Source organism: Melanaphis sacchari, unplaced genomic scaffold (assembly GCF_002803265.2).
Source record: "Melanaphis sacchari strain LSU unplaced genomic scaffold, SCAv2.0 Contig1_pilon_pilon, whole genome shotgun sequence".
NCBI classification, from domain to species: domain Eukaryota; kingdom Metazoa; phylum Arthropoda; class Insecta; order Hemiptera; family Aphididae; genus Melanaphis; species Melanaphis sacchari.
This window is the reverse complement of record NW_020270976.1, coordinates 7079290-7143361: the sequence shown is the minus strand read 5'-3', so window position 1 is coordinate 7143361 and position 64072 is coordinate 7079290. Positions and strand designations below refer to the sequence as shown.

Here is a 64072-nt window from a genome sequence, read left to right as displayed (position 1 = left end):
TACAACTGTGTAAGCATAATAATTGTTATTTTTTTAAACCCTGCGATATACAATATCGAACAAACAAAGTTAAAATACAATAGCTTATATTTTAGCATTGTCAAAATACTACGGATTAAATGGTAAACTTGACTAGAGACTAAATACTATAATATTATAATAGTAGTGACAATATTGAAATCGTAATTCACAATATTTAATAATAAATATATAATTTTTTTAAATGTAAGACGTGTAAATTAGTTTTAAGGTATTCATATCATTATTATAAGAGAGAATGAGGGAAAAAGGAGAGAGAGAAAGAGAGGGAATGATAGAGAGATAGATAGATAGAGAGAGAGAGAGAGAGAGAGAGAGAGAGAGAGAGAGAGAGAGAGTGAGAGAGCGTGAGAGAGACTGAGCGAGACGGGGTAAGGGATAGAGAGAGGGGAGAGAAAGAGAGAGGGAGAAAGAAAGAGAGAGTTTTTATGAAAGGATAGAAAAACCAAATTTTAGGAGTTATAATGACAATAATACTTAGACTACTGGATTAACGTAAATATCCCTAAACAGTAAAACTTAAGTGTCTAACTAAAATAACTAGGTATACAATCAATAAAATCTAATAATTATGGTTAATAGGTGGTTAACAGTACTAATTATAATAATAATACAATAATAAATAATGTTTTGGTGATAAAATAATTGGGTTTACAATAATCCTATAAACCATCGTATTGTTAGCTGCTTGATGCCAGCATCAAGTAACAGTGATCCGTAAGTTTTCAAATTTAATTTTTGATTCCTAAAAACCATTTAGACAGCGGCAGATTGATCAGATCAGGACACAAAACAAATAAGAAAAAAAAAATCAAATTCACTCGATTCGTTATGATATGGTCGTGTGCGGAAAATGGATATGCTGGTATACGCGATATGCTATTTATTTGTGATAATCGTCATCACTCAATTGGGTTCTGTTTGGGATATGTTAAATTCTCAAATATGGTTTTATTTTATTTTGTTGAAATCAATATTTAATAACAAAACTAATAATTATAAAATAATAACTTCTCTTACATTTCTGTGTGAATATTATTTTTTTTTTTTTTTTTTGTAATTAATTTAATGAGATCAAACAAAACAAATATGTATACATCTATTTATACATATTATAAAAACAATTCTTACCCTTTTTGTGTTTCACAAAAAATTTTATTATTATTATTATTATTTTTTAGCACGCGCTTAATTTATTTTAAATAGGTTTATAAATGTTTATAAATATAAAATGCATATATTATCTTGTACATAAACATTTAAAAAAAAATAAAAAAAAAATTATGCATTTGCGTATATTTTATTAACGGTTACTGTTCAGATGACAATTGTTTACGCCCAAAAATGTTGTTGATTGTGAACCAGTTTTTCATTAAATATTGCGAATTAAATATGTTTTTTTTTTTTAAATTTTCTATGTGGCTACAAAAAATTTAATGTAATATCTAAAATAAAAAATCATGATTGTCTCTAATGTTTATGATAATAAACGATATTATTATTATTGTTAAAATATTCTAAATTTTAGAAGTTAGATAAAATTATTTAAATTTTTTAAATGTTTATTACGATTATTAGAAATTTCATGCTATTTGTTACAATGTTGTCAAAATTATTCTGTATGAAAATCTATTAAAATATAATATGTGCTGCATTTCGCGTTCATCGAACTATGGGTCAAGATACCAAAGTTTATGCGTCCCTGACTAATAATTATATCACACTTTATTTGTTTTTAATTTATGAAAAAAAAATATATATTAAACTACAAGAATACATTACAAAAAATACTTTTAATTACTACATTTATATAATTTGAATGAAAAATAAAATAAAACATAACTTGCATTGAAGATAAAAAAAATTGTGTGCGCCAAGAATATACATTGACGATAAGTTTGTATTTATTTTCACTAACCTTTTATTTGCCCCCGGTGGCATACCCTTTCGCCTTTGTCCTTTGAGTTTTGACACAGTGTATAATTTACGTACCTCATATTGATAAGACTTTGGTGTCTTTATAAACTTGTTTTAAAAAATAATATATAAAAAAGAAAAATTTTTAATTTATATTTAGCGTAATGCTATTATTCTAATGAATAGAGTGCGTCTAAGAGAGCTATACTTGAATAGCGTTTATATTTAAAGCTTCTAACAAAATTGATCTATTGGAAAATATTATATTTATTCGTATATAATATATGTACTAACGCCAGTGTGGTCATTAATTCATAATTTTCATAAAATATAATATATTATTTATTATTGCTACATCTTAAAATATTATATATATATATAAATATATATATATATAATTTTGATATTTGGCACATATTTTCACAAATTAGCCAGTAAAGATGGCTTGTTTTTTAAATTTATTATTATTATGACTTTTTTTTTGGCTCTATATTAATTTGTTATGCCAATCATTTTAATTAAAAAACATAGGCAAGCTAAGAATACAACATAATATCTTAAGTCGTGTATACTAAAAAATATTGATTATTGTGGATTTGTTAACTTATAATATACAGGAGTTTAATAGTAGATCAGAAATCAATATTTCGAAGTTAACATAATTATATTATAGAAAACTATACAGGGTGGGACGGTAGAACTTACATAGTAACTGAATAGCACTAATGTTATTTGGCATTGAGACTGGACAAAAAATTATTGACCATTGCCCAAAAAATCCAAATTAGGTACCAAATCGTTTTTACCCTATATTAATACATGTATACTCAGTTGGATTTAGTTATAGTGTCCTTATAATTGGATACATTCTAAACTATTATCCGACTCACCCTGTATACGATTACTATAGAATATTATATTATTATACATTTTATATTAACCTATTTTATTGTAGGTATTGCTTAATCTGACAATTAATGTAAAAATGCATTTTGACAGCAAAAATAAAAATTACCGATTCTATTGACACACAAAAACAATTTAAAGTTTAGTGCCTATTTGTCTTTTAACTAATTTTCAATTGTGTAAAACATTTGGTACGATTTCAAAATATAAGCAACAAAATGTATGAATGGAAAAAAAAAATAACAACTTAGAAATTAACCAATTGAACACTAAACAAACAATACAATTCAAAAAATAAACATGAACAGTTATAATAGTTATAACGCGCATACTTAACTAATAATAATTATTTTATATTAACATTGAAAACATTAACGCTAATAATAAGTTAAAAATAAAAATAAAACGAAACATTAAATATGAATACTAAAGTTAAATAAACAATAACTATGATAATAATACAAAAGATTAATTATAAGTTCATAACCTATTAATACAGGAAAATCTGAAAATGTTTATCATCATCGTTGGATAAATATTTAATACCTTATTTTTGATGTTCGTTATCATTTTACATTTCCAATGCCCAAGTGTTGAATAACTGATCTTAAAAATAATTAATTTAACATAAGTTCAATATTTTTCATCTAGTATAAAATATGTGAAATAAACATTTTATAACTATACATTTCGTCAATGAATTCAGATTACCTATATAATAATTATTTGGCTGCAACGTGATTGCGTACCAAATTTATATGTTATGTACGGCATAATATACAGATTTTATAATATTTTTCAAGTATAGTAGAATACTTTTTCAATTATTTTATTGTTTCAAATAAAATATATAATTACCTAGTGAAATAATTCACTTTTGCTCTAAAAATAATAGAAATATTTTAACTATCTTAAATGATTTAAAACCAATGTTTACTTGTTTAGTTTTCTAGTGAATTTTTAATTTGGTTAATTAAGTTTTTAATATAATATATTATTATGAATGTTAAAAAACTATTAAAAAATTAAAAGCTACTTAAATAAAATTTATAATATTATTAATTTGAAAATGTTTTGATTATGAAAATAAACACTCATAATTTTAATTAAAGATTTTCTCATAAACTAATATATTTTGTGGACTTTGTAACTACCTATAAGTATTTGAACAAATTATGTATTATTTAAAACTATTAATATTGAAAGATACGGATGCCATTGAATTGCATACCCAGAGTGCCGTCTGATTAGAAAATAGAAAAATATTTGATTATCTTTAATATTGATTTTTTAATTATTATTTATAATATATTAATATTTAAATTCACATGTAAATATATAATTTTTTAGAATAGCTATTTATAATATACTTCAACGTGAGGCTACTTAAAAAAATCTTAGCTCTAACAATAAGTCATAATTGTTAAATTAAAATATGTATGTAAAGATAAATAAAATTATAATATTTAATAATTATTACGTTTACATAGGTACATAGTTTAACAATCAGACTATTAATGTGCTATTTAAACAACGTTTTCATAAGTTATATTTCAGCTGAATGGTCTAAAATGGGCTTTTTGGAATGTAAGTACTTAGTTAACACTATAATATATTCCCGAAAATTGTTCAATTTTTAACCCTCTTGCTGTGTTCTTTGCTCCTAATATTTTTTTATCTTTAGATAAAAATAAATATACTATGCAACATAAAAACTGAAATAAAAAAAAATAAATATATTGCTTGTATTTTATAGACTAAAATCGATTAAGGTTGGTTAAAATTTAAATTTAAAAATTTATAGCGGTAAAAAACCACACATACTGGCATTTATTCAATTTATTGTTAAACCTAACTTTATAAGATAGAATCTTTGGGTATCTTTTTCATTTCATGAATTGTTTTCTTACCTCTTTTGTACATTGATTTAATGAATTGGTGACTTGACAATGTGATTAGGTGATACGTAATGATAACCAGGCAAGGCTAGTCCAGCAGTCTCCATAGATATCCTGGTAACAAATAAGATCACATGTAATAAATAAAAGTATACACAAGATCGACGATCAACAAACACGTCAAATTGTTTAGTATAAAATATAGCGTTATTAATATCTACAATATCTTGATAAAATGCCGAGTTTACTGACCTTGATAAACGTTCAAATACAAGTTTCAATTGGTTTCAAAATTAAATGATTTTTTTTTTTTTTTTGCTGAACACACATGCTGAGTAATACGCTAATCAAAATAAGAATAAAAGAAAAACAACTTAACTTTATGATAAAACTATTTATGTAATATTATAATATAGTTTCATGCATATATTTGTTGATTTAATTCAATAGAGTTTTCGTTCCATGCACATCAAATGGTCTAATAAAATGTAAAAGATGATAAATAATAACTGATAATAAGAAAAAAACCTGTAGGTAATTGTAAACATGTTTAAATTTATATTATCACGAATATTAAAATATTCTGAAATACATATTGTATTAACAAAATTTATAAGTACTACTATCGTCTACAAAATTATTAAACTATAAACTTATAACATAACATAATATTAACATTATTGTATGACATAAAAACAACAAGACGGGCTTTAAATCGTTTGAACTTAAACAATAAATACATAATTAAATTATATTTATAATTAATTTAAGTGAGCATTATATTTAGATCACATAAATATTTTGATATAAAATAAATGATAGAAAAAATATACAATAAATTTAAATGGTTAAAAATTTGGTCTATATATATTTTATACAAAATTAATACGGTTTAATGAATGGCTGAGTATAAGGCACTTAACATTTTGAATATAATAACAAATTAAATTAAGTAGAAATATGTATGATTAATAAAGAATTGCAATTAAGTTTATGATTTTCTTAATATAAACTTGAATGATTGAAAAAAACTAATAAATATAACGTAGTAACGAATTTCAACCACCCCTCCCCCCCGTGAACGTTTCTTTTTCACGAATACAGTTAATGCGCTGGAACAAACACACACATACAGATACACACATACATATATTGATTGCAAAATTTTCAAGCCTCTTCTGTAACATAGTTGAACGCAATTTATTTTGTTTAAAAAAGATTTGCTGATAATAATGTAATAATAAAATTAATTGTATACGGACAATTTTACATCAGATATTTGAGAAATGTAAAAAACATTTGATGATAGATCTATAATATTTGGGGTATAATTGCACTACCATCTTTCTCAGTAATAGTATATCAATAGTCATGATATTTTCATATATTTCTATAATACTTAACTATACGATACGTAAGTGACAAGGTTCCGTCCGTCCCTTCGCCTCAACATACACGTGAATCGAGTATAAGACAGAGACTATAGATATCATAGGATTTCTCACAGTTTCAGTTAGGTTCTTATAAGATCAAATAAGTATTGATTTAGGTTTCTAAAATATTGGAATGAGGGTTCCAGCGTGAATCTGATTTAAATATTTTTAAAGGATTCCGATTTCAGAACCGATCGTTATATTATAGGATTTTCAAAGTGACATGATTGACTGTAGGTTGTCGCAATCGTTTGGTACATTATTTTTGGACTGACTAGACAGTTTATACGTTTTTTTTTTTTTTAGTGTGTAGTGGGTTGCAGTGGGCGCCGATCGGTCCATGTGTAATAAGGGCCAAATTATCGTATAGGTACAGTCTTTCGACGGTAGTTGTGGTTGGTTAAGTTACCACCCAGGTGGTAGTAGTTACTATATTATATTGTTACGATTTATTATTAGGTTTTTTTGTTTATTATTTTTTAATATCATAACATCAGTACGGGGTGAACTTGATGCGATCTGTTTTGTGTTTGGCGACGGTCGGCTGAGGGGATAGCAGTGCGGCTACCGCGGGACCGTGGAAATGGTGCTGGACGGGTAATATGTCAGCGGCGGTCGTGTACTGCTGTTGGTGGTGCGGGTGGGTAGCTGGCAATGGGTTGGCGGTCTGGTGAACATTCGTGGCCGAGGTGGTGGTGGTGTTCGTGGTGTTGCATGTAACGAGCATATGGTGAACAGGGAACGGGTACTGGTGCGGTGGCAATATTAGCTGTTGCTGTTGCTGCTGTTGTTGCTGCTGTTGTTGTTGCTGCTGCTGTTGTTGCTGTTGTTGTTGCTGGTGATGTTGTTGGTGGTGAAGGAGGTGATGGTGATGGTGGTGTTGGATTTCCGATTGCAACATTGATGCGCGCTGTATTTCCAAGCTATGGTTGAGGTCGAGGAATGGCGGTGGGGAGGAAAGTAATAAAAAATAAAAATAAAAATAATATCGGTAGAATAAAAAATAAAAATCGTTTTATCATTATGATATGACATGTAAGTAAATATAAAAAAAAAACAAAAACAAGAACAAATATATTAAGAACAGTGATATAAATTTTTGTTAAAAATTCAGGGACTGGAACCAGGTACATAGCTTTCGGTTCGTCGAAAAATAAGCTATAGCATGTCATATTATATTTTGTTTTTAAAATAAAAAAATCAAAGTTTTAGTTAATGTTAATGTTAATATTAACCATCTAAACTTTTATCTATTTCATTAAAAGTTATACAACAAAATTACATATCTTATATGAATGTAAAATTTAAAATATTAATTACCTTTATAATAGGTAAGATAATATTATGTTCTTGTACAAAATAAAAACTTAATTTATATACCTATGTGCTATTATTTTGATTTTAAGTACAAAATATAACACGTATGTATATTTTATTATTATTAGTAATATCACGAGCTGTATTAAGATAAGTGATCAAAGTAAGGAGTATTTTTATTTATAAAGGAATTAAATTAAAATAAAAAATATTTATTCACAAAATATATTGTTTACAATTTCATTTTTTGATTACACCCGTATGTGTTTTCTCAGTCTAATAATTATTTAACTAATATTGTGTATTGTGAGTTTTAATAATAGATAGTGAATTAACCTATTATCAAATTCAAAGGTAATGATAATTCCTGTTGATTTTCTTATGATATTTTTGAGTATATTATGATCATTTTCAAATTATAATATTGAAAATATTATTTTTTATGTTGGGTAATAGGTTAATCCATTCTAGTATTAAAACTAAAAACACAAAATTGATTCTGCTAAACGCTAATTAATTATGTTTTAAATTTGTAAGACAAATTCAAATAGACAATACATACGATATTGATAGGATTAAAGTTTCGTTTTTAATACTATTTTTTTACGGTTCAGTTCCAGTCCCTGTTGAAATATTTTAGAGACCAACAATCAGTGGTTCAGCCAGTGTATGATTAGGAGAAGGATTTTTTAGATTATATACTATCTGTAGTTTATTTTATTTTATTTTTTGACTAAAATATTTAAAAAAAAACTATCAGTTTTTATGTATAAAAAGTATAAGAATATTACGTCTTATAGTAGTAAACACATTCTGGAAAACTGGTTTTAAATAAAATAGACTTAATGTTATAACCGATAGCTGTTTCCGAGCTCTGGCTGCACCACTGTATATATATAACTAATGCTGTATTTGATTACGATCTAAACAAAAATCAGACACTACAATATAATGATCAATATAAACTACTGAATAGAATACAAGATTTATATTTTCTTTATTTCGAATTCTCTTTTTTTTTGAAAATTATGTATTTTTGTATACTGAAAACGATGGTTAAGTCAACATTTTTAGTCAGATTTAGTTGAGAAGTAATAGCCATTTAAAGCTTATTATTTTAAGGGTACTGCCTAAATAGTTAATTTCGTTATTTCTAAACACTATATCGTATCTTGTATATTGCATGAGTAAGTCCAAAGTGAACCCAAACACAACAAAACATTCAGAAAACTTTTCAAATTGTTTTTTTTCTAAAACGAAATGATTTTGCAAAGCAAAATATCTTTTGTTTTCATTTTAAACCATCCGAAAGAGTGTAGCGACTTGCAAGTGAGCGATCTCGTGGTCAGATCTAAACGTGTCATTGGAAAAAAATTAATTGTGATTTATCAGTGGTAGCTTCATATAAAAATCAATATCTGTTTTAATTTTCTAAGCGAAATTAGAAAATGAATTATCTCGCTATTTCTAGATGTACTGTTAAATAATTAGTCTTTACCCTATTCTTTAACTTTAGTGGTTTTGAAAAATTAATAATGGAATTATTTTCACTTAAAGCTTCTAAGATTAATAAAAATAAATTGAAAAATCGAAGAAAATACTATTTAAGGTAGGTATCCGAATGCCAAGTTCCTCATTCTACCACGATATTGGTGGAATTTGCTAATAAAGCTGTACCTACCATAAAAACAATATCCGAATGCCAAATGTTGACTTCATTATAATTTTAACCATATCAAAATACATTATTTTATCTATAAAAAATTAGAAGTATCTAGTAAAGTAAAAATGGTCCAATATTATATAGATTTCTACTTTTTCTACTATGGATATAAATGGAAATCGACTTTAAAAAAAATAGTTTATGAAAGGCTATGTGCATAATTTTTACTAAGATTTTAATATTAAAAGATAATTGCCAAGAGTTGTATTCAGTTAAGTAAACTGGCATACATTTGTCATTTAGACTACGAAGAAAAATTTTTATTGGATCTTCGCTATAATATAGAATTCTATTAAGATAACTGAAGGAAATTAAAATAAATATATTTTTGTTTAGACTTTATTAATTATAATATAAATGCAAATTTTGGGCCAAAATTATACCTTTTCCTTTCTTTATCAATGTTCTCTCTTGTCAAACAGTATAACAGCTTGATATCCTTTACTCCTAATCAAGATTTTTCTCAAGCGCTAAAAATATTATTATGCTAAAATTATAAGTTAAAAATTTTTATTTTATAATCTGCAGTCATTAACTCCTAATTTTTAAATTATTTCGCATTAAATATAAATGGATTTTATTATGAACTATTTTACATGTATTATGAGAATTTAAAATATCTTTTTAATGTATATAATATATTATATGCATATTATTTGTTTTAATTAAAAATTATTTTGTATTTCATTAAGTTACTTAACTAAATAATATTAATTAACGAAGTAGGTCGATATTGAATGTCTTTGGATGTAAATGCATAATTCGGAATGGCATGTGTAATGTAAGTAAAACAATAATTAAATAATACGTGAAAAAGAATTTGATGTAAAATTATGTACTTATTGTTTATATGTGTCTCGTTAAATGTTAATAAAATTCTAATTTGTAGTTTTGATTATACATTTTAAATACAATTATGTTTTATTTGTTTTCTAAATTTCGCATTTCATTAAAACATTACATAAATTCAATCAACTGCTATTATACATTTATACATCTAATATATATTCACCGCATTGCGAAGTTGCATTAGATACAGTGAAATTTAATCACAGCGACGATGCCTCAAACGGATTAATGGCTTACATGATTCAATTAATAAGCTGCATAAAATTTTGACTGCAAATAACCACGCTGTAACAGTGCAGCCAATTCTAATTGAACGCCTACCAGCTTTAAAGCCGGGCTCTGTATTCCACATCTATATATTCTGGGTCAGCTGAAAACTGCTGATATTTAACAACTTTATAATTCTTGACAGCTTTCAAGTGCACACTACTGTATATTAACGCAAGCCCCTATTGTCCATTTTGACCCAGAATCGCTACCGAAAAAAAATAAAAAGCCGAACGAGAACGCAAAAGCGAAAGTGTGCCCCTGCCAAAAGGTATGGCAAACGAGTAGTAGTTGTATTCATGCTATATTCTAAATACTAGGTACTCACCTCATATTGATTAAGTACTGAGCTAAAGCCACTGAGTCAGGATTTCCAGTTATCGTTATGGTCCTATCTGTGCTGGCACTTCCTTCACGGTCTTCACAGTTTGAGATCCGTATCATTGCTCCACTGATTTGCCTGGAATCATAAAATCAATCGTAAGTTACAAATAAAAACCAACAAAATGAAATACGCACCTAATTTCAGCGATTTTAGTACCTCCTTTGCCAATAATGCACCCAATTAAGTCATTCGGTACAGTCATTTCATGAGTTTGTTGACTGCTTCCAGATCTACTGTTAATATTGGCTCCAGAACCATTAGATCTCAACTGGCTACCAGCTAATGCCGCTAATGCTTTAAAAGTATATATTTAATAGATCATACTTTATCAAATAATTTTAAACTTAATTACTAACTTACCAGCTGGATTAAATGAATTTGCAGGTCCTCCCAAGCTTCCAAGTCCAAGTGCCGCAAGACCAGCTAACGGATTTCCAGTCAATTTCCCCAACTAAAATACATTAATTAAATAAGTTATATATTTTTAAATTGATATATGTATATTTTGAATAAAAAATTATACTTGTGAAGGCCCAAACGCATTTTTAAGCAGGGGGTAGTCCAGTGGATCAATTAAGCCTAGACTTGCTGCTGCACCAGGTGATGGAGGAACCATAAGCATTGGGGCGTTATACGGGCCACCACCTACCATCATGGTGCCTACATCACAACCTCCCGCGGATCCTGCACTTGCTAAAGTAAATGCTTGTCCTCCAGCTAGAATGACTGGTGCACCCATCTGAGGTTTAGCACGATACGGTATTGTAACGCCTTTGGGAGGTGACTGAAATAGAATTAGATATTTAAATCATTAAATTATAGATAAAATTTAAAACAACTAAAAATGATTGAGATGTTTTAATAATATACATTTTTATTTCTATGAATAATTACCTAGCTTTGTTTTTTAAAATTTATGATCGGATAAAAAAGAAAACTATATATTGTATATCATTTTATTATTCGTTATAATAATTATTATTATTATTCATAGAGTATATGTTAAAAATAAATATATAATATGTATTATAACTGTTTCAGTTTTTTTTTTTTTTTTTTTTTTTTTTTTTTTTTAATGCACTCACTTCCACCATAACTGCACAAATGTGAAATATACATTGCGTTATTGAGTCCCTTGTACCAGTTAATGTAACCGCTCTCTCTGTAGATTGAGGAAGTACATCTGAAGCTACTTGTATCTGTGCTCCTGTAGCTTCCCTAATTTCTTTGATTTTATTACCACCCTTCCCAATTAAAGATCCACACTGTGATGCTGGAACAATCAGCCGAAGGGTCATACCGCATTTTCCGATCGCTGTTGCACCAGTTTTGCCATTTTGCATTTCAATAAACTGTAATAATAATAATAATGTACTTATAAATTATATGAAAATTAAATTTTTTTTAGTACCTATAACTGAATATTTATAATTTAAAATTTTTTTATTTTTATTATTGATCTTATTTAAGCCTGGGAATGAAGGCCATTAGCTGTGTATAAGATCAGTAGGTATTTTGTGTAAGGTTTGTTTGTGAGGTTTGGTTAATAGAGTTGGAACACGTGGATGTATGTGTATGCACCATGGATTCGTCACTAAGAACTCGGGTGGTCACCCATCCGAGAGCTAGCGACGCCGATCGATGCTTGACCTCGGAACATATTAGTGACCGAGGCCAACCACCGCGCCACATTAGGCCTTTAAAATGTTTGTATTTAAATTTAAAAAGCTTATTTATTTATTTTGAAGATAGTATGCTGCTATTAAATGTATTATTTTTAAAAATTTAACTATATAAAAAAAACTAGATCTATTTGAATATAAATAATTATATTCAAATTATTATTTTGATAGATCAATGAAACTATAATTAAAAAGGATAAAAACATTTAAGAATTAAAATGGTATAATAGACAAGAAATTGAACAGAACGATATTTTAAGGTTTTGTTAGTAATTTTATTAAAAGTAAACTTTAATTGGATACAACTTAAGTTAGACTCACAGTTACGTCATATATCATGTCATGTCCAAAAGTTGAGCTCATCCCAACTTTGAAATGTTCACGGTAGATTATACCGAATAATAATGTAAAAAAAAATAGCTAATCAAAACGCGACACAAGGAACACGACATGAATCCGACTATAACTATTAAAAACTAAACCAGATACCAAATAAAACAAAATAGCCTATCTATAGAATCGTTCAACATGCACATAATAAAAAAAAAAATCATATAAAAATGAATGTAGTTATAATATAACATGTTGTATTGAATAATTAATAGTTAAAAAACAAACAAGTTCAAATAAGTCAATATTATAAATTCAAAATACAAATTATTCATTTTTAAATATATTTAAACAATGAAATAACATGTTATATTGTCTATAATACTATTTTATATTATCTATACCGTTAATTTTTTTTTTTTTTAATGTAACAAGTTCAGTTTAATGATAGCATCTGAAACAATGTTTGATAATGATTTATTATATTTTTATTTTACAATGAATGATAAAGATGGAAATACAATTCTTGTTTGTCTAAAAATATATATAGTGAAACCTCTAAATACCGGACATTCTTGGTCACCGTAATTTTGTCTGTTATTTAGAGATGTCCGCTATTCAGGGGATGGAGGGGGGTAAATTCTTGAAAATAACTCGGAGAAATTAATAATCACAAATGTACAACATTTATTATTTATATCATATGTATACAATATACATATAATATTTATAACAATGATATTTGAATACGTTATACATTTGTATTATTTTAATGCAAACATTAATGGTATACATTATTATTAAGTATTGTGTATGAAAAAATAAGTAAAAATGTAAACAAAAATAATTCTAAATAAAAATTAACATTTATTGAAAAAATCAGTTATTTAAGCTTAGTTAAGACTTTAATGCATAGTAACCCAACCTAACACGTCGGAATACGATGAAATCACAAACACAAATAAACACGAGTAGGATAACTTCACAGAACATAATCTAGAAAAAATACTTCATCAACGCGATAATGGTCGGATAAGATGAATTATAATATTGTATAATACTTTATTATACATAGTAGTAAGATTAAATTAAATTGGCATTCCATGATTATTCTATATTAATGATAAAAATTGTCAAAATCAAAATTAAATTGCCATAAAAGTGTCCGTTATTTAGAGTGTTCGGTATTTAGGGGTTTTCCTATATGAAAGTAATGAAAATGTCCCCGTACTCATAAAAATGTCTGTTATTTAGAGGTGTTCACTATTTAGAGGTGCGCGTTAAGGAAGGTTTCATTGGATTATGTAAAATTATTACGCAAAATTAAGTAGTATAAATTAATATAGATAATGTTTATTTTTACATATTTAATATTCCATTAAAAAATTAATTTGTTTATTTCAAAACCTAACTCGTCGCTTTCTTCATTTTTGGGAATATTTTCCCAGTAGTCCAATTATCCGACAATCTTTATCACGGAATGAAAAAAAATTTTTATGCTAATATAGCCATCGCCATGGCCGTACAATTGTCTTAAAAACGTCTGATATTATTATGTATTATTTGGACTTGTTAAATATTTTTGTGTGAGTGCCTTTGGTGTTTGCGTAGTTAAAAATGAATATAAATTTTTTTTAGAAATTGCTTGTCCTTGTTCACGCCACAGAACGTTTTAAAAAAAATGTATAAAAGCTTTAATACAAACTATAAGTAGTATACTATACTGGTTAAAATAATATTAATTTAAAATATATTTTATAATTACATGGCTTAGAATGAACGTTGTTAGAAAATTTAACTTTAAAATAGACTAGAAAATCAAAAAGTATTTTAATTTTATTTTGACACACCATTCTTAATATATAATAAATATTAATTATATTTGGCTTTGATTCATCTCTAAAATATAAGATAAACAATTTTTAAAACCTTATTAAACAATTTAACTTTTTTAATATAATCTAATAACAATATTATATTACATATTATCTTAAATTTTTTTGCACATTAATGATCAATAACATAATGAACAACTTATAGTCATACTGTATCAGATATATTAGCCATCTAAACATAATTAATATCCAAACAAGCTTAATGCTATTCGTGATAAAACTTACCTCTTCAACTTTAGTGCATATTAAAGAGAATGCTTTGTAGATAGCTTCAGTAGATCCTGATATGGTAACTATTCTTTCTGGACAAGAGCCATCAGATATATTGATTTTGGCACCAGACTGAAAAAAAAAATCAATGATAAATATTATAACGATAACAGCTAATTGTAAATTTAATTCATATTTAAGTATTATTTATTTTAATTATTAGGAGGTTGGAAAGGGTTATGTATGTATTTTACATACGTTTTCAGCGAAAGATTTTGTTGAACAATGGAATACTAGAATTATTCATGTAAAATGGTTTTGAGAATATTACAAAACAAATAATAAGTAATTCTAAAAATGTATATAATAACTTCAGAATTGTTTTATTCCATTGATAAAGTAATATTATTGAACTACTGAATGCTTTAAAACGCTATACCTTGCATACATTAAATTAATAACCTAAATTATACAAAATACATGTAATATAATTTTTGATCAAAGCAATTAATAAAAATACCTGTTATTTATTAAATATGGATACAAATTCTGGCCGTCAGACGCATATACTAATTACTCATTATGGTACAGTTTAGTATTGTTCATATTTTTTTAATTCAAAATATAACTAATGATTAAGAAACATTATATTACATATTAATTTTATTAAGTTAAGTAATAATTTGAAAATATTATGCAGAGTATAATTTAAATAAAACTCATATTGTCTAGTTTTATTATACATAATTAAATAACGAATTATTTATTTTAAGCCATAAATTGTTACTGTGCCTTTTAACTATAATCATTAAAAAAAGTTTCATTGTTTTTACTTATTTCGAATTTTTGTTTGTATTTAGCTATGATTAATTTTCTAAAGCTTATTTAAGAAATGCTTAAAGATTCATCAGTTGAAAAGCGTTAAGTTCGATCAACATTAAAGAAATGTATACTTTTGCAGTGTAAGGATGAAACTGTCAGAAATGTTTCTCGCACAATGTATAATTTCACTATTCTTCGAGGTCTTTATGGACTCAATCCTATGACCCCATTTTTAAATCAGCTTGTGATTAATATCTTTTAGGATGGTCCATATTAATCAGACACGCGGGAAGGAATATTGTTAGATGAATTATATACATACCTCCTCTCTGAACCGCTTGACAATTTCTCCTTTTTTTCCTATTATACTACCAACTTCCTGAAAAATAAATTATATTAGAATCTTTAATGAATAAGTATAATGTCTAATGCAGTCAATTTGAATATTTTCGGTAGGTTAATACGTAACATTACTCCAAAATTCAATCTGGTAATTGAATTAAACTATAGTTAAAAATTAGAGTAGACAATATAAAATATGTTCATAATGTTACAACTATTATTTACGATTTTATTATTCAACCAACTGTTTTAATATAGCATTAAAAAAAGCTTTATAAGTAAGTTTTTATTGTGTGTTTTACACTTATAGAACGTTGTAACAAAAATACATAATTAATTTAATGTTTTTAATGGATTTTAAAGATTCTCTAATTAAAAAAAAAAAAAAAAAAAATGTATCTTATCATTTACAAGAATAATTTAATTACTATTATTTATTTATACGTAAAATGTTTGTAAGACTAAAAAAATAATTACTTTAACAGAAAATATATTTAAATCTTTCTTATTGATATAAGCAGGAATTGTTGTATGTTTGACTTAAATAAAACTTTGACGTTTTTTTTATGAATAAATGAAACTCTCTTACGTATTTGTATACAATATTTATTTTATATCCCTTGGAGATTTAATGTGAAATATTTTATCATAATCATTTTTTTAAAGTTCTCGAAACTGCCATTTTTATTTTATAGAAAAAAAAATATTACTTATTGTATATTAATAAAGAACTAAAATACTTAGATTTAAATTTGATAGGAGATTGCTTTTATTGTAATCAAATAAAAATGAATTAAAATTGTAAGGCTTTTTAAATTTTTTTTTTATAACCCTGAAAAAGTTCTAACTAACTTTCCAATTAGTTTTACATAATATATTCATTGATTACGTAGTTTCAAATAAATTAAAATTACAACATCTTGCATGTGAATTATAGAATAAATTTACAATTTTTATATACTAATTAATAATAATGTATTATCATGTAAGTGTTTCTAATTTCTTTTTGAGTAAAAATAGTTCAATCTTAAATTCTAAGAAATAATAGTCAAGTAACAGATTATATCTAGTTGGGACTCTAAAAGGGTTATACATAAAAATATCCTGGTTCTTTTTAAAAAATAATGGGAAAATATTAAAAAAAAATTATGGAAAAACTGGAATATTTACAAATATATCCTTTTGTAATTTAAGAATGAATAACAGTAGATAGGTACTTAGAAATTCCTCTAAATATTTATAAATAGGTATAGTTGTTATAGATATTATATAATTCTCAAAGCTGATAAGTTATATTATTATAAATAAATTATAAAATATCCTTATAAATATGTTCTATCAATCCGTTTCCATTCAGTTGCATTTTTGTTCTCAATAGTTTATCATAGAATTCAATTTAACACAATATATTCATAACAGTAAACTACTCAATGATGATGTACCTACATATAAAGATGACTGACTCAAAACTTGAACCACAACAAGGTAACTTTCCAGGAAGTTTGATTAATTATTGGATTTTCTGTAGTACGAAACTTCATATTTATATAAACAAAAAAAAATTATCAATGAAACGTTTCATACAGCTCTTAAATGATAACTTGAATCTATATACATATGCGAATTACCATGTATGTGTATACAAATTGTTTTTCTGATATTCATGTGTAGGTACGTGTATATTAAACCGAATTGTACTATAATACTTGTCTACTATAATATCATGAAACTACATAATATAATGTAGTATATAATATATATGTCAAATAATAAATATTTATAAGGTTTTCTGTTTTGGACACATCTTCACTTTGATCCACGGTTATAGTTAGAATAATTATGCAACGAGGCGATGTCAGGTGGTAGTCAAATACTCTCATGGGATTTTAATCTAATAAGTAATAACATTTCCATTATATATATTTGACTTTTTATCCTAAAATAAATCTAAATCGTTACATCGATTATATTTACATGATGTTATAATAATTATTGTTTAGTTTATTATAATTTTTAACTAAATTTGTTGAAGCAGAATATTTTTAGAATATAGCGAAACATAAAAATGTTTTTGGAAAAATAATTAATTATATATCTATAAGTATTAGTTTATAGTTTTGATTAGGGGTATAGAACACAATCATTATGCGGGTACCTCGGTTATGAACTTTTTTGACTTTTCGAAATAATGTGTGTATACATTTAAATGATCACCTTGTATAACATTATATATTTACATACATTTATAGTTTATACATATATATTATTCACAAAAGTATAATATACTATTATGGTTTCACTTATGAGACTATTTAGAATAGTGGAAGTAATAATAATACTAAATGGATTATTTACTACATTATTTTTAAGGCTTCAATACCATGAGGGGAAGGCAAAATCGAAAATTACAGTATTAATTATTATGTTTCTTATTCTTTATTCTCTCCCTAGATTTATTGTAGACCATATAATATTGTTTTAAAATTATAAATAATGTTATGCTGAAGATAAACCCAAAATACAATATTTACCTTTCCTTGCATTATTAGACGAAGTGTAAGGCTGATATTGGAGTCATCTTTCGATTTGGCGTCCATTTGGTCCTTTTGTTGAAATCCCTGTAATCCTTGATTATTCGAGTTACTGTGAAAAATAAAATATTATTATTGTATAATTTTAATTAATGGTACGTGTTAATTAAACACGAATTTTCTTTGTACCTATATTTTTAAATATTATAATATTATACTTTATAAGTTATTCAAAATTACACAGATACCTATCTTCTAGAAAATATTATGTAAGACATTAAAAATTGAATCCACTGAATATTTCATTACATAAACGATTATTATACATACTGCAGTATCCTTAATTAAGGAAACTATATTATGAAGATGATAATATACGTGGAGTAGGTATAATTGGCAAACATAATGATAATTAAGATACTCTTTAAGTACAATTAAGATGAAACTACTTAACCGTTATCATCAAATTACATTAACTATAGTTTAAAATAAGATAAATTTGTAAAATGAAAACTACATTTCATGAAACAATATTTAAAAGAAAATCTATAAGATCTCGATACACGTATTCGAGATAATACACATTTTAATAGCATTAAATATACGTATATTTGTAAAAAAAATTTCCGGTATTTTTTATGAAGTGAATTTATTATACAATAAATTTAAAATGTTTAAAAAAATAAAAACAAGAATATTTTTATATATTTAAGTAAACTACCAATTAAAATTGTAGGAGTAAAACTAAACAAATACGACTAATACGAGTGAAAGATTAATGAATAATATTGCAATCCTTTAGCTTTTAATGTTAATTAAACAATTAAAGTCTATTTTATAAATAGATATTTAACAACTATTTATCAAAAAGAGGAGCACAAAAACTTGTTTTCGAGCTTATTTTAATAAAATGGTAAATATATACATCAATGTTAATTTACTAAAGGATCTGGCAAAATCTATATCCGAGTACATAATAATGAGTTTTAGCTTAAATCATTTAAGTATTTATTTTTATTTATTTTTTTTTTTTTTTGAAAACATGCATACACATTACACACACGCGCGCGCGCGTATATATAAGTTAAGTAGGATTAATTCTTGATACTTAATGTATATAACATACATTTACTTATTATGCACGATAATAGGTATTCATTATGAACCAAAAATATAGATACACTCATACAAATTACAGAAAACAGGAATCTACGTATAATTTTCTGTATTTTGGAGTACCTACATATTTCAAGATTCCGAGAGGATTAATTGGTCGTTTACGTAAAGTCTGATAGGATAAACAATTTAAAAGAATAAAATAGAACATTCGATGCGTTAATTATAATTCATGCCCTCTTTATACATTTCCGGTAAAATAAAATATACACAGACACCATGAAAAATTATTCATATCAGACACAGACTGCAATATTGATCATAGACATTGAGTATATGAAAAATTAAGTACTTTAAAATTTTCTTAACTTTTTAACTAAATAATACCAAAATATATATAGGTTAGGCGTTTTCAAAATTGGGTAATACCTACTTATAGATGTTAAAAATATTTATTTAGCAATTTTTTTGTTTTCAATTTTAATTGTAATGTTTTAATTCAAAAATATTGTTTTTAAAGACTTCCGCCATTGACGCGTACTACGTATGTTATTTCTTCTACGCACAATGACATTTTCAAAATTGTTTGTTTAATTGTAATTTTTTTATACCACAGTTCGCAAACATTTTTACCATTCTACAATATACTTAATTATTTATTAGTTAATTACAATAATATAACATAGAGTATTATCAAATTAATGATATAATAAATAATTAGTTAATTTCAACTGACTGCATATTACCTATTTTAATATAAATATATCATAAAATATCCTATGAAATAGAGACTGACAAATCATCTCCTTTCAGAATATTTTTTCGTACACAATGATTTATCATTAAATTTTCAAGTTTAATACATACATGAGACTTAATCAATGATGAGGTTCGTTCAAAAATGTTGTACAAAAATTAAACTATCTGGTTTTTTCTAAGATTTAGACTTATTTTAACAGGTTATATTTTCCATTGTATGACTGGTTTAGATGGACATTCAAAATATTTTTATTTTAGAAATTATGCAACATTTACAAAAGTAGTTCTTTTAAAAAATCTTAGTGATCAATAGTAATAATTTACTTTAAAATTTATACAAACAAAAAACGGGAACTCTCTTTGCTATATACAGTAAAAACAAGAAATGTATAAAATGTATATGGTCCTTAAAATGTAATTATTTAATTTTAATGAAAATACGTACTATTTAGAAACTTTGAAAATAATTTTTTTTTTTTGTTTTATTTTTTAAATACGCCAGTTACTTGTGATGTTCATAATCATTGATCAAATTCTAAAATAACAAAATATTTGATGAAAATAAAAAAAAACTAATACCAAAATCTCTGCGTTTAACTAAAAAGCTATTTTCGATGTTCCTGATGAAATATCATCATAACTTTCTAATATTGTAATTATAAGTATAGTTAAGTGGGAAAGGAAAAATCTAGATCATCTACAGCCAAACTCAATACCTAAATTCAACATTTCAGATTTATTAAAACTGTGATTATTGGTATTAATTAATTTTAAATGAAGAAATTTTTAGGAAACAAATGGAAAGACAATTATAATCTCTTTTTTTCTACAGTTAAAACTTTTCACTGCTATTAATTGGGTTATAGACGGATTTATCATGATTCAAATCGTGTTTCAAATTAATTAATCAAGTTTTTGTAATTCACAGTTCCATTTGGAGAGAAAATGATAATACAATAGTTGTACTTTTATTATATGTTTACAATACAGACTGAGTTTAAGATTTATTATATATTCAACTTTTTTTTCACACTTAAATAAGATGTTCAACAAAACGAGTTTAATATCAATTCCAGCATTGAAGGTTATCACTGACAATACTTCCACCAATACAAATTAAGAGAAGTGTTTTCGTTTGCTTATATTTTCCATTTTCAACAACCAATTTTGAAGAAAGTTAAAGATAAATGGTCTTGAAAAAAAAAATCCAAGTAATATTCAAATTAAGTAAATGAAACAACAATTAGCTGTTTTAGATAATTATAAAAGTCAAATAATAAAAGCGTGCGAAAATTTGAAAATTATATTTATTATTTTTTTTTGAAAATGAAAATGAAAACATTCAATTCAATGTTTAATGAAAAATTACTTTAATATTTGTTTATGAGCATTTGAAGTTAAAACTTAGTTTTTTGACGAAATCGCAGCAAATTTGAATTAGTACAAGAACAAAAAAAAGTTAGTTGAAAAATGGTAATGAGTTTGAAAAGTATTGAAAAATAGTATCTAAAAATAAATTAAATCTAATTTGCTATTATAATAGACTATCAATATTGGATACTGCATTATATTTTTTGGTATTAAGTGTTTAATAAAATAATACTTTAAATAAATACGTAATCAACGTGATTTTTCCTTTTTCAATTTTAGCTATTTTATTGTCTTTAAAAAAAAAATTGTTTTATTAATTATTAAGACTAAAAACTTTTTATAAATTGCCATTATGCTTATAATTTTTATTTTTTTTGCAAAATGTTAAGTTTGATTAGGTTAGATTCTAAGTTACGTTGATATTGACTTATTAATTAATTTGAATTTTAATAATTATACTCAATAATATTATAGAATATTATGCTAATTATTAAATTATATTGTTAAGATTATAAAAATTAGCAAAAACTAAGAAAAATAACCATTATTTATCTTGTTTTATTATGTGTTATATACAGCTTAAATTATAACTCGATTGTATAACCTGATAATTAATAGAAAACGATTTTATAGAACTCAGTTTTATAGGACTCACTATTTTACCTTTAAAAATGGTAGTATATGTATTACAAGAGTTATATTATTACAATGCTTTTCAATTAAAATGTATTAATAGCAATTCTTAAAGTTTTATCAATTACTGGTTTTTTAATACAACTTTACAATAAATTATCATTTATAAAATGTAATTATTTTATGCCAATATAACGATGTAAATTGTTATTACAATAAAAGTTGTTATACCATAAAAATGATTTAAATTATCTCCTATGATCATATTACCTGATTTTTTTATTTTATTTTTTTTTAAATATTGTTTATTTATTTACTCTAATTTAATTAATATTGAACTGGTTTAGAATAAATTATACTTTTAACTTAAGTTTTTTAGTATTTATTTTAGTATATTTTAATTAATGATTACCTTTTAATATGAAATGTATGTATTCTATATGTCTAGTAATTTTGCGATATAACCACAAAAAAATATTACTGTTAGTAAATTTTAGTGGAACCTCATTTTAACTTCTATATAGTAGGGTTTAATTTTTATTGTTTCTCTTTACTTAAAAAGAAAGGAAAACATTATTGAGGATCATTATCTAAATAGAAAATATAAAAGAGAGTTTTATTTTTTCTACGGGGATCAAGTGTGTCTACTAGGTGCTGGGGTCGCACTTACTCTCTAGAAACTAAAAGAGACGGCTCTATAAAAAGTGGTACTCCACATTTATATTTGTATATGTATTTTGTTGTTTCGCATATTCCATGTTTTACGCAGATTCCTAAGTATTATTTTTTTATATTATAATTATTATATTTTTATAACAACTATGTTGTGTAGCCTAAAATAATGATGTCATTATTCCTACAGTGTGCATAATTTTATGCATACTTATATTAAAAATAATATTAGAGTGTACGCATTTCATACAAAATATTACTCAAGTTATCTAAATATTTGAAATAAATGCAGTTTCAACAATAAACATTGAAAAAATTCTGTTTTTAACCTTTTTATTGATCTAATTAATTAGATATTAATAACGGTTTTATGACTTTATTATATTTAAACATCAAACATTAGGCTTTGTTAATTGCTATCAATTTATAGTCTAATCATAAGTTCATAATATTAATAAGTAAAAATAGAAATAAAACAAATTGCTCATTAAACTTAAATTTCGTCATGAATTAAGGTTTTGAAATAAAAAAAAATATTTATCTTATAAACAAAATCAGATATTAAGAAGTAATGAATACATCGAATATTATTTTAGCAAGTATCGATATATTTTACTATATGTAATATGTAATTAAGTGAACAAAATTTGATTTTATAATAAGACACGACATTAAGAACTAACCGTCAATAATCCTATACTAACATATAACATTATTATTAGTATTTACTGTAGTATAAAATATCATTAAGCATTTAGGAATTCAGTAAATATATTAAATCAGTATTTGATAATTGGCACATTTCATATAAAAAGATATTAATTTAAAAAATAAAGGAGTATCTTTTCAAATTAAAAAAAAAAATAACAGCAGGAATAAAATATTCAAAATCTCTTATCTTTAATTTAAATTTAGTTTAAATAAATTGCTTGATAATACAAAATATTTTGAAATTCGAAACATTTTATAGCTATAATAGATTAGCTTAATATAAAGATCCATATTACAATTTGAAAACTTAAGATTTTTAAAGTTTTGTTTACCTGCATTGTTTTCATTTTCAATATGGTTAAATTTAACTACATTTTCACATTTATATTGGAACTAATTTTAAAAAAAAAATAATAAGTACTAAAATTCTGAAGGAAATAAAAATGTTATTTTTTTTTTTGGATCTTTAAAGAATTTTGTTCTATTTTTATAAAAATTCATTCATTGTACGTGCTATTATTTTTAAAAGAACGTGTTCTAAGGATTCGTTTGATTTGGATCTAGTTTTTTCTAAATTTTGAATTAAATAATTAAATAAAAAGTTATTTTTAAATTATTAGTTAATTAAATAATACTTGTTTTATAAAAAAAATCGCAATCTACTATTATATTACATTTGTTTATGAAGGTAGATAATTAAAACAGAAGAACTATTTCATAATATTTTTATAAAATTCTATAGGAGATTTAAATAGTTTACGTAAATTAAATAATTTATTTAAACATTTAAAACATTAACTAATATTTTAAATTGATCTTTTGGCTTACATCCTGCGTACCTGTTGACTACAAAAGGATCAATGAATTTATTAAAATTCTACAATAAATTAATTTGCACTGAACATTTTACTTAAATGTTTTTAGTATTTAATATATATATAATCTATTTGCCCTCAAGTGTGCCAATTACTTAACGAGAAGACTCATAGTTGTATTCAAGAAAACGAAGATGTGTGAGGCTGATCGGAATTTTAAATCAGTTGATGAAAATTAAAATCAAATCCTTGGCTATGAGATTTATAAAGTGAGTAGTAAATATTTAATCATAATTACACCAGTTTTGTATGTACACAGAATATCGATATTTTTTTTTTACTCCAATTTTGCAACTCATAATGGATTTTTTAGTTTTTTTACAATATTAATCATGTAGATACAAATTTTAAGTAGGTACATCACAGTTTCAGTTTAATTTGGCGTGAACCCATTTAATCTATTGTCAATTGAAACTTGCCATTTTTGGACACTGAGAGTTCGAATACCTTTTCACATTAGTTTTGGACTATATCCAGATAAATCTTAATCTGAGTTCACCAATAAGATCAATGATCAGTTTTTATTTTCAACTCAATAGCTAAAATTAAATCGTTTAATGCCAAATTATATTTAACGTAGTTATTTGATAAAAACTTAATAATTTTAAGATTAAACTTTTCGTATTTTTATTTTGGACTACTAAATTATGAACATTAATCTCCACCCTTCAATATTTAAACTAAAAGTTTCAAAAGTATTAAAATAATCAACAATATACTCTAAAAGAACCCATTGTTAATTTGCTTACTAAGAAAAACAAAAACCCATTTGAGATAATTCATGTAACGTGCATGTATTCATTAGACGAATAGATGTCACGGAAAAATAATTGTATTTAACCCGTTTAACCCAAGAACAGTTAATCTTAGAAAGAAGAAACTCATAATTCCGCGTTAAGCGTTTATAATTAATACTCAGTTGAAACTTTTTCCTCGGGAATCTTACTAATAACAAAGTTATATAATTTCATCTTTTAAAGTATGTGAACTAATAAAAAATTCCGTTTTGCCTGAAAATTATAACAGCTATATATCATAAAAAAAGGTATTTCACAAAATTGTAATCAACGAATTTATCTTTCAAGTACAATATTTTTAAAGAATTATATTTATTTACTATAATAAATAACTATTTAATAGTAAATTATAAATATTAATTAGCATTAGAAATATATTTACTATATAAATAATTATAGCAAAATAAACATGAAACAATTAAAAAACAAATTTACTTGTACATAAAAATGAAAGAAATATTATATTTTGCAAACAAAACTTACTACTTAAAAATATTGATCTAGAATATTATAATGTTTCATATAGATTTTAGAATATTTAGCGTTATCTTAATTTTTGTATTTTAAGAGGAATGCTTGATAAGAAAAAAAATGTATATTTTTGGTCTTTTATAATAAGTTTTTATAAAGCTTTTTCATTTTCAATTCGAATTCAACCTAAATCATTTTGTATTATGAATTATGTCAATTACACTTGTTTTTTTGCATTATTTTCTTTAAAAAAACAAACAATGTGTATATTTTTAGAATATTATGATCCTTTAATATTTTTACAAAAAAAAAAATAGGATTAATAGTAGGTTATTTACGAAATTGTATTTTTAGTTAATTTATTCGAATAATTTTTTATCATTCAAAATGTTATTAAGCACTATGATTATTATGTGTTACATATACAAATATAATTTCTATCAGTACTTAATAAATAATAGTTTGTGTTAATCACTTGTTAATAGTGTAATAATATATTATTTTGTACAATAGACCAAGTTATATACTGTTGTTATAACGTATCAATATCCCAAAATGTTAAAAAAAAAAAAAATGTAGATACGTAGTAATCAAAAAATCACAAATTGTACGTATCAAAACCAAAAAAAACATGCTGTGTTGATTTTTTTTTTTATTATCATTAGTTACCTAACCGTAATTGGTTGGGGCAGTGGCGTAAAACGAAATAAAACAATTATTCAACTGAATAATAAAATAACAAACGAATTTGTCAAAATGTGTTTATTACGCCTGTGTTGTACGAGAGAAAAAAAGCTTTTTTTAAACGTTTTTTTTTTTTAGTTAATTTGATCGCATTATATTATTATCATATAGAATAAAAAAAAATTAATAAAAATCAAAAACGATGAAACAATAATAATTTTTGCATTGGTGAGTTTCTGCGCGGTTTACATTTTCATAATCGTCTAAAGCTCTCCAATACCGGCGCACACGAGCGTAAGCGCTATAAACTATATTCTCACATAATACATATTATTATTATTTTATATGTAAGCGCGTACGTTAAAATGTATATACACACACACATATATATACATATATATATATATCGGTAACGTCATTTCCGAACTCGCTGGGTACCACCACCACCACCACTACCATCGCCCGACAACTCTCGGCAAAATTTCCGGTGGTCGGTAGCGTGGAAGCTGGTAAAACGGCGTGCGAGATGAAAGACGCCTGCTGCCCCCGACGAGTGGGTGGTGGGCCGCGGATGAAAACGTGGTGGCAGTTTTCGGGGGTGTGTGGTGGGGAGGTATGGAGAAGAGGGGTAGTTGTGGTGTCGGCGGAGTGGAGTGGTTTCGGAGAAAGGTGAGCGAACCGGCAGCGAGCGGAATCGATGCGGCGCGCACTCACGGACCACGGTTATCGATAGTCAGCTGCGGCGGCGAATCCCGGGCGTCAAGCAGTCTACGTCATCCGCCGCGCGTGCACACACACACCCATAAACACACACACACACACCCGCGCGAGCGCGCGCGCGCGCACGGTTGCACGCTCTCTCTAGGCCGTTGCCATTGACGACGGCCGCTGCTGTGGTGTGAGACGAGACGAGAGGAAGAATAGCGAGCGCGAAAAGTCCCGTCGGCAAGCGGCGGAGGTCTCTCATTGATTCATCTCGCGCGTGCAAGCTCGCAACTCTCGCCCGCGCTCGACCCATTAGTGACAGCGGCGGCGGCGGCGGCGGCGTGTCTGTGTGCGTTTGTGTGCGTACAATGTATATACATGAGCGAAACTCTCGGGGCCTTTCGGTTTTGCACCTACGGCACAGCCACCGTCACGTATAGCCCCGTGTCCGCCGCCAGTCGGTCTCGTGCCGTCGCTGTACTACCCTTTTTGTCAACCCCCCCCCCCCCCAAACCACCACCGCCGCCACCGCAACGACCCCGGCGGATTGCTTGCTGCGAATACCACCGCCTCCGCTACTTCTGCAGCAGACAGCCGGTCACCAAGGCAACGGCCACGGTGGTGAGCGATACTCTACACGTACAGCAGCTCGGCGATCGCACGAACGCTCGCCTCGGGCATCGCGACGCACGGTTTTACCGAAATAATATTACGTGCTCTTTCTTCCGGGCAGGTTTGGGGGGGGAGGGAAGGGCTCCGGACCCGCTACCTTCGCGGACCGCCGCTGACGATGACCGGCCCCGTCTGCCCGTCTGCGTCCACCCGGCACAGAGTTGTTTACCCTTTTCCATGTCGCGTGCGTGTGGGCACCGAGTGTACACACAGACGTTATTATTACGTACGCCGCACGCGGTATACGTATAACGATCGCGATAGGTTGGGTGTTGGGGTGCTGAATATCGGATATGGGTGATTTGGCGTGGTTGACGAAGATATCAAATCACCATTACACAACGTATGAATATTGAATGTATTATGTAAATCAGCATGTTATTATAACGCAAAACGATGTACGGTTTTATAATAATTGATATAACAATAATATTATTAGTTGTAGGATTTAATTGGCTATCACGAATCGCGATAAATAAAAAATATAAACAACACTTTTTTCGGCATTTATGGTCGGTCGCAATAATGTCGAACAACCGACCGTTCAGGTAGACGATCCGCTGGAATCGTATAAATTTCATTATCGTCCTGGCTCATTTAAATGCTAAAGATATAATAAGTTTAATAAACGAGTTTAAGAGCCACATGTCGTATAGTTACACATAAAAGAATAATAAACAATAGTATAAAACAATCGCGGTTATTGGGTTTTCCGTTATGCATAATATTTTTTTAGATTTATTATTAGTTATTCCCTAGGTACTATACAAGCAGAGCCATTTTCACGATTTTTTACCAGGGGGGAAAAGGGGTGATGACCAGGAAAAAAATCTCCTTTTTTTCTTCTCTTCTCTTAGTTTTCTTCCTTCCTTTGATATTATTATGCAACATTTACAGGAGACCCACTAATATGGGTCAATGGCTTTCACTTAAGATATGGCAGTGGTTTATGTTTGTTTATTCATACTCTTTTTTGTATTACTGACTTGATGTACAAAAAATGTACTTAGTTGCCTATTTTTTAAGTGTATCGTAAAAAATTTTATTTTAGAATATTATCTTATCATATATTTTTATGTCTTAATTAAGTAGGTATTAAAATTAAAAATTATATTCATTTTTAGATAAAAACGTTATCATGTTTCGATGGACCTATCATTAAATTTTATAACTTTTTGATTCAAAAAGCAAATTGATTAATGACAAAAAAAAAATGAACGTCTGTAAATAGCAAAAAAGAAAACTAAGTATTTGAAATATTTATGATTAAATTAGTCATCTTCAAATAAATGAAATTGAAATATAAATAAAAAATCTATTTTGTCAAAAACGTATATTTTAATTTTTTTTAGTTGTAAAGAAAATGTTTATCTCTAAAATACCAATTATTTTCAGTTCGCTACCAAAAACTACACTCAAAGTTGAAGATTCAAACATTTTTACTCATTCAAGAGGTAATAACCAAAAAAAAAAAAAAAAAATAAGTAAACAAGAAAAAAACATCAATAAAAAACTAATAAACCTAATCATTGCTCCACTCAGAATCTAAAAAGCTTTAAAGGAGTGGATAGTAATTCATCCAGATGACTCCCCGTAAATACATCACTGAAAATTAGTTGCATGGTTCTACGGTAGGTACTTAAGTACCTAAGTCTTAATGCTTATTTTATTGAATAATTTACGTACTGTATTCTGTTAAAATAATTTTCCTTTTTTATAATAGTATGATTTAAATTGAATATTTTTAAAATGTTAATATGGTATGTACTCATAGAAAATCGTTTAGAACATAAATAGAAACATTATTTGATCTATATATGGAATAAAATAGTCAATATATCAGAAATATGTTTATCAAAAAACCGAATGAATAACTCTGCTAACATTTTAATGAGACTAATATAATTTAAGACCTGATGTTTATCTTCAGTTTTAATAGATTTTTATATAAGGGTTGAAGCCGTTGAGGGACATATTATAATGTATACAATTTTTGATAAAAATACGAGTAACTTTAATAAATTTTTTTTTTTTTTAACAAAGTTTTATACTCATTGTATTGTTTAATATCAAAAAAGTAAATAAATATTTTTTTTTTATTGTAATGGAAAAAATGGAAAAATACACGTACCAACGTTATTACTGTCAATTTTCTTGTCAATTTAAAATATTCAGTTTCAGACGTCTAAAATGGAAGTTTTTTTCAAAAATGTATTTTACTCATAAAGTTGATTTTTTTAAAAGTCGAAATTAATTATTTTTAAATTAAAAATTTATATCTTAAATCAATAAGAATTTTGATAGATATCTAAAAATAGAACTAAGAATGTGATTTATTATCGTTTCGAGAAAACAAACTATATAATTTAGATCTGTATTATATAAGTTTTGAATTCTGTCAAAGTTAAAGAACTGTATTCAAATTTTAAATCCAATTATATTTCTATAGGTTTATCTATACATTTTTTTTCTTTAAATTAAGTAATTTATTTTTCTTCCTTTAAACTTATTTAACTGAATGATAAACACAACTATTAGATGCCTTCAACAAAATGTTTTTTTTTTTTTTACCTTCCTGACAGTTTTCTACGACTAATAGCGTACTGATGTGTAATCACATAACACTGTATTAAACAAATGCAAAGACGTTTGCAATTCCTGTACGATTCTATACTTCGATGAAAAACTTTAAAGTTTACAGCAGTAGAAAATGAAATCAATGAATTTAAAATTAGTTTTAATAAACTATTGTTAGTTTTTATTTTTGATAAAATTATTTTTTGTAACCATTCATAAATGTTTACAATATTTAAATGAATATTTATTTTTGATAAATGGAGAATTGAAGTTACTGAAAAAAAAAAATTGATAAAACCTTAAATTTATTCTTTGGAATTATAGATTAAATTGGTTTTCAGAACAAAATGTTTAAGTTGATCGAAGAAAATATAATAATGTAATATACGTTGTTATTTATCAACATATGAAAAGTGGTAATTTATTTCTTATGCTAATTACTATTTTTTATATCGATAAAGTAAAATTTTTTTTTTAGAATTGGGTATTTATTACGACTTAAATTATAAAGGATTAAATATACCAAGTAAAGTATACTTATATTGTATAATACTGGTTGTATGTAAAATAAACGATATAATTAATTCATGGTCAGTATACTTTTAGATATTAAGTAAATATTTAACTTTTTTTTTTTTTTAATTTAAAAATTAGGACATTTACCTACATATATATGGCACTGAACTGTATATTACTAGAACTTGGAAAAATTATGATGATTTTCACAAAGCTATTTTTTTTTTTTTTATCATTCAAATTATGTTTGACCAAATAAATACATTGTTCCTATAAAAATGTTAACTTGTGCAATTATTACTCAATAAAAACTTGATATTGTTTTATAACACTTATAATATGTTTGCGTTTTAAACATCGAAGTGCTAGACGTAAGTCTACAAATGGGACACGACTCATGATTTCCCAAGTGAAATAAGATAAATGTATTTAGATATTTAAGTAAAATATCTATGTTTCATTATTCTTGGAAACACAATTCACTCTAGATTTTCAATTCAAATCCTATAACAGCGTTAGTATTCACAGCCGAAAGGGTTTTATCAATTTCAGAAATGTATAAAATAATGAAAAGTATTGAAATCGTGAAATAAATCTCCAATAATATAATATACACTGAATAACCAATTTGACTGAAACCATCGATTACATTTGAATAAAAAAATATCAAAACTCCAATTTGACTGATTATAAACAAATTAGGTAAAAATGACCACCAAAAGTGAGTATTTAATGATTTAAAAATGAATAATCTGTAAATTAATTTATTTGTGAAATTATTTATATAAGTTAGTTAAAAAATTAAAACTTAAAATTCACTCTGTTGGCATGCAGATAGAATTAAACTATAGAATTTAAAAATATTTGACTATTTATGTTTAAGATTTTGATTTTTTCGACTTTTTAGTAATATTTTATTTCCAAGTCAAAAGACTTAAAAGCTAAAAATAGATTTTACATTTTTTCTCTATATATTAATAAAAAAATTTTCTCAGTCAATTACATGAAATGTTATAAGTACATAGTTTTTCATAAATTATTCTTACAGCGATTTGATTTTTAACCCAAGAACGTGATGAATACATTCAAACATTGATACATTAAAGCAAATTTCTTGATTTTTTAGAAAAATATGTTTGAAAAAAATAATAGTTTTATAAGATAATATTATAAAAAACAGCCTCTTCATAATTTAAACACCATATTTTGAAAGTTTTATACTAATATGTATATTATTATTTAAATTACTTCATCATAATTGTATTATGAAATTCATAAATCAGTATAATTACTGACTCTGCAATCTTTTGACACTATACTTGAGATAACACATTATATAATTTGTATGATATCAACTTAAAACCTTTTGAAAAATACGTTTTTTAGAAATTACTTAAAATTACTTTAATATCTTTTTGCTTACTACTAAAAATATAAATATTTTAGAATATAACACATATTATATTGTAACAAGAATTTTATAAATAATGCATAATTCGATTTTGAATTATGTATGTTCAATATATATTATAACGTTATTTATTCTAAAAATATTATTTTAATCACCTAGGTACATTTTATGAGTTTTCTGTATTATTATTAAAGCGTTTAATTTCTATAAAAGGTATATAATATGACATGCCTACTATTTATAAAACAAAAAGATAAATTGAAATTATTCAACAGCTTGAATTTTCCATATGAATGAACCTTTTCCAATAAAAAAAAAAAAATTACGGTTGAACCACAATTATATATTACTTCTATAACTAAGCTTTTAATATGATTTTAATTTATTTTTAAGTTCAATTATTGATTTAATATTTATTTTTTACTAATAAAATAATAAAATATGTAATACTTTTAAACTTTTAGAATAATATTAAATGTATACAAAAAAAAAAAAAAACAAACAAACAAACTCAACTTAGAGAAATAAAGTATATATATAAAAACCTTTTTCTGTATAAATATAAATTAGTTTACTATAATACTATACTTAGTTTATAATAAATGATGCATGCATAAAATTTGTGGAATCATGTTCATAATTGAACCTACATTATATGAGTTAAGAAGTTTATAACATATTATAGTAACTGAATAATATAATTTTTTGGCTAAAATAATTTTTAATTCATTAGTTGTTTTTAGGAATGATTAATGATATTTAATGTGCATAACACTAAAATTTACACATGATTTAAAACATTTTAATATTTAAAGAAATAGAACTCAAATAGGATTTTGATTTAAGCGATAACATTGCTTAGTTTAAGATATTCAATACAAAACATAAACTTAAATTTAAAAATGTATTTAGCATACTTTTTATATTTATCTAACAATAATACAATTGATTAATAGGAAGTAGGTATTCTGTTATTTCGTTGTTTTTGTGTAAGTGGTTAAATGTTATCATTTTAAGTTTTTAACAATCTGATAAGTTTTTAAAAATCAATGTGATTTTATTTTTTGTATTATAATTATTTAGAAAGGATTTAAAGTACTTCAATTTTTTAGACATAATTTTTTTTTAAATTTTTAGGCTGATTATAGACATTTTTAGTTTTTTACTATTTACTCTATGATATTTATATTCTTGATCAAATTGGTATAGGCAATTTAAAAATTTTAAAATCTATAGCTTTATTTGTTTAGTATATATATAATATAATTGTACAAAAAATCACATTTTTTCCTTAATAGAATTTAGTTATTTTATTGTAATTCAAAAAACATTGAAAAAGAGACTAAGACTTTTCACCATTACTTAAGTTATCTTTAGTAAAAATTTACGAATTTTTTCAAATATTAGTTCAACATATCATAATGAGTAATTACTTAAAAATAGTTATAATAGTTATACAAATATAGTATAAGCTATCCTTTCCCTTACAAATAAAAAATATACCTCTTTTATTCAAAAAATATTTTTGTACACAATGGCTTATCATTTAATTAATGGGAAAAAAATTTGAGAATATTTTCTCAAAATATATCAAAATTTTTATTTTTGGTATAAAATGTATGTAATAAAAAGTTTCATTATTTGGTTTATATCTGATAAAAAATACTGATAAAGAGTTATTAAAACGCTTTATATTTTTAATATATAATACATACTAATAAATCAAACCATATACATAGGTAGAATTTTAATTAAATATGTAATGTATACAAATAGTAGAAACAATTTACAAGTGCACGGAATATTAATTAGGTAGGAATTTATTATAATTAAATAATGTCATCAAATATTTGATAGTTCAATCATAATTTTGAGAATTAAAACGATATTGAAATCAAATATCGAATCATGTTACAACGCTGATGACATTTGAAACGTTTCTACAGTAATGAGAAAAATTAAAAATATATAATTAATATTATATTTTAGTATTTCTATTAATTTTTGTTAGTAAACAAAAGCTATAAATGTTTCCTAAAATATAACTTTTTTTCCTTCAAAAGTCGACTAAAATATAATAATATAATAAAACATTAAACTTTTAATAATATATTATATTATTATGTATGCTAAACATAAGATTTTTTTTTTTAATTTTAAATTTAGTCACTCTTCACGCCACGTGGCGAATTCCAGCGAAAGAACCATCGAGAGATGCGACAGCAAACGGTGCCAAAACAGTGATAGGAAATAGCAACGAATTCGCACGCCGATTTAAACGTTAAACTATTTAGGCCGCAACAAGATGAGTGTACACAATTGGAATGAGCAAGACAGAGATATGTGTCTATTTTTGTTATGTCAGAGAATAAAATGTTAGTTCATTTGTAGTGGAAACAAACAAACGTCGGCGATATTCTATTATGTAGACGGCCAAAACCTATCTGTTTAATTGATTTCCCCTAGCGTAATATAAGTACAATATATTATATGACATATTCTATACTGCATAAGAAACCCATAAAACAGTTACAGAAACTTTAAAACTGTAAAATATCTATCTAGGCTCTATCTATAATAGACAATACTTCAATAGGTACCAATTGCTTAATTACATTTATTACTAAATAATGTCATATTATTTTTAGATTTTTGATATATATAATCAAACACTTTAAGAAATATAAACTATACAGTAATCGTTATTTGTTAAAATAAAATATACGGTTTATTTTTTAATCAAGCATTTAATGCAAGCTCTATTAATTATAGTTACTAGTTACTATGATATTCAAGTTTTTAAAATCTCATTGAGAAAATAATTATGTTTAAAAAGTAAATCATATGAATAGGAATTTTAGATTTAAAAGTATAGTTAATTATTTATTTAATAGGCTTTAGTTAAAAAGTTTTATGCAAAAACATAAAAACCATCAAAGTTCTTATAATACGTACAAAAAATAAAGAAATACTTTTTATAACTTGTTGCTAATCGTAGTTTTATAATTTACAGAAAGTTGAACAATTGTATAACCAAAACTTCTAAACTTCTAAACTTCTAAACTTCTAAACTTCTTTTCCATGTGTTTTATAACCACCATATTAAAGTTATTAATTATTATAAATTATTTAATAAAAATATTTTATTAAATATTGCTGTTACAAAATTTCAAATAAAATAGTAATTTTCAAAACCATAAATATACTTAAAAATTGTTCTTAGAATATGGCAACTAAAAAATAAAGAAATATCTAAAATAATCATATACCAGAATTAAATTTATTTTAGAATAGAAACAATAAAAAAAGTAATCACTTTTACTGCCAAATTACAACACTACATTTGAGGTTAAATTAAGTTTGCGTCTTTTATGTTCATTATAAAAGCAACATAAATGTGAAACATTTATTTATGTGTAAATGTGTTAATAATATTATATAGTACTTCAAATTTCTCAGGTACAAGTATAATATGCATTGTTTTCATAATGAACGAAACTCATATTTAATTTCCTCAAAAGTCATTTAACAAAGATTATAATAATATTTAGACAATGTTACATAAGTCAATATTTCTCAACTTTTGTAGTATGACAAAATAATATCAAAATATTTCATACTTTAATGTAACAATAAAAAATAAAAATAGTGAATAATATTTAAATTTAATTGGTACTTTAAATATGTAAACTATATCGATACCAAACAAATTATTTTTTATCATCAAAGAAATTATATCAAAATAATAAATGTATTAATATTATCTACCTATTAGTTTTTGTAAATCGTGTCAAAAACGTTTGTATATTTTGTGTCGTTTATATACTTTGTGATACATTTGAATTATTCTAAAACAACATACTGATTGAAAAATATTAATATTAGTTATGAAAAAAAAAACCAAAAGATTGTCAGTGAACTATTTGTTTTTTTATATCTAAGCCTCATGCAATATGATATAGACAAAATCATTTACGAAAAATTTGATTATTAAATATTACTATTAAAAAAAGGTAGTATTTATGATAAGAAAATTTTAAAAAGATTTGTAGGACAAAAAAAAAAATGACCAAATATATAACAAGAAAATGTAAACCTATGTTGTAGAAGTAAATACCTAATAATTAAAATGTTATTTTTGGCAAATTTGTACTCAAAATATAGATTTAATTTCTAAAATATATGAAAAAAAAAATAATAATTTGTGGGAAAAATCAACAGTTTGCATGTTATAAATAAAAGATTATTATGCACATGCATGAAACTTACAATAATACCCAATATTTACATAAATAAAACCAATATCATAAGATAAATTTTTATTCTTATAGTATATATCTTAATCAAAAAATCTACATAACTAAAATCAAAACGCTACACAAAAGATATTGAATGTTTTCAAATATATTTGACACGGTATATACTTAGAGCTGTTCAGATTAATATAGCTCTAATTTAGTGAAAACTTTGATAGTATTTAGGTTCTAAATGGCGATAAATGTATTGCTTTTACAATGATATGTGTGAAATTTTTAGTAAGACAGGTTAAATTAAACAATTATATCTAGTAAAAAATTTTGGATGGTCAAGAGTAAACAGGCACTAAAATTTTCAAAAAAATGGAGAAAATAGAGAAATTTTATGCTAAACCAATTTTTGACAAAATAGATAATATTTATTCAACAATGAAAATATAAATAAAAACATGAAATTTTCACCAAATGCTTATACTATTATTTTCTATACATGATATCATTTTATAAATACCTACTTTGATTCTTTTTGTGTTATTTATAGAGATTTGAAATTAAAGAATAATTTTTAATTTTTTAAAAGATTAATTTTTTTTGTTTTTTGCTTTATTATGTAAAACTTTTTTAAGTCGAAAACATCGAGATTATTAGTATTCAGCTTATAAAACTAAAACAGAGTTTAGTTAAAAATAAAGTTGTATAAGAGTATTAACAAGAAACACTTTAAGTTGTAATCATTTATACCTTCGAATAAAAGTATAAAATTCTTACTAAATCATCAGAAATAGGATATTGTTCATTAATAATATCAACAGTACTTTTTTATACTGTTATTAGATTGAAAAATATTCGCTGACGAAGTTAGATTTTATGTATCATGTAACTAATTTTAATTTAATTATGTAATTTTTTTTTTTTCAAATTTTATAAATGATATATTGAGTATAATAATATACAATTGGAAGAATTCCTATAATATGGAAGTACTTATATTTTTATCATACATAATGTAATTAGTGAATTTTCCCAGTATAAGATTTTACTCATCGTTTCTGGAACCATGTAAATCATAATATATTGCGTATTATTATTATTAACCGAATAGAAGTAAATAAATAAATAAATATATATATATGTATTATGTACATAATAGTTTATATGGCTGGATTAATTGATATACCTCTTATATACACTACACATATTATTATTAACTGACGTGTGCTCATATAATATGGACAGCGAATTTTCAGTCTCTTTCTTCTATTGAACATTCAACTACTCATAAGTCACAGTTGACTCAACTATAGGAATTTAGTATACTGCAGTTATTAATTATTATACCTACGACAGATGGCGAGTCTTAATTTTCATATTCCTTTTATTCGACTAACACACATATGATGTGCATTGATCATATTATTAGAACCACTCTTTCTTAGTAAAACCCTTTTTCTGATACTTCTATACACTTCAAGACAAGGATTTCACGGTTCATTTTACTGATATAAGTATGCGATGCTGTACTTACGCAAATATACGGGTCGTTAAAAAACAACACTTACAATAGCAGTAATAATAATGATCATCGTGTGACAAAACAACGGCTTTATAAAGAAAGATACAATATACATAACATACCTATGAGTATATAATGTAACACAAAAAAATTTTCCAACAATGTCGTCAAAGGAACTTTCGTGGTCCTAGGGACACACTTTTTATCCAAAAATATTATATAAGTGATTCAATCTACATTTTGTTAGTTATCGTGTATTAATGTGATATTTTTATTTAGATTTATGTGAATTATAACGGTGCTTACACTTAAAAAATGAAAATAATAACTTCAGTCTATAAAAGATACGTAGGTATATATACACATTATACCAATAAGCATTAACAAAATTAAAATATAATAAAATTATATAACTTTTCCAAAATAAAGTAATATTTCTTTTTGATTGCAAATTCTGACATTTTATAGTGTTGCTTCAATTAAAAATTATCAATAAACTATCTATGCCATTATTTAATATTCTATGTAATTATTTAAACATTGTGTAAATAGGTAACCACAAACAAAGATACAACAATAATACGCTACTTGTTGACAAAACAATGACAAAAAAAAAAAACTTAAACTTGGGCAAAAAACGATAACAAAAACATTTACCTTTTTTCTTTTTCTCTTTAAAGATTGTATAAAAGTTACCGGGTCAAAAAGCAATCCAAACGTTTTGTGTGCCACGCTACACACCGTTTTTTCGACATGTTAGACAAAAAATATATCCTCTCTCTCATTATAAAATATACAAAATTTAATATAATATATTATATATGCATGACAAATTTTACTTCTCTGAGACATTTCTAGCTCAAATCACCTCAAACTGAACGTACGTGTTGACGGCGCTATCGTTGTACGTGCTTTGTAAGTTTTTAAAAAACCCCTGGGAATATCTACACTATGGGGTACCATAATCCTAAATCTGATCGAATAAAGTTTTTGCACTTGTCATATATTTTAACTTAAATCTTTGATTTTTCTCTTCGTGGCTAGGTTTTTTTTTTGTAACAATACCTCTTGTGATCAAGACGATTTGCTGTATTGTGAATACAAGATATTTATGATAAAAGTAGTAATAACTAATGTTATATTATATTTATACGCGTAGTAGTACATTTATAACTTGTTGCACGAGCCGTTAACAATTTATCGTGCAGCAAGCGTCAAATGCAAAGCGAAAATAGTGAGAAAATTTTTTAAATTAATTTCTTAAGAAAATGTCGCAATTGTTACAAAATACAATACCTAATAATATTATATATTTATATGATAGAATAATATAGGTATATTTAAAGAATAATGATCGTCAACAAATTCGATTGTGTCAAACGGACGTTGTGGTCCTATAAAAATTAAAAATCTTGAAATACGAACTGAAAAATGCATAACAATGAAATAAAATACAGATGAAATTCTTTTATTTTCATTGTTTTACTTGTAAGAAGAAAAATGTATTTGAAATGCTAAAATCGGTATCTATTAATCACAAGCTTTATCGAATAAAAGAAAGAACTTAAGAATATTACATCTTTAAAATGTAAGATATGTTAATGCAATCACAAAGTTATGAATTATTAGTCAAATGATAATTGTATCTGAGAAAGCTGTCTGTAAATTTAATGTACCTATACTCACTCACTTTGAAAAATTATATTTTGGCAGTTAAATCAATTTATGGTAATATACTAATATAGCTGATAATATAGTTACGCGGCTTCCCATTAACTATATGGTTTCTTTTTTCAACACCTATCATTTTTTAGTCGATAAATAGAAGAACTCTACCCTTAATATTCAGGTTTAATATTGTAACTGAAAAAATACTACGTGTATTGTTAACAAACAAATACAATTTATTTAGAAATTATTCGTCTAGACGTTAATAACAAACTCATGTGAACATAGTGGTAACAGCTGTGAATTTATTACTAGTAAGTGACTTGAATAGTCTATACATATAACTAAAATAATAATGAATTTAATGTAACATTCTATAAAAGTTACGAGAAACACAAGTGATATGAAAATCAATTTTTATATTATTAAAATTATCGTGACGCAGAGAAATTATACAACTTTTAATTGTTTTACGGTACGACAATAATTGAAGTTCTTTATTTTTGGTTAAATAATTTGATCATTTTCGCTCTTAGTTATTAAAAAAAACGATTATTTAAACTTAATATACCTAACATTGAAATATTATGAATCCAGGGTTATGGACCAAAGAGATATTGCATCTTTTTAGCAAAATAACTAACTGATACACAAATATTTTTCATTGTACAGAGAGTTCTTTTTTATCATATTTCAATACTTTTTTACTCATATATGAGTACATAGTTTTTATATACAAGCGTATTCTTTATACTATATTAAACTATTTATGTATACAATTATTTTGGTTTATAATAATGATAATAATATTTGTTTTAGTAAAGTAATTAAAAATTATAATTTATAAATAACATTAAAATTATTTTTTAAAGAGAAATCTATAAAATAAATATCAAATGAATCAAAACCGATAAATATTATATTCATTTAAATAAATGTATTTGTGTATTTAAAATATAATTATTTAAAAATTTGTTTTAAAAGATAAATATAATCGAGACAAAATTTTCCCGCTAATAAAAAGAAGGTTTATTTTTAAAATATTTATGCATATTTTAGAGATTTAATAATACATTTTAAGGCATATATATTCAAACTTTTTTTAGAGTATTTTTTTATTATGAAATGTCTACCCCCCCCCCCTTATATAAGAAATAAAATCATATAAGTCTTGAATTGTTAAGAGAAAGATAGTTTTTAGTAAATAAGAAATATATTAAACTGTTCACTTGTAGTATATAAAATCTTATTACATTATAAAGATCAACATATTAGGAAATGTCTTCACAGTAGTAGCAGAATATCCAATTATAATTTAAATCAATGACAAATAAGTTATGGATAAAAACTGATGACTTTCAACCATTAATAATAAATAATTTTAATTCCCGTACTAAGATAAAGATTTACAAATTCGAACTCAGGCAATTATAATGTAAATCGACATAAAAATATATCAAATCATTCGCAATTAAAAATGATTTATACATATTGTACATAATATCAAATGTTTATATATTATTTATAACTCAAAAATTACGGATTAGTCAAGTTTATCTGAAGTGATTTACTTCATTTTAGTATTCTGCAGATGCGCTTTTAATATTAAAACTATTAAAACAAATTGAATATCAATTTTTGTATTTACTAGTAGTCTTACAGCATTTTATGCGGTAAAATCTTTTATTTCGTGTTTATACAAGTTACCAACATAGTTTTACATATAAACCTCCAAAATTCAAACTCAAAAAAAAAAAAAAATGTAAATTATTTTTAAAAGTGGTTATCTCATATAATTATGCGATTATAACTTTTTTAAAACAATTCTCATTATAATATTATATATCGCTGATTTCGTTTGAGTTTAATCGTTCGTCTTAAGACAAACAATAATTTGAAAATATTTACATAAACTTAGAAGTTTAAGTCGATTTATTGCCATTTTAATAAGTTACCATATACGTAAAATGGGTACTACATAGGTACACCCAATCATGTCCGGTCTTATTCTATTATAAAGATATTATTCATACGAATAATTAAATATTATATTTCATTCGAATTGATATCTAACTAACCTTTGATTGACTGTCGATTTGTAAGCGCCCGCTGTTTGCGTGTACGCTAAATGATGCTGCAGTAGTTGATCTACCGAGTGATAGCGGTTCCGGTGTCGGTGGTTGTGCAGGTGGTTCTCGTGACGGTGATGGCGGTGATGGAGGCAGCGACGGCAGCAGTCTTATTCTAAATGACCTGGTACCGGATGAGTCGCGTAGTACTATCCTCTACAGTGGTCTGACGGGAACAAGAATTTCGGCTGCCGTTACCTAAGTGCATGCATAGGCTTATTATAATATAATGTATACAATCGAGCATACGGAGGTATTGCTGCGAAATCATAATAATATTACGCATGAATGCATCACGGCTATGATTATTCACTGAATTTGCACGCCGAGTGGATAAGCACTACGATAATATTATTATTGTTCACGTTCAAGTCGATTATTGTGTTATTACGTTTGGCGGTCGCTAGCCATCCAACGGGTACTCGAGAGAGGATAGGTACAGGCGGCGGTGATGATGACGGTTATTACACGGCAGTGGAGGATATCTAATGTGGCGGTAGTAGTGGCGACGGCGGTGGTTGCGGTGTGGAATTGGTGGTGGAGGTAACGGTGGTGGCGGCGGCGGCGACGACGACGGCGGCGGTTGTGGTGGTTGTTTTAGCGGCGACGATTGTGTGGCGGTAGTGGTAACGGATGATGATGTGTAGTGGTGGGATGGCGTCGAGCGAGTAAAGTCCGGCGAGACGACTGCGACTACGACGACGGCGGCGGCGGCGGCGATGAGCACACGCACACACACGCGCGGCGGTGGCAGATATAGTATTTGATTGTTCTGTGGACGACCGGCGAGCGTGATCGACGGGACGTTATTGTCGACGGCGGCGGCGGCGGCGGCTGCTACTGCTGCTGCTGCTATTGCTACTGCTGCTGCTGGGAGAATACGCTTATGTATACACACACGCGCGTGTGTGTGTGTGTGTGTGTGTGTGTATGTGTGTGTACGTGTTGTGGAGTTGATCGCGCGCCTCCGCGAAGAAGTTGATGAACACTCGTCCGTCCGTGTGCGCGCGTGGACGAATGCGTATGCGCTAACGCGTGTTCGCGCGCATAGCGACGTATATCTGCGCGCTGGGCGGAACGCGCGAAATGTTCGCCCGGCCCAACGTGCTCGGGAGCAGTGGCGCTACCAGCGACCGCGGCCGCGAGCGATTTATTATACACACATACAACGTGTAGGTACCTGTGGGCCTCTCCTCACCCCTCAGAGCTTTCACGTGTGGGTGTATGTTGGTGGGTGGATGGGTGGGTGGGTGGTATGGGGGGTACCCGCTGCTTTGGGTTTTCGTACAGATCAGTTCACACGGTTTTGTCTCTATGGTAATAACATATACTAATATCATATACGCATTATAATATAATATTCCTTTACCTATATTATATGTTATTACAACGATTGCGCGTGTACTATATGTACTTTAATATAATATGTGTGTATGTGTGAGTGTGTGTGTGTGTAGGTACTCGTAACTCGTATTATAAGTCGTGATAAGCGCAGTGTACGCGCCGAACGGTGTATTCAAGTACCTAACGCGTGATGTGACGTATTGGTAATGGAATCGGAGCTGGACGGAATGGATGTGTGATATTAAGAGCCGTAGCAGCCCTTACTACTGTGAATAGGAAATCGGCAAAAACTGTTTGAGTACCTATTGACAGTGCGCAATATCGAAATATTATTGAGCATTATAATAATATGACGCGTATTGATTGCATTTCGCAAAGTTGCGATGTTCAAAAATATTTTATATAGAAATCGTTTATTGCTATCGAATCAGCTGCGAGAATGGTTTCACATCTATACATCTATAACATATATTATAAAAATAAATATTGATGTATCCGTCAGAGCTGATAAATAGACTCGAAAGCTCTTGGACCAATTTTTACGCGGTTTTTCGAAAAATGGTTCGCGTTATCCGTAATAGGTTTATAAAATTATATATAGCCATCGAAATCCATCTCTCGATAACCTCACCACCTACTCTAAAAAAAAAAAAAAAATGATTAGGTACATATACATAATTTATAATAATAAATACATTTTTTTTTCTGTTTTGATTTGTGGGTTGCGGTGGTGTCGTATACACTACACAGACGACTAAAAACATTATAATATTATATATATATAATATATATATATATAACATATAGGGTCACAGTATTATAACATAAATACAAGATGTATAATACATAATATAATACATGTTTTAGCGTGCAAGTGACTACCATAAGTAGAGCCCGAGAAGTTAATCTTGCCAAGGGAATATAATATTGTGTTATTTAACGCTACTACTGCCGTAGCACGTGTGGCGAAAGTCCTGTTGCTAAGTATTTATTTTATAGTTGATTTTAAAGCCAATAAAAGTATTTCCGATCAAAAACTGCGTCTGAATTTCATTATATTCACTAGGCATTCCCAAAGTGCACGGGAGAAGACGATTATATATTTAGCGTGTATCACTCAAGTCCGGGTGGTACGACAATGTGTCATCCAACGTGAGCCTATATTAAAATCACTCATGCGTAATGTGAATTTGAACAGTACGTTTATACATTTACACGATATTAATTTTAACTCTAAATGTAGTACTATACTAACAAATAACCAAGGCAAAACCTCTTGTTAAACCACATTCAAAGTTATATTTTGTACTTTTGTAGTACATAAACGTGTAAATGGTCAAGTCTTCGTTCTCCAAAAAAACACTATACACAATTTTCCATATGAGAAACAATTCCCCCGGTATTAGGTACTTTCCAAGTGTTATCTACAATGCCCCAGTGTAGATCTTGCACTTTGTTTATTGCAATTGCTAAACAAATTTTTAATGGTAACTGAATTTTTTGAATTGAACCGGAAAATATTTGAGGTATAATAGTATTTTCAGTAAAAACATGTTTTCTCTCGTTATACATCTTATCAAAATTACAGAAATGGAAAACTCAAGAAAGTATTTTAAACAATTCAATAAAAGAAAAAAAAACCGTGAAAAGTTCAATAGCGTCGTCTGAAATGTGGTGTATAAAAAAGACCTATTTTTTTGCTTATTATATACACATAATATCAAACCACCATCATAACAATATTTTTGTTTTGAGAAATAACATTCAATGATATTTCAAGTTCTTCTACTTTGGCATATATTTATATTGAAAATTTTACTATTAGATACTATTATAATTCACAGCCATATATTTTTATTGTACTATAAATAGTATTTTCTATTAGTTAAAACTATTAATTTGAAAAATAATTGTTACATTTATGTGAATACCTCGAAAATCTATATTTTCAACCCTATATAGATACCAATGTAACTTGTAAATGTAATAGATTATTTTATGATGTACCTATCACTGCGTTTTAAAGCCGAAAATGTACTTTAACTTTTAATTTTGAGGGTAGTTTTTGGTACTAAATTTGAACTAGTAATCTGGGATAATTCGATATTATTATTATGATTATATATTATATTATGATTATTATTATATGATATTATTTATTTGAAATTTTTTAAATAAAAATAATCAATATTATTTAACTATATTTATAGATTCTTGTTATTAATTAAGTGGCTTCCTACTCTTAAATACAATATTCTGATTAACTTATATGCTTATGAAATCTACAGTTATTAAATTTCGAAAAGTTTTATTTTAATATTTCAGGTCATATTTATAACTAAATTTATAGATCTAGTACGATTGAAAAAATAACCTTATTGTATTGATCCGAATTATTTTTGTCCATTATTTTGTATAGTTTGTTCGTTAAATTAATCTGAGGGAGGTATCCAATTTTATGTTTTGTCAAATGATGAGAACTGATAGGATAGCTAACCTTCACCACTGAATCAATCCAATTTCATAATGGACATAAATTATAATGAAAAGCAGCACTAAAGAAACTAAATGTGTACCGCTAAGTTTTTTTCTGTGAACAAATAAAGATAAAACATAGTTTATAGCCTTAAATAAAGTATAATTAATGCATTAAAATTATTTTAAAATTTAAATTTTAAATTAGATATCAATCAAATACAATTAATTTACATAAAATAAAAGTATTATAAAATACTATCTGAGTTTTATTCACTAATACTAACAGTTAAATTTACAATTAGGTATACTTAAAAAAAACCCACGAATTCAGAAAATGATTATTTTATTATGATGAAAGATGTTTAACATTTAAAATCCAGGGCTTATATTTGTCGATATTAAAGTTTACGTATATAATTTTAAGAGAATAAAGAATATCTTCTTAAACTTTAAAGTATTTCTACTTATGCAAAATTACTCAATATTTTTTAGTTATTTAAGCTGATATGAAAAATGAACATTACGGTGTTTTATGAATTGTTGAAATAGTTTACGGGATTTAAATTTGAAGATTATTAAATGTATTTACACTGAAAGTGTGAATATTCGTACAAATTTGGTAAGCTTTTTGTAAACTATTATAAACTATAATGCAATTTTTTAAGAAATGGATGTAAGTATAGTGTTTTATACCTTTAACATTAAAGTTATTTTCCTTCAATAAATTTAAATGGTTTTTTGCATTATTACGAAAATGTCTACGCTGGTTTTTTTTTTTTTTTTTTTGAAAAAAAATCACGTTTACATACACTTTATAGCTGAGTACTTAAGCCGAATATGTTTCAGGGTAAAAATCAATACTGAATTTTTTAAATGTATAAATTATTATATTACTGTTTCATACATATATTTTTAATCATGTCAACATAAACTTATATAGGTACATAATATATATCCAGGGTATAGGTTTTTTAAAAGTATAATGTATATTCATAGTTCTTATTCAAACCAATATCTAAACAGAAGTATTGACTAATTTATTATAATTTCATACTCATCTAGCTAACGTAATTTTATATTTTAAATCTTTGAAAACTGTGCTTCAACGCACTCGAATTGACTTCATAAACTACCTACATATTATCCTTTTCAACTTTCATCAAAATTCTATTGGTTATCATACTCGTTCATATTGATTTTAGTAATTGAATCAATTATCTACCTACATAAACCTACTTATTAATAAAGCAATGTTTGTTCGAACCTATCTCAAAGATGAGCAATTTAAATTTTAAACCAAAACATTTAAGAATAGATTATTATATACTGATAGAAAGAATAGAGTAGTAAGATAAACATAACTTTTTATTAAACAAACTTACTTGATAAAATTATGAGAGGTTGTGATTTTTCAATTTAATATGTTGGTCTTGTATGTAAGTTCCTATAATATAATAATGTATACCTGTATTGTATAAAATCATATCACATCATATAATTTAACAAATGTGCAATATTTTAGTGTATAATAAACATTATTTAAGTATTACTGCTTATAAATATCTACAAAGAGTCCATTATATTAAGTTAAAAGTTGAGAAACGTAGATTTATATCGTCTATACATATCTATCTCTGAACTTTTTGAACACTGTGTACATATAAATCGCAATAACATTTCATAACCTACAACAAAGAACATCATATTATTAAGATCTTAAAATATTTGAAAATAAAGCATTATTGTTATTAATATTAAAACTTTTATTCCATAGTTTCAAAAATTTAATAAATTTACAAAAATTGTTGAAATACATTTAAATTATGTGAAAATTATTTTAAATCCAATATTTTTACAAATTTATGGGTTAATTATAATTTATAACTTTATAACCTTTATTTTAAACAGAATCACATAACTGTATGAACAAAACATTTTTTAATTTTAATTCGACATGAATCAATTTATTTTTATTATTATAAAATGTGATAAATACCTAATTAATAATTATATATTACTTTTAATCGTGTTCGTGTTTTATTTTTTATTTTCAACTGATCATAACTTTTCTATTATTTTAGTTTATTAACTATCCTTCGGTCTATGTGTATAGCTTTTTTATTAAAACGTAACATAGAAGCAGTAACCACAAATCTACAAGTACATCTTAATACAATATCTTATTGGTGTAATAAATGGCGTATCCAAATAAATGCGTCAAAAAGTATAGGTGTTATTTTCAGTCTCCGTCCTTACCACCCCCTTGCACAACTAATTTTTAACAATGTAAATATACCTTGGAACTCGTCAGTGAAGTACCTTGGCTTGATATTGGATAAACGGCTAACTTGGCAGCCCCATATCTCATCCAAACTACAACAGGCTTATCAGCGCCTTTCTATGTTATACCCTATCCTCAATAAAAAATCTTCAATACAGAAAAAATGCTCTCTTCTTATATACAAGCAAATCTTACGTCCAATACTCACTTACGCATGTCCGGTCTGGGGGAAATGCGCGACCACCCACATCAGAAAAATTCAAATTTTTCAAAATAAAGTGCTACGTATTATTGCAAACGCACCTTGATTTATAAGGAACGTAAACCTACATAAAGATCTTCAGGTCCAGGAAATCGTAGACCACATAAAAACGTCTTCCAAAAACTTCCATACCTCTCTGCTCAACTCTTCTGGCTCACTTCACTATAACCTCCACGTACATCCGCCTTAACGTAGATTAAAACGTGGACGTCCGCATGACCTTCTGGTTTAACAACTATACACAAGTACACAATATACATTAGCTAAAATATAAGTTAACTTGTATTTATCTATACTATATTATTCTATATTATGTTATATTATACTTTTATTATTAATTATTATTGTATCAGTCACTGTTACTTAATTATAGTCAGCTACGACTCAGCGTAACTACTACCAATGTTATTATTATATTATTATATTCAATATTGTACATATAGTATATATTAGTTAGTAATTTATATCTTACTAACTATTCTATTTTTATTATTCTAAATAATTATCATGTTAAAATTGTTAAAAATTGTACCATTGTAATCATCAATAGATGTAGATAGCCAAGGCTAGGAACATCTTATTTAAAAAAAATATAAAAAAAAAAAAAAATTAAAACTATATTTTTATTAATGTCTGTCCTTTAAAATGTCTACAATACTCTCATTGGCTGTTCTTTTAATTGTCATACCAGTTTTTTGGTTATCTTTATTTTAATATATTTTTTGTAATTTGAAACAACTATTATAGGCCTTAATTAATTTTCTTACCAAGAGTGCATCTCTCAATTTTTTTTGCAGGATTTTTTTGTATTCTATAAAGAGTAAATAGTTTATGTCTACAATTTAATTAAAAAAATTCCATGTCTACTTTAGTAAATTTACTTTTTCTCAGCATGTCATTTACGACTTTACTAAACCCACACCTCTTTTTGGAAACTAATATATCTGTGCTATAACCTATTTGGCTATTTGATTATTTTAAAATTCTATTCTTCAAAAAATGACTTAAATACATAATAGCCAAATGGATTATTGGTCACTACTTAGTGGATATACCCAGTCTAGCAAACTTATACTTCAGAACTTTCAAAATAAATTATATTGTTTAATTATATAGCTTTAAAATGTCCAGACTCCTTGGAAAGTCATTAACAATAATCAGATTGTTTGACCCTGCAAATTCAATACTTAATTAAACGTATTCAGTTAAGTGATGCATAATATTTATATTTCTTGCTCAACGAATACAAAATATGCATACTACTATACTAGGTATAGCATTTACCAGCTATGCCACAATACTAAACTTGGAATTATTCTTTCACAAAAAGAAAATTATTTTATTTACTGGCATAAATATAAAATCAAACAAACAATTATATTATATTGTCTAGTGTAGTAGTGTCTCACAATGTTTGATAATGAATACTGTATTAGAAAGTCATAATTATTATAAATAGCTCATAACAGTTTTTGGTCTATTTAAACTAAAAATAAATAAATTGTTTTCCTTTTTTGTACAAATCTAAAATATCCAAAAATATAGAACTATTTATGTTAATATTTTAAAAATTTAATTTAAAAAATGCTTAATGTTTTGAATTCATAACGGGTAATCAATTTAACGTAAGATATTCATAATATTGCAAAAACAATTGATATTTTTGAACATATTTTTAAGTAACTAAAAACCATATTTCAGAAGAAAAACAATATATTTTTATCGTCAATTTTTAATTTTCTTACTTAATAACAACATGCTTTTTTGATTTCTTATTGTAAAGCAAAATTGCAAAATTTTTTTTTTTTATATTTTAATAAATAAAAATCGAATTTTCGAACAATAGTTTATGATTTATAAGTATTTAAAAATTATACGAGCGAAGTGGAGTGGTACATGAATACCCCCCAAAACTTTGGTCAACTATTCCAGTCACTTATACTTCAAATACTTATTTAACTAATAATAACTACTTGTTTGAAATTTTATTTTGATACATAAATATACTCCAAATAATACATACTGCTTGGTAATATAAATTAAAAATGTATGCTACCGTTTAAAATAGTAAAAACATAAAAAATGATAACAGTGAAAAGCTGTAAAAAATTTAGTTTTTTAATGACTTAAAATTATGTAGGTACCTACCAACTTGAAATATTTTTTTTTTAAAGTTAGTGTTTCTGAAGTATAATAAGTGTTTTACCTAAAATGAATCGTTAAATTAATTATCCTGTATGTTTATATAGGTTAATAAATTTACAGGTATAGGTACTGTATACAGTACCTAGTATTTAAGTGAGCGTGGACAAAACCTCGTATAAATTATATTTAGACATTTTAAACTCAAAAAGATGACCGAATAGCTAGCGTGTATGTCTATAATATTAGTCATGTACCTGGATATTTATGTTATATAGGTTTACGAAGACCTACAACGTAAATGTATAAATGTCCTGCATCGAAACGGTCAAACGGGATACCTATATAGATAAGTATACTATAAAATATACTACGATTTACGGCGGTCGTTGTCGATATATTATATATTATGTTTATACAGAGAGAGCTATAGTCAGTGGAATAAGGAGTTCGATAATAAATAATTAATATATTACTATTATATAATATTACAACCCTTGTATACGTACACCGTAGACGAGTATTTATTACGCATATGGGTATTAAATGGCACAAAATAAATGCTGGCTGTACCTACATATTTATTGGACCGCATAGTGCATACCTATCAGAGAAACTTATTTATAGTGGAGGGAATCTACTAGTTGGCAGTAAGGTTAATTCCAACTTATTAACCTCGATCTCCATTAGAAATATTGTAAACCTTGCTATAGTATACTAAATGATGATACTGTATTATAAACAATACATCAAAATTGTAAATACATTTTTTATCACTGTATAGTATTATCTACTTACATTCTCAGTATATTTGTTGTGTTTTTAAATAAAAAATACTATCAGTTTACTATTAATTTTCTAATGAGGTGGGAAGGGAATAATTCAATTTTATAGCTATGTCCAGTACAATAATAGTTCATTCAAAGACTATAATTAAAATATTCTGAGTTCACACTATGGTATTTTTAAAATAAGTACTTTTATTAGAAAATTAAAAACGATTTATAAACAAAACAATTATAACTATTAAGTAGAAGTATTGAATATTTAATAATATTATTTTACAACAATTCCAAACGTCGTTTTTTTGTTTGATAGTTCAATAAGAACTTCATTCGCAGTTATTTAGTTATGATTAGCATAGCTAAATCGTTAAATCTTTCCTGTTTAAAAATATTAAGCTTTATTAAATTTGAATTAATAATATTAATTACTTATTGTATATTTCAACAGTATTTAATGTTTAATACTTTTATCATAATATAAAGATACCATAATAATACTTGTATTAAGAACTTTAAACTAATAATTATAATAATAAAATTGACTTATCTTTTAAATTGTTATTGCAGTATTGCCTATTAGAATTCTGACCAAACAATCATAAACAAGCAATAAGGAATCAAATTTTTAATTCAAGTAATATGATGGCGCCTGAATACTATTACACAAATAGACATGCATAGGCCAATACACAAAGACAATTTTACTAATATTAATAAATAAACGATATTTAAAATATCTACAAAGAAATAGTCAATAACAAACGTCTTTTTTTATATACCTCCTTGGACGAAAAATTAATGTTTTTGTGATCATAATTCATAATTCATAAATACTACACTTTAAATACACGTCAACATTTTCATGACGTGTACATTTTTCATTATAATCATTTCAAAACGGGATTTTTTTCGTCCTTGAGGGGTAAGTAATTATCCCGAACCTTTTTAGAATTTTGCTGAGTAAACACATTTAAAATTGTGTAAAAGACTTTTCATTCGTTGTTTTTATAACTGTGCAAAAATATTGAAAATATATAAAAATAATTTTTTTTTTTTTACACATTTTAAGTAATAATTCAATATTTTGTTGCAAAATATTTGTAAGATCTTCAATTTTTAAGCTTAAGGATTGAAGTTTTAAAACTATTTTTCACAAATAATTCATATTTATTGTACCTAATCAAAAGTCTAAAAAGTATATAAACCCAGTTTGTTAATGATATTTTAAATTTTATATTGAACAAAATTAGATATTTAAATAAAGAATAACAATTTTAGATAATTTATTGTAATAAAAATATTATTTATGAATACTCGAAAACTTTTATCGTATATTATTATAATTATTAAAGTAATATTTTTAGTAAAAATGTATTCAATACAAATTTATTTGCCTTTATTCAAAGGCATAGAACGAGAACTCTGATTGTAAATTACCGTAAGGTATACAAAAATAAATTCGTAGGCAGCTAAGAAAATATTATTTTCAGTAGGAACTAAACCAAAAATATTATTGGGAATCTTACCATACCAGATTTAACAAATGACCTTGTAGCCAACTTATGTTTTTGCGTTTTGAGATGATCATGTAAGTCCGATTGTCCACCATGACTTACTGAAAATATTCCAAAACAAGTTATACTCTGTACCTTGAAATTGTCAGTAGATTAGTTTTTTAACAAATAGGAAATAATTTTGCCATTTCTCGTTAAAATGACAGTGTTTTTTTAGTGGCATAATTATTACATAAATAAATAAACTAAATAAAATCACGACACTTAAGTATAAATATCTACGTGAAGAACATAACTAAATTTCAGTCACATACAACCAACATCATTGGCAATTGGCATATATTTGCATACTGGAGACACTGGAGTATAAACTAATAAACTATACATTATAATATATTAAATACATATTATCTTTCGTAATCGCAATTCTCGAAATTCAAAAATCATAACATGGTTTTTCCCGACTTTAAATGTAATCAGAAATTAAAGACAGTAGGTTGGCTAAATGTAAAAAGCGTTTATTATAGTCATCATACGTTCCTATGTTCGTTATAATAATTAATATTTACGATTACCTAGGTTTTGTTCAATAATAAAAATTAAAAACCGATAACCGAGTAAGTAAAAGAATTATGAGAACAATTTTAAATTCCAGGACATTACTATGCAATTATGCAAAACTCTAAAACCAGTAACAAATCGGTGTTCCGAGAAACTTTGCCCTGGACGTTGGGACATGGATTCCTAAACCGGCAACATCCCGGGGAATCCTGGACAAATGACCACTACTAAGTAGTAGGCATTATTATAAATTCTTTATTTCTAACTTTTAATAATAGTCGCCACGTTCTGAGGGATAGGATACTAATGATAATGATTAATTAATTCAATACCTGTCATCTAAATATATTCATTAATTATTTTTAGCAGCAAAATTCCTACTATGATTGCTTAATTCAGATAGGTAGTCAAATATACAACAGGTAGGTAGTAGTTACTAGTTAGTAAGGAAAAGTAGTATAGAACAAACAGAACGAAATAATAACTATAAGGTAACTAGTACCTATTATTTAAAAAAACAGAAATCATAATATTATTTATAGATGTTCTGCATAGGTACTTTAAATTTTTATTTATTTACAAATATTTTACAATTCTTAATTACATGTAAAATGTAATACGGGTATTAATATGTATAACGAAATATTTAGGTAGGTAGGTAGCAGTTCTGCTGTATAGTAGGAGTCAAGTGTACCTAACCTATACCTCGTCGTTGAGTATTGGTCACTGAAATGGAAATATATTTTAATTAAATAACTAATCAAATAATCATTGTAAATATCAATAAGTATCAAAAATAGTTTAGATCAAAGAAGGTCTACCTAACTTTAATTATATTGTTAAATTTTTCATAAAATATTAGTTTTGAACTTTTCGGAGTAGGTAATTTAAAAAAGTTACCAATAGAGAAATTTTTACTTTTGACTCATCAAAGTACAAACTAAATTAAATTTTCTGTCAGAACTACGTTAAAAGTTTATGATCGGATCATTTTAAACATATATGGTTTTAGGTTAAATGTATTTTTTTTCTAACCGATTTTGCGTTGTACCTAGTTACCAAGTTTTAAGTTATAATCTTATCATTTCGATTAACATTACCAAGGTTGTTACATGCTAGTTGCTACGTTCAACTGATGAATAATATAATACCTAAGCCTAAAGTTCGAGACTTGTTGCACTAAAAATGGTCAAAATAGGATTATAAATATGGTCAACATATGTAACCAATTTTTTATTATTCATGAAAACAAACTAAATAATTATTATTTAGGGTAAGGATGTTTATGACTTTAAAAACACTAAAAAATGCGTGGAAATATGCACAATAAATATCAAAATATGCCCTTAAAAAAAAATTAAATGTCTTTTTAAAATTAGTTTATTAGGTATTAATCCAAAATCTATTCGTAATCAATTTACAATATTATTTTTATAACTTTAGACTTAAATACAAATATATACAAATATGAGATTTTTGAAATTAAAAATATAAGCATCACCACACTATTGCGATCATTGTTCATAAACATGATTATATTGATTAATAAACGTGAAATTATAGTAAAGATAAATAAGTAGGTAATAAAGATAAATTAATAATATAAACTACACGTTTTTCTCGTTTTCGTTAGTTATGAAACCAACAATGCCTACCAATAGGTACATGTTGATGTTTATATAATATTATATAGTTATTTTTTGGACAAAATATGCATTTATTAATAAAAATCCTTAAATATGCAAAAATATGCAAAATTAAATTGAATATATCTGATTCTATGCCATATAAAACGAATTTATTATTGGGTTTGCAATGTGTACGACTAAAAGAAAAAATATGCAAGTCATAAACATCCTAACCCTAGTTATTAACCTTTCACATAGGTAATCAAAATAGTTTACGATAAACGATACTATTAATAATTATTTTAACTTTATTCTATTCTAACAAGTGTTTTTCAACGCCACAAGAAATAATTAATTATTAGAGATATATTAACTGACACATAATAGTAAAAAATAATAACTTTTTAACTTTTAAAATATAAAACTTAAAAATGATTAAACAATCAAAATGCTATAAATAATAATTAAATTGGTAAAATTTGTGAAATATACGTTTTGTCATTGATTATATTCTATAATCAATGGTTTTGTCTACAAAACGACAATTGAAAAAATATGCAATTAAAATTTTTGTATTTCAGTCCACTACATCAAATTTATTTCTGACTTAGATTATTCTATTGCCATTATTAAAGAATATGTAAATACATCAAATCCCGAACCTAGAATAACCTAAATTATTAATTTTACCACAACAAAAAAATAAAAATTTGCAAAATCTGAATAAATATGTTTTTTTTGTAATTCTATTTTTTGCAAGATAGTCCTTAGTAACAAATAATTAATAAAATGACTTTACCACAGTAACCTTGTTGATATATTTTTAAACATAATATAATTTTAAAAACATTTATATATATATTATATTAATTTATTTAGATTGATCAACATGCATAAACTCTTTAACAAAATATTATATACTATTGACATATGGAAACTCATAGACAGTGATAATAAATAATAATACAAATAAAACTAATAGGAATATATATATATATATCATTTAAAACAAAATATAAAATAACTAAGCTAAAAAAAAAATTAATTAAATAATTAAAACATATATGATTTTTAAAACATAAAAATAATTATGTTTTTGTTTTAAAGATTTGGTGAAATAAAAAAATAATAACAAGATTGTGGAGATTTTATTTGCATTTAGAAGAACTCTAGAGAAAAATGAATTATTATCACAATTTGTTATAAATTTAAGTAAATAGAACAAATAAGAATTACATTCAGACTTACAAGGGATTCTAAATCCAATCAAATTTAAAATAGTTGGACACTTAATATAGCAATTTAAAATATCATAAATATACATTATACTTATTAAATAAATGCCTAATGGTAAGCAAATCAAGACTTATAGTCTTGAACCAAAAGAAAGAAGTCTCTAGAAATAGAACAATAGGTAACACAGGCAATTCTTTTCTGAAATTCATATTGAATATTCAAGATTATTAAAATTAAATAATTAATAGATTATATTAAAGAGGCAAACTCTAGATTAGATCTAACTAAAGAATATATAAATGTTTTAAATCCAAAGAATTTTTAAAGTAATAAGTATTTTTTCTATTAATAAAATCCAAACATCTTATACACTTTATTTATGATTAACTTAAAAGACAGATCATATTCAAAACAAATGCCTAAATCTATGATAGAATAAAATCTTTCAAAAACAAACTAGGGGACAAACAAAAAATATAGCTGTATAACAGTGTAATTAGGTTTTAGTTCAAAGGTAAATCAGTTTATCTCATTTTATAAATTCTGTCAAGATGGACAATTCCACTGTAGCAGAATGGATAAAGCACTTATTTAGGGATATTTTTGAATCCAATTCAAATAAGTGCATATATTTTCCTGATCTCCAAGAACATTTTCTGAAACTTTGTCAAAATAATTGGCGGAGTTTTCAAATCTAAAATGTATAAAAATACAGACATAGATTTTTGTTATACATTTGACAATTTAAATAATAAATAATAAATTAAATATTATTTTATTAAACATAAATCCCAAAGTAATGTATGACGAGTCATTTAATCCATCCACACCAAGTTACATTTTTTAATTTTATTTATATAATTTATAGAATTATTCAACTTTGGTAAACAAAAATACTAGTGTGAGTCAACACTAAGGCATTGAATTTTAATATAAAATGTAGTCTACAGCCAAAGCCCAAAGAAAACTTGTAAAAAAATTAGTGCCAATTGGTCAAAAAACTTTGAATTTACCTAGAGAAAAAGCATCTGATAAACAGGTGATAGATATTTGAATTAATATGTCTAATAGATTTATACTGTTATCAGCTATATAACCTGAATATTCAATTTGTCCAGAAAAAAAAATGAATATATTCAATCATCATGTCTAAGCTTGTTGTCTTTAAATTATTTACGATCTACATAATAATAATAATAATAATAATAATAAAACATGTATATTAAATTAATCCTGAATTCCTGAATTGTTTTCTAGATTACTTCAAATATGTTTTATACATGATACATTATTACATAACATATCCAAAAGACAAAAGAGTAAACCATCTTAAACATCCCTGTCCTTACTTGATTAGTTTACATTGCATCTTATTCTAATAAAGTTCATCTTTGACTATACTTGAACTAAATTTATTAAATATATTATTATATTATAAATTTAATTTATGCATTGTATCTACACTAAAAAGCATGCCAAAATCAAACGTCTCTTGTTGATGAGTCCTTTTCCAATGAGCAGCTAAACGATTTTTTTTACGAAATCTTTTAAAACACATATTGCAAGTAAAATTTGGTTTTAAGTGAACAGCCTTATGTAATTCGTAGTGATTTTTACGAACAAATTTTTTTTGACATGTATCACATTCATACCTTAAAATAAAAATAAAAAGTTTAAAACTTAACATGGTTAAAAAATAATTTATAACCATATTATGTCAAATAAATATAATACATTTTATAGGTTCTATTAAATAAATAAATTTACCGATAAATATTATCATGTTTTTCTGCAATGTGATATCGAAGACTAACACGATTGTAAAATGATAAATTACAAGAATCTCGAGGACAACTCACACGTTTGATTTCTTTTTTTTTATTATCCTGAAAAAATAAAAATATAATTACAAAAAATTAAATTTTTTTTCAAAATATCAATGACATTAACTTATATAAAATTAAAGGTCATAAATTATTTTGTTTAAAATTTTGGATCAATTTAGTTATTAATTATTAACATAAAATTAAAAAAAAATTTAATTATAATTTTAAGTATATTGTGTATAATATAATATATACTATAGTATTAGTGTTTGTTTCTAATCAAATTATGCATAATAATAAAATTAAAAGCTAACATTAATTAAATATATTATATACAATACAGAGCCTTTGGGTTCTAGATATTCATCACATTTTCTTATCTTGGCACTCAGCAGTACTGTATTATAATTTTAAATTTTAAGAATAGTAAATACTATCACCTACAAAATAAATTTCAATGTTCAAGAACTAATGAATTAAAATAGTTATTATTTGCAAATTCTGATGTTTTAATACATTATTACCAGATATTTTACTCGTGTGTGTTCTTTAAAGTTACCAAGCTTTTACAGCTAAAATTAACTCTCAATTACCTATCTATGTGTAATTTTTAAACTTATTATATTAAAAGGATATAAATAAATTAATATTCACAATATTACTCCTTTTGTATGTTTAAATTATATATAAAATTTAATTTTCCAAAATAAAAAAACTTATACTTTCTATAAAATACTTTACATATTTCATACCTTTGGATGTGATTGCATATGTACATGTAACATTATATCATTGTCAAAACGCAAGGGACACTGTCGACATTTAAATTTTGGTAAACGTTTTGGCCCGTGAACTCGAACAATGTGTTTTTGTAAGTAATTTGGAAAATCAAATGATTTTCCACATTCTGAACAAATTACACCCCTACCATATAAATTAAGTAAATTAAATTTTTAACAATATATTTGGTAAATTAAACATAATATTCAAACTGTGATTTACCTTTCTTTTGTTTCATGTAATCGTTTAATATGTCTATTTAACAACTGGACAGTAGAAAATTCCTTATCACATTCAAAAGTTGGACATTTAAACATGCAAAATGGATGTTCTTGTTTTCTATGTGCAAGTAAAGATCTTCTTTTCTTAAACTCTGTTTGACATACATCGCAATTGAATCCACTTGTATTCTAAACAAATATGATTTAAAATATATTTGAGTTTTTAATGATTGTTTTTTACAATAATTGTAATACGTTTAAGCACATCCGATTAATACAACATATAAAAATGTCCTTAATTTGAGTTTTGATTTTATAGAGTTAATTAGTTATTATCATAACTTAATCACAATTCAAAAGGTTGGGTCTTAAATGACACATAAAAATCTAATTTATATTTACGACATGTATTTTTATACAAATAATATTTTGTTCATTTAAATTTTGTTTTTTAAAAAAATTTGCTTGCACTTTGTATTTTTCTAGTTATAATTGTTATACAACATATTTATTATTATTTGAATCTCCTTTCCCTATTTTGCTGTTCAACATTATAACTAATGCTGCTCACAATATACTTTCAATTAATAAATATTTTTTAATTCTAATAAAATATATATTATTCCTCTTTAGTAGTTAGAAAGGCTACTGACTTATAAAAAATTGTTTGTCTTACGACAAATTTATCATTTTCAAATCAAATGGTGGTTTTTCTATTATATATGGGATACTAATGCACTACTTTAATTATTAGAATAATTTGTAAGATGTTTGATATTAGAAGATTGAAACAGTTAGAAGATAAAAAAATCAATATAATTAACTTTGTTGAAAGACAAATAAGCAATAATTAAACAAATTTACAAATTTTTGTAGTCTACAAATCAAGTTTAATCTTAACTTAAATGTAAATTTAACTTATTTTTAGTATTGTTGATGCTTTTTAAAATTTAGATACTATTATTTAAAGTTTCTCATTAAATTTAAAACATAAATTTTCTATTCTAATTCAAATATGGAATATGACATTATATTTATGTGATCAAATAGTCAAATGTATTTAATATTTCAAAATTAAAATATTGACATGTACTGCAATTTTGTTGCATCTAGTCAGTACACATACCTGATCTGGATGTACTTTCATGTGATAATTTAAATACTGCTGAGTAGAAAATCGTTTATTGCACAATGTGCATTCATATTGTGCTTCTTGATGAGTCTTCATATGAAAATCTAGTTTTCCTTTAGTAGCATATTTTTTATTACAAACGTAACACAAATATAAATATTCGCCTATAATAAAACAAATCGTTATAAAAAAAATTGTAAATAATATAAGTTGAATAAGTTTTATGAAAAATAACCAGTATGTTTAGCTAAGTGTGTATCTCTTGTGGCTTTTTGAGTAAACTGCCGATCACAGTACGAACACGCGTATGGTTTGATGTTTTCGTGGATCAACATATGCAGACGTAAATTGCTTTTTTGATAGAATGTCTTATTACAATAAGCTAAAACAATAAAATTAAGTTTAGATTCAATTTACAAAAACTAGTTGTTTTTTTTTAGTCACTAATTCAGTATAAATTATATATATTATTACAAATATAGAACAAATCATCATGTAAACAACAGATAAAATATTAATCACAGATCACATAAATTAATTTGCCAAGTACTTTATATTATACCTTTAAAATCATTAGTAACACTACAGATAATATATTAAAATTAATTTTAGAAAAGAAATGTTAAGTAAAAAACTAATAGAAATAATTTATTTTTGTACATACATATATAATATAAAGATAATCAACTAATTAAAGACTAAAATATATAATTACCACAAGTTAAATGTTGGTTTGTGAATTTTGATTTAAGCTGATGGGTTTTTAAATGTTCTTCCATCTCTTCAAAGGACCCGAATTGGTTTTTACATTTTTGGCAAGGAAATAAATTTTCAACTAGAAATCATTTCAAACGTTCATACTAGGTAATTAATAATAAAAACTGTTAATAAAATAAGAATATATTATATGTCATGTTATATACTATACTTTGGTTAATATCATTAGGAAAACATGTTGAATTTGAACTTATGTCTTGTATAACATCTGGTTCTTCTTCCTTTCTATATAATTTAATATTTGGTGTTTGAGGACCTTTTTCATCCTTAAAAACGTATATAATAGTCAATTTCATATAAACATTGATTATTTAAAAAATAATATTTAATATGTCACCATGTTTGTTTGGTCCAGATCATAATTAGATTCTTGAAAAACATTCCAAGGTTCTGATGAAGGGCTTCCATAATCTCCAAAAGATGGAGCAACAAAATCTGTGGGCAGTCTTTGATCATCATCTATTTCAAATCCATCTTTAGAATTACTATCTTGTATAGGTCTTAATCCAACACTCCATAAAATCGGACTAACTGGGTTTCGAAAACCTAGCACAGAATCTATTTTTTCTTTGATAAGTGGAGTAATATAATCAGTGCCATTCATGTTAAGATCTATATTATTAGGTGTCATTGGTGGCTCTATTACATTGCCAAGAGACGCTAAATCTTCTGCTTTCCATTCTGTACAAACATTTTGTAACCATTTCTAAAAAACAAGCAAATAACATTTTAATATCAATATTTTATTTTAAAAATCATACGTTTAAAATTATACCTTCAATTCATCAATTGATGATTGAATTCTTTTAAGAAATTGTTCATGCTGCAAGTTCAGATTTATGGCAGAATGTACAAATGTAAAAGATTCTAAAACTCCAACTTCAGTCATCTATAATATGAAGTTTAAATAATACATTAAAAATTTCAGTCATGTTCTATAATATAAATTATATAATAACTAAGACTCAGGTATCAAATAATAATAAAATCCATTATTAAAATTGCAGAATATATATTTATAAAAACAAGAAAATAATTTTATTAACTTATAATAATAAAACAAGCATTGAAATTCAAAAGTAATATAATTTATATATAAATATTTTTACTCTAAAAAGACATACAGAATAATCACATTGATGTTTTACTTATAAATTTATAAATATACCAAATTACAAATACAAAACATAGATAAAATATGAAAAATATATAGAAATATGACTATAATGTACCAATGGACAAAATTTGATATACATTGCAAAATGTGTAGGTACTTTAAAATTTTAATTTATATTATTAAGTATTAAATTTAAATTTAAAAATATAATCTTGAATTTTATACAGAAAACTTAGACTTTTTAAATGACTTTATCGTAGTACTTATTCAGAATTTTGTCTAGTTAATTTAACAATTTTGAATTTATATTAAGTATTCACTAACCAAATTTCTTTATAGACTAGATACTTATTTACTTTAATCAATTCAATTAAAGATTATTAAATGTATTAATCATCAAAGAAATAAAAGAATAAGTTCAAGAGAATGCATTACTAAAATAATGTTTTATTAATTCAACATTGGAATTGTAGTTGGATATTGGTCCAATATAAAATGTTAGATATTTCAACTACATATAAATTTGATATGTTTCAAAAATAATTTTGGTTAATAATACTTACAAAATTTAATAGTTTATTGAACAAATCAAGTAGATCTGAAATCATTTCGACATACATTTTGATATTATGTAAAAAAGTACGAATCACCACTAATCAATAATTAATGCACAGTACAATGTTATTTTTAATAAAATAAACACAATAAGTATTGGTTTTAGTTGTTTAAATTTTAAAATTGATAGTATTTTGTAAATCTTGAATTTCGAGATGTTTCTCGAACAGCTTAAATATTAAATGCAAATATAATCACAGAGATTTAAAAATTAAAAGTAGGAAATGTGAAAACATCTAAATATTCTAAATTTTAGCCAACTATTTCATCGATTTTGTGCATATTATACTGCATATTGCACAGGTTTTATAACTATTATTTATTATCTTTATTTGTAATTCTGTAATCTATAGTAGATATCACGGTTTATGCAGTTGTCCGAAAAATGATAAGGATAATATGATAAGCACAAAATGGATTGCCAACATAAAATTATGAAAATTGATTATATGACAGGATGGTAACGCGCCAACATCGTTCACTCTGCTATTCTATATTTAATGCAGCTCTGACTGCACTGCAGCAGTAACTTACTATCATGATTTAAAATGTATCATAAGTCGTGCTTACCATCGTCCATAAAAATTTCAAACATACCCTGCCGTGGTGCTTACTTGTTACTATATATAAAAAAAACTAGTTACTTCTTGCGGCACGGCCAAGTGATAATACGTACTACTTACCTGTTTAGTGTTTTATTTGTCACGGTAATTATTCTATAAATATTAAGTGATTATTATCATACTCTAAACTCTACTGTTTCTATGCTAATATTATACTAACTAGTTTTTCCGTTAGTACTTAATACCGTATTGTCATTTGTAATTAATTACCTTAAAAATGAACTTAACCACTAAATTTTCACCAAAAAAATTGGGAACACACAATGGCGTATTCCACTGCGATGAAGCTTTTGGTTCATACATGCTTCAACTATTATTTCCTGACTTGGAAATAGTTCGTACGAGAGATGAAGAATTGTTAGCCGAGTGTGATATTGTGATCGACGTTGGAGGCGTATACGATCACAGTAAACGTCGTTATGATCATCATCAAAGAAGTTTTAATCATTCAATGAGTACACTAACTCCCAATGCCAAATGGACAACAAAATTGAGTAGTGCAGGCTTGGTATACTTACATTACGGTCATGATGTTTTGAAAAAAGTTATTGCATCTGATGTACCAGATAATACATTGAATACTATTTATTCTAAAGTTTATGAAACGTTTGTACAAGAAGTAGATGCTATTGATAATGGTGTTCCAATATGTGAAGGTACACCACGGT

At 25.7% G+C, this 64072-nt stretch overlaps 3 protein-coding genes across 8 annotated transcripts in view; 1 reads left to right on the top strand and 2 right to left on the bottom strand.

Moving 5' to 3' along the window:
- Window positions 1-3324: 3324 nt before the first annotated feature.
- LOC112593117 (poly(rC)-binding protein 2) lies at window positions 3325-43104 on the bottom strand. 5 transcript variants are annotated; one of them, XM_025337409.1, is made up of 12 exons: window positions 42474-43099; window positions 42032-42280; window positions 18547-18658; window positions 15996-16052; window positions 14867-14983; window positions 11820-12086; window positions 11258-11518; window positions 11095-11185; window positions 10869-11028; window positions 10678-10809; window positions 4773-4874; window positions 3325-3463 (listed from the first exon to the last, which is right to left on the bottom strand). In XM_025337409.1, exons 3-11 carry the CDS (start codon window positions 18610-18612, stop codon window positions 4790-4792), a joined length of 1236 nt encoding a protein of 411 aa, XP_025193194.1. In that variant the 5' UTR covers window positions 18613-18658; window positions 42032-42280; window positions 42474-43099; the 3' UTR covers window positions 3325-3463; window positions 4773-4789. The 5 variants fall into 5 exon arrangements, with proteins under 5 accessions (XP_025193194.1, XP_025193193.1, XP_025193192.1 ...); XM_025337408.1 differs by having other exon boundaries at window positions 3326-3468; XM_025337407.1 differs by lacking the exons at window positions 3325-3463; window positions 4773-4874 and adding an exon at window positions 5641-5938 and having other exon boundaries at window positions 42474-43102.
- Window positions 43105-56365: 13261 nt separating this feature from the next.
- On the bottom strand, window positions 56366-62831 carry LOC112593118 (gastrula zinc finger protein XlCGF57.1-like). Of its 2 annotated transcripts, XM_025337411.1 has the most exons (12): window positions 62730-62831; window positions 61825-61938; window positions 61387-61755; window positions 61201-61315; window positions 60988-61107; window positions 60508-60654; window positions 60267-60436; window positions 59142-59329; window positions 58892-59063; window positions 58081-58199; window positions 57776-57965; window positions 56366-57007 (listed from the first exon to the last, which is right to left on the bottom strand). In XM_025337411.1, the coding sequence occupies exons 1-12, from the start codon at window positions 62784-62786 to the stop codon at window positions 57002-57004; spliced, it is 1767 nt and encodes a 588-aa protein (XP_025193196.1). In that variant the 5' UTR covers window positions 62787-62831; the 3' UTR covers window positions 56366-57001. The 2 variants fall into 2 exon arrangements, with proteins under 2 accessions (XP_025193196.1, XP_025193195.1); XM_025337410.1 differs by having other exon boundaries at window positions 56366-57965.
- A 507-nt stretch (window positions 62832-63338) lies between these two features.
- The window catches only part of LOC112593050 (UPF0160 protein MYG1, mitochondrial), a 1324-nt gene continuing 590 nt past the window's right edge, over window positions 63339-64072 (top strand). The window contains exon 1 of the mRNA XM_025337282.1: window positions 63339-64072. This exon is cut by the window's right edge and continues 590 nt beyond it. Within this exon, the coding sequence (XP_025193067.1) occupies window positions 63622-64072 (451 nt within the window). The 5' untranslated portion in view covers window positions 63339-63621.

Excerpts from the sequence above, each read along its gene's own strand:
- LOC112593117 (XM_025337405.1), bottom strand. The coding sequence starts at position 18,612 with ATGGACGCCAAATCGAAAGATGACTCCAATATCAGCCTTACACTTCGT. Across the intron at positions 11,519-11,819 it reads TTTGTGCAGTTATGGTGGAA|TCACCTCCCAAAGGCGTTAC; the intron begins GTGAGTGCATTA and ends ATTCTATTTCAG. Across the intron at positions 7,117-10,677 it reads CAGTACTTAATCAATATGAG|CTTGGAAATACAGCGCGCAT; the intron begins GTGAGTACCTAG and ends CCTCAACCATAG.
- LOC112593118 (XM_025337410.1), bottom strand. The coding sequence starts at position 62,786 with ATGTATGTCGAAATGATTTCAGATCTACTTGATTTGTTCAATAAACTA. Across the intron at positions 59,064-59,141 it reads TTACATGAAACAAAAGAAAG|GGGTGTAATTTGTTCAGAAT; the intron begins GTAAATCACAGT and ends TTTATATGGTAG. Across the intron at positions 57,966-58,080 it reads AAACATGATAATATTTATCG|GTATGAATGTGATACATGTC; the intron begins GTAAATTTATTT and ends TTTTATTTTAAG.